Source organism: Magnolia sinica, chromosome 9, assembly GCF_029962835.1.
Source record: "Magnolia sinica isolate HGM2019 chromosome 9, MsV1, whole genome shotgun sequence".
NCBI classification, from domain to species: Eukaryota; Viridiplantae; Streptophyta; class Magnoliopsida; order Magnoliales; family Magnoliaceae; genus Magnolia; species Magnolia sinica.
Window position 1 is genome coordinate 75,079,002 of NC_080581.1, and position 72,089 is coordinate 75,151,090.

General features: G+C 39.6%; 2 protein-coding genes across 2 annotated transcripts; both read left to right on the top strand.

The window, feature by feature from the left end:
* Positions 1–41,809: 41,809 nt before the first annotated feature.
* On the top strand, positions 41,810–48,101 carry LOC131255701 (protein FAR1-RELATED SEQUENCE 7-like). The gene is made up of 2 exons (XM_058256495.1): positions 41,810–41,959; positions 46,573–48,101. Exon 2 carries the CDS (start codon positions 46,595–46,597, stop codon positions 47,864–47,866), a length of 1,272 nt encoding a protein of 423 aa, XP_058112478.1. The 5' UTR covers positions 41,810–41,959; positions 46,573–46,594; the 3' UTR covers positions 47,867–48,101.
* A 22,741-nt stretch (positions 48,102–70,842) lies between these two features.
* Positions 70,843–71,863, top strand: LOC131255141 (receptor-like protein 48). The gene is made up of 2 exons (XM_058255838.1): positions 70,843–71,539; positions 71,643–71,863. Exons 1-2 carry the CDS (start codon positions 70,843–70,845, stop codon positions 71,861–71,863), a joined length of 918 nt encoding a protein of 305 aa, XP_058111821.1.
* Positions 71,864–72,089: the final 226 nt, after the last annotated feature.

The window sequence follows — 72,089 nt, forward strand, 5'->3', positions numbered from 1 at the left end:
AAATGGATGGATCCAAATCTCAAGTGGACAAATCATAGGAAATAGCGTTGATTTAACACCCATCATTAACTTCTTAATAGCCATAAGTTTTGGATTAAGCTGATATTTGTTTTCTCCCTTCATCTAGTTTCGTATAACCTAATCAACAGGTTGGATGTCAAATGAAGGTTACAGTGAGGCCTAGGAGGTTTTTAATGATGGACATTCAATCACCAATATTTTCATATGGTGTGGTCCACCGGAAATTTAGATCAGCCTGATGTTTGAGATAAAGCTCTAAAATGATGTGACAAAATGATTGGAAAGTGCGGATAAAACACGCATATCACGGTGCAGCCCACATAGCACAGAACACTAACCACGTGGCCAGTAGCAGCGTCACTAGCCAAACCGCGTCCACGGACATTGAAAGGCGAAACCACCTTTGCATGACAGCGACTAAAGTTGCCAGCGCCCACAGGAAGCTCTCTCGTCATAAGCTGCATGGGCCCACCAAGATATCCGTGAGAAATCGACTCCATGTTTGAACGGTAGGATTTCCATCTCCATTGTTTCTTGCAGTATGGTTCACTTGAGTTATAGATCTACCTCAGTTTTAAGCTCACCTCCTAACATTAGCAGGAGAAACTCGTAGGTATTCTAGATTTCTCACTCGCATCATGGTGGGTTCCACATAACTTTCTACGTACTAGTTAAACCCATCTAAGGATCATTATGGAGTTGGTTAGAAATTTGCTTCATCGATGAGCTTAAACTAGGTAGATCCGAAACTCATGGGTATATAACTAGAGGTGTACATGAGTTTAAATGAGTCGAGCTGTGCAAGCTCGACTCGGCTTGGCCACTAGTTGACCCCAGCTCGAACTTGGCTCAGCTCGGCTCGATTCGGTCAGCAGCTTCTGCCAGTTCGAGCTAAGTTCGCTTGTGTAGCATTTTCACAAATACATGGATTGCACCTCCAAATTCTCACTATATGTAAAACAACGGCAGTAGTTTTACCGGTATTTCATCAAACATCATGTAGGCAACATCAAAATCAAGAAAAAATGGTATTTGTTTAATATACATACCTTCCTTACCACTAGCCGACACTTCGTTGAGTAATTTCATTAAACACTTGATGAGCAAAATTAATATCAAAGTAACTGGTTCAATTCGAGTTGGGTTTCGATTTGAGTCGAATCGAGCTTAGGCAAGCTTGAACTCGGTTTGAAATTTTTTCGAGCTCAAAAAATTAACTCGACTCGGCTCGAACTCAGTTTCAAACCAAGTTGAATTGAGCTTTTTCGAGTCGAGCGAGCTAACTGAGCTAACTCAGTTTGTGCACAGCCCTATACATAACTGAAAATTAAGAATGCAAAACAACCATTGTTGAAACTTTTGTAGAATGCTATCCAAACGGTTAATGATGTTATTGATGTCATTCCCAATAAAATGAATTGGAAGCACAAACATTAGTCATACTTAAAACTTTTATTGCCCCGTAAAGGTTTAAGTTGTGAGCATTCAATCTCCGCCATTTTCAGTGGCATAATTCACTTGATCTACCTCAATGTCCTACCTTAAGCAAGTGAAACTGACGGACAAAATGTTTTTTTTTTCGGGCATTGTCGTGGGCCCCACATAGTTTAAACTTCTTGTGCATGTACGGCTGCATGATGTGCACAAATAACTCTTTTTCATTGGTCCATCCAGCACTCCGCTGGACCAGAATCCACCTCCCACCAATTTTCAGAAAATCACTTCATCCACAGTGGGTTCACACTTGACTAATGGTGTTCCAAATCCCCCGACCCTGATGTGGCCTATTTGAGTTTTCGGCGGGCCTGATTTTTGAGTTATAGAGTGAGCAAGAGGCAACACACCTGATGGATGGGGTGGATCTCTTGTACATTGACCCTCACGTGCCAGCCGGTTAGTAGCAGATAGGCCCTTGCCTAGGCATGGTCAGGCCAGCGTGGTTCCCTATATATTCCAGTTCTATGGGCTCTTGAGCCACCATCAAGGATGTTTGGCATCCACTCCATCTATCATGTGAAAGTTTTTAAGTTCATTGTAAAACAAATAATAATAATAATAAAAAATCCAACCCCATTAAAAAATATTTAAAAAAAAAAAAAAACCTCAGATGAGCCACAACACTGAGAAGCACCTAAAACCTCTAAATTTACATGGTGTGCAGCCCACCTTAACTTTTTTACCAGGCTGATTTTGCATTTCCATTCGTAGGAGGCATTCACACCTGATGAACGAATTTGATGAAATACACACACTTTAATAGCACCGCCTTTTTGCATGAAGTATATGTGCAAGGATGCTGGGTGAAGCCCACTATGAAGTTTGTGAGAAATCCATCATGTTCATTCGTTTTGCAAGCTCATTTTAGGATATGCAACCAAAAAATAGGTGGATCCAAAACTCAAGTGAGTCACATGAGAGTAAACAGTGGGGGATTCAATGAACACCATTAAAACATTTCTACGGCCATAAAAGTTTTGAATTGGGCTAAGTTTTTTGTGTTTTCACTTCATCCCGGTGAGAATGACCTTATGAACAGTTTAGATGGAATACAAACATCGAGGTAGAGCTCAAGAAGGTTTCAATGGTAGACATTCTTTTTTCTCCATTGTCCCTATTGTTTGTCCTTCTTGAGCTTTGGATCCACTTTATTTTTTGTTGCATGTCTTAAAATGATCTCGCAAAATGGATAAACAAGATATATTTCTTGAAAACATTGCGGTAGAACCCATCCAAAACTTTTTGGGAAAGGCTTTCCCAGGAAATCCACATCCCTTACAAACGTACCATTGGTGTGCTACAATCCTTCTTATTGGCGGTGTGTACCACTTGAGTTTGGTGGAATTTATCCTAACATACCATCCACGGGTCATTAAGGATGGCAATGGCTAGGTAGCCTTCCCGATTTAGCAAACCAGACCTAACTATGGGTTGGGCTTGGACCTACCAACTTAGCATGTTACCCAACTTAGGCCTCACATTCATTGCTCATCAATTTTCAGATCAGGCATGAGCTCAAGTCATTTTGAAGTACTTAACCTAACCCAACTTTATATGCACTTGTTGTATCTTACAAATTTACCACTTCAATCTTTGATTGGCTAACCCATCCACTTTAATGTGGACAGTTGGTTTCATTTTTCTAAAATTTTTATTTCTTTACACATGTATGAGTTAATTGATCAATGAATATAAAATATGATTTTATTAATTTATGAGTTATACCAGGTCGGGTCAAGTTGGGTGAAAACTAAATCAACTTTTTTTTCGAGTTTAGGCTATAATCTCAATTGTGGAATAGGAGATTGATTCATGCATTGATTATAGGAATTAAAATAACCAAATTGAAACTGCATACTTGATTGATAAGTTATAGGAGAAAATTGTTGAATTTGATGAACCAAATCTTACGCAGCTTACACCTTAGGCGGAAACTCGGAGATGTGAGAAAATTGCTTTTATGATCGTATATAGGTGTTGAGACCCGATTAATATTTATTTAATATAGAATGGAGGGATATTTAATTAATTATTTATTTAAAAGTCCATTGAAAATCCTCATTTATGACTCTGCACTGAATGTTTTCAAGTCCAATAAATATGATGTAAAGAAGCATACCACCTCTTACATGTTTTTAATATGACCATGACTTTGGTAGAGTCCATGCTATATTGAGCCCACCTTATATAAGTCTTATATTCTCCCTCTTTGGCTATATTATTAAATGTCAAAGATTTATTTTGAAAAATATTTTGCAAGATACGTTTTTATTATCTTGAAAGAAAACATCTGAATGATTAACTAATATATTTGTTAAATAATACGATCAATGCTTTTAAGATCTAGTCCATCAAGACTACTAGTATTAAATCATGGTAGTCATTATAAAATTTAATATTTGCAAAGTGAGACGAATAATGATTACATATACCACTAGCCTTAATGATATAAATCAAGAACACGTAAATGTGCATAGTTTGAATATTACATTATAGTGTGATTAAATATGCTTATTTTCAAAAGGTCCTAGAGCGTTATGTCTCCACTGAGATAAGGTTTAAATTTCACTTATTCAAAATAAAATTGTGTATGCTTAATGAGAAGCGACAACAAACTCAATACATAGAATCTTCAAAGTTGTATAAATTAAGGAAATGTGCATAATAGATCAAATTAAATTCCCACTAACTAAATACATTAATGGAATTGATAACTCCCATAAAAGTTACATGCTCCTAAAATAGCATGATAGAGAGCCTTTAGTGAGTGGATCTATTATAATATGTTTTAAGTACCAGTGAGCTCCACGGATACCTGACAATTCTAAACGTTCCTTTACAACAAAATACTTAATGTTAATGTACCTCAATCTTGACAAATGCTTGTTGTTGATTAAAAGTTTATTGCAGCTGAGTTATCACAAAAGTTCTCAGTGATTTCGGAATATGCTCCAATACACAAACCAGAGAAGAAGCTCTATATTGCCTGATTTGTAGCTTCAGGATAAATAACATACTTGATTTCTATGGTGGATGAGGTTGTTATTGTTTGTTTCATGCTCTTCTAAGATACAACTCCACCAACCATCATAAAACATAGTCAAAAGTGGACTTCTTAGCATCAAGGCAGCCAGCAAAATCTATATTGGAGTATCCAACCAACTCCAAATGGTTGGACCTTCAATATATGAGTATGAAGTCATTTGTCCGTTATAAGTAGCGTAACAACTTTTTTGCGGCTATTCAATATTGAATCCTCGGATCAAAAAGGTTCTTGCCCAACATTTCAACTGCAAAAGTGATATCCAGTCATGTACATACTTGAGCATATAGAAGAATGCCAAGTATGTCACAAGCAGGAGAATGTTAGAATTTTTGCCGAAACATTTTGAGGGCATGAGCCCAAAGATGAGTCAAATCCAAAGCTCAAGTGACCCACACCACAGGAAACAATAGTCTTAAAACATCCATTTTGAAAATTATTTCCTTCTTAGGGCTCACATTGATGTTTATTTGCCATCAAACCTGTTCATAAGGTCATAAAGACAGAAGGGGAAAACACAAATATCATCTTGATCCGAAACTTTTGGGGCCCTAAGAAGTTTTTAATGGTAAGCGTTTAATTCCTATTATTTCCTATGGTGTGGTCCACTTCAGCTTTGGATTTGCCTCTTATTGAGCCCGTGCCTTAAAATTAGCTAGCATAATGGATCGACAATATGGATAAGCAATATACGTCACAGTAAGCCCCACATTTTTTACACCTCTCATTGTTTTAACATTCAAAAGTAGATTATCAACGTCTAGAGTGAGAATGTTACAAGAATCATATATGTAAATGACTATTACCTATTTACAAGGATTTATAAAGGTGATTAATTAAAAAATAAATAGTCCCTAGAAATATATTAATCACGGTTTTAGGAATAAAGAAAATTAAAATATTATTATTAATGGCTTAAGAACAAAAATAAAATAAAAAATAACCTAACGATTAAACATATATACTACCTCTGCAACCATAAGAGTCACTAGGGGTGTTAACGGGTTGGGTTAGGGCCAGGTCAGGATCTGTTCTAGCCCAGCCTATACTTTTCAACCTAAGCCCAAATCTAGCCTGGGCTCGTGACAGGCCAAAATAGTTTGACCCATGCCCAGGTCAGATGGTTTACATAGGGCCCCACCCGAGCACGCCCGGTCCTAAGCCCGAATTTAAACTTCATTCTAAAAAAAAATCATTCAATTGTGATAGATTCAAAGCCTTAAGGGCGCAATGGATGTTTTTCATAGTGGGATGGAAGTTGACAATATAGGTCTTCTCGCTGAAGTAGATGAATGATCGAATGGTTTATATTGCCGAAGAAAAGACCAATGTTGATGGAGACCAATGATCGAGTAACAACAATGTTAGTGAAGCTGCCAGAGATGGCATGAAGTTTACTTTAGTTTTTGTTTACGGTATGAATTTTGTTGTGTAAGAGAGTATATGGGCACTTGCAACTTCATACAATAAAATAAAATTTAATGCCTATTACGAAGCCATATATTAAACATTGTAGTATTGCATTCTTTTGAATAAAGAAAATGATAAAAGAATACATACTAAAATTTCTTAAAATAAAGAATATTTAAAATTATCAAATATTTGTAAACCCCAGTTAATAATTATAGATATTATTGTTACGTATCATTCCGATTAATTAAGGTTTGAATAATAATTCATGTTTATATTACTATGATTTTTATTTATCAAAGTATATTCGTTGTACAAGCATAAGGAAAAATAAATGGTTAGGTTTAACTATTATAGAGGTACAAAGCATCTCTTGGTAGAGATGAAATGACCACTTGAAAGTCTACATATGGGTTACACCCAGCATGAGATTTTCATACCATATGTATAACGATTCACTTTTTTTAAAAAATAATAATAAATATATTTTTATTAAATTCAAATTTCAATTTGAAATTGAAATAAAAAGGAAGAATGAGAGGACACTTGAAATATCTCTCTGATCTCCCTCTTTCTAGATGTCTCCTCCTTCTTAAGAGAGGATATGTGAGAAATCTTTCTTTAACAAAAGAAATCTAAAAAGAATTCATAGAGAAAGAGAGAGAGAGGAAAAAACCTTTGAGGAGAATCTTAATATAGGTTGGTGTTGTGATTATTTTTACTTTACTTTTCTTGTAATCTAGGTTTGTTTCATTAGATCTATGCAATGAATGGATTGGATTGGCTTCACGTTCATTGCATCGATCTATTTGATGTATACAATAAAGAGACATCAATCCTCTATGTAATCACTTTTGCGAATTGGCGTAGAGAATTATGTTGGCCCACAATGACCTGTGAAATTAGATCCACATAATCCATTTATTTTATGAGGTCGAAAAACGTAAGAACCTCAAGAATCAGGTTGACATGATCATCAAATGGATTGTACAGATCAATGATGGTGGACAACACATCATGTATTGTATACCGTGTCAGGTCACCGGACATGTGAGATTCATTCTATACAATCTATCCGATTTTTGGAATCGAACTACACTGGGATCTTGAATATCAGGTTAATCTGACCGTTTGGTGGACTGTACTGATCAGACAATAATTATTATTATTAAATCATGTGATTTTGAAGGATGTGGACCATGAAGGTTTTGGATCAAGCTGATCAATGAACCTCTCTCCTAATTGTTCATGGGAAGGCTAATGGTTGGTTTGGATATGACCAATGTGTATAATTAAACTCTAAACCCTATATTAAGGAAAATATCTACATTTTTAATTTGATTTATCAAAATCGAATCGAATCCAAGGACTTTTGATTCGACATTCGATTTAAGTCGATTCGATCAACGGATCATCAATTAGAGTCAATTCAATTAACAGATAACGAAACAGATATATTCGATTCCAAAATTGAAAATCTAGATTAATGAATAAACTATACTTGTAAATTCAAATATATTAGGCATATCCAGACAATTTAAAAATAGTTAGATGATAGGAGGACACTTTGACTTGATCAAGTAGGTCTTCTCACATTAGGTTATGGTGATCACAAACCTTGTGTTAAGAGTTGGATATGAAGGAATTCAATTGGAAAATGTGCAATCTTTTGTATGGAACCCAACTTGAAAACTGATTAATCAAAAGTGAGACCCACCATATGAATCAATATGATCAGTAAAATGATTTCACTTATATGTTGTATTAGGGATTCTTAATTCATTCTAATTTGATTAATATAACAGAATTAATATCACTAGTTACAGGTGAGTTTTCCAATATGTTTTCTCTCCGTTAGAATTAAGATAGCTTCGGTGGATCTATTATATTCAATTTAAATATTTTATTTTAATGTTTGTTTGTTTTGGTTAATTGAAAAATATCTGATTTGATGTTTATTGAATATGTGATTCAATTCGTATCATTTGAGAACTATTTCGCTGTTGATTTCATCAATTCACATGTAATTTGTGTTACCTCTAAGCCGGGATATCAGTTCTATATATGCAATTAATTTATTTACAATTGTGTAATTATAATGAACATTAATATCTTGCATGCACGTGCCGAGTCTATTCTGGGAGACCTCTCCAGATGAGTTTATCCTGGTAGCCTTGCTTCCAAATGCGGGCTATGCCCATGCCTACCAAACTAGTGGAAGCATACTCAAACAGAGGATGTGGGCCATACCCATGCCTACCAAACTGGTGGAGTCTTGGTTAAGTGGTGGATGGTGGTTAATGGTCATCGAATTTAAGCAAGTGGATGAATATCCCACTTGATGCATTCATATATTTTATACATTTACATGACATTGATGGTATTTTATGCACATTCTGTTTATTGTATTATCTTAATTTTAATTTGAACGAACCATGCTAGGAATTCTCACTAGGCCTGTCCAACTTATCTTCTATTGTAAAAAAATCGTACATATATAATTGAGGCCGAAATGTTAGCATAAGGACATGAAGCTGTAGTCGAGATAATGAACGACCCATGAGACACGTGGTTCTATGTAACATCCTTGATTTTCACTATTTTGGATTTCCAAAAAAATCCATCAATTTTTATTTTTATTTTTATTCTATTTAATTAACCTAAATATTACTTAATGACCATTAGCACTCAATGTCAGTTTATACAGGGTGTACCAGTGAAGAACCGCACAAGTCCGGTTAATCATGTAACGTCCCGTCCAACCAGAACTGTGTACTGAGGCGTCCTTGTAGGATTTTGCTACAGGACCGTTTGTTTAAACTACTCATGGTTTGGTGCCATAACTAAATTAAGTTAGGATTAGCCCATTAGAGTAGACTAGTCGGGTTGTGATTGGGCCAAGTGCGGGCCGTCAAGCCAAATGGCCATTTACACTTGACAGCAGCCCGTGCGGGCTATACCGCGACATAGGAAGGTCAGAAATTTATAAAAATTGAAGGGAGTATAGATCTCACTGGGCTTGGGGACCACCGCGGACCACGGACCCAGTGGACACCTAGAAGTGTAATCTGGCACTTGCCAGATACGCCCCACCAATGCCAAAATTGGAATCTGGCACGTGTAAATAAAACTGAAATGTAAGACATTTCAGCAATCAGATTTCTTCATAATTCATGATGAGGGTCTAATGTATTTTTCTACACCGGCCCACAAAATCTGGGTCCCGATCGTGGCACGGTGACCGTTGATCGCGAATCAGACCCGTGCGACCAAACCCCATATCTGATCATTCTCAAATTTTGCATGGCCCTTCATCGGGCCAAGGAACACCTATGCTATAAATTTCATGGTCAGAGGGCCACCAGAACTACCTCGATTCTCCAAACGAGATCTACACCGCTCGTTGGTGGACTACTAGTTCCAAAACTATAGAATAATGTCCATCTCATTGGGCTTGATGTCCATCGCGGGAATCGGACCTAGGTATGGTCCAGAACCGGTCAACTTGAGCCAAAGGACGAGTGCATGAGAAGTGCAAATACCCTAAAGGAAGGAGTTGGAACTTAAGTGAATTGAGTCGTCCATTCTTATGCAAAGTTGAGGATTTCGGACCGTCGGTTTACGACCAAACTTTACCCATGGAGTAAGGATATTTCCCTTCTCATATCCGTATAGCCGCGGCCCTGATCGACTATCGGTGACCGTTGAACAGACTTCTTATCATATCTGTCGATCGGCGCATCCAAATAGCGGGCCGATCATATCCATACGTAGATCATCATTAGAGCTAGCTATCCTACGGTGTATATTAACTTGTACACCTCATAGTGGGCCCTAGAGCTTAGAAAAACCCTCTCATAGGTCTAGTATAGTAAAAACCCAACACTTGGGGCCATTTCCACCAAAACTGGCATTATAAAAGGGGCTCATTTGGGGCACCCCTCTCCCCATACGAATTTGCCCTAGAGAAAGGAAAGAGAGAAGAGAGAAAAGAGAGAAAGGGAGAAGAGGAAGAGGAGAAAGGAGGAGAAAGAGAGAGGAAGAAGAAAGGAAAAGAGTATGTGGTAGGAGGTGAGGCCCAAGGAAGCTCAAACTTGCAAACTCTCTACCCATTCTCTAAGGAAACCTCCACCAAACCCACCCATGCCAAGAAGAGGAGGTAAGAATGGTATATTTCCCTTCAATAGAGCAACTTAGTGTAGATTTATAGGCATTAATGTTGTCTTCTTGATTTTGATTTAGGAAATGGTGGTTTTACCCAAATCCCCAAACCCTAAGATCTCAAAGAATGGAAATCTCCTCTTAAGGTGCGGACTATTACTCCTAGGTGGCCTAGCACCAATTTCAATACGAGCTTAATGATTTTGACTGCTTCCTTGATGCATTTAGAGAATATAGAGGAACCTAGGAATTTATATTTATTTAGAGTGGTTTGGAATTGTATGTTTATTTGATTTCCCCTCATGACGTTGTTCTTGCTTCTTACATGACTTGGTGCAAATTTGATGATGACTTGTTGGATTGCTCATATGATTGCTCACGTGATGATGCCCTATAGCTTGCATGCCTTATTTACTTCATGTGTAATTTGTTTCCATGAGTTGTAGGAAGTGAGCAACTTCCTCACTAACACACCCAACACACATGCACCATTGCTTATAAATTGTTAGCTGCTTATTAGGTGAATATAGATTATATGATTGAGGTATGAGAACATGATGATGATTTTGCTAGTTGATACCCCTGTCCGTTGACATGTTGTGGACCACCATCCAAACCCTAGGGTTGGCCAAGAAAATGGGGAAAGTTAAGGCGGTCTCGTTGGTAGGACCGCCTTGAGGCTAAACCCATGGATTTGTACGAGTGCGTGTGGGCGACTGTAGTTAGACTACATGGGTTGCTTGCACCCGATGTCGTTCCGACATGCACTTGCCTGGACTCGTGCGGTCTAGCCTACTGTCTAGCCAACCATGATTGTTAACCCTGTTTGCTCGCACTTGTATGGAACCTAGGACACCTTACAACCGTTGTAGCCCAACAATAACTCACTCGAAATTGGCCCACAGCCTCGTGAGCCGGGCATGGTGGAATGAGACACTATGTCCGAGCTGTCGGCCTACGCTGGGGTGACGCGTCTCCTCGTAGTGACCGCGAGCGACCCCACATTCAGCACCCCCATGTGCTTGAAGTTGGGGATGGGGGAAACCCGACGGGGTCAAGGATCACGGGGTGTCGGCCTCACGCATTGGGGGGTCTTGGCCTCACAACTAGTTCAGGGCATTTGATACGTAGGGTGTATCAGATTCCCAAATCTGCTGGATGAATGGACTTAACTAAGAACCTGGTTAACATCGTCATTGCATGACATTAGCTAGGTTGGCGACTCGGCAGTCGAGGTCGCACTGAGGGAGTGTTGCATTGGCGATCGTTAGATGTTGTCGCACGAGGGAGCGTTGTGGTGAGGGCATACATCATATCATCCTGCATCCATGCACATTAACAAGACTAGATAGATGTTTATGATTGATTGCTTTTCATTAAATTCTTATTATAATTGATGCTTGTTGCAACTTAAGGCTAATAGCACCCACTGAGTTGATCACTCACTCCCACTCTGGGACGGTGTTTTAAAACACCAACCAAACTCGTTCATAGATACAGGTGATTCAGACTTCGTGGAGCCTGACGATGCGAGCCTTGAGGAGGAGGACCGATTCTCTTCTTCTAGCTGATGAACGGGTCCTCATCGGACCTGTAGATGGCACGTTGGATCGCCGCGCTAAGGGCTCAGCTTTATTCTTTTTGACATATTATTCTTTTTATGAATTTGTTGGGCGTCACCTTGTGCGCCTATTTGTATTCTTTTAGGTATGTTTATATAAGTATAATTGATTTCCTTCTATTTCAGTAGACTCGTGTGGTTGTGCTTCATGTTCCAGGAAATTCCAGAATGCGCATTTAGACTGGATTAATTGCATATTAATGAAAACTGGTTATAAGTGACCCCGGAAACTCGGGAGTCGAGCGTATGCACGACCCCCGATTTTCAAGGTGTTACATTCTATTTGACAGAAGAAGAAATCATTGTATTGGACTGATTATAAAATTTTATATATTTTTGAATATTTAGGACAAGTGTGTCATTTCTTTGGATTGATTTTAAATTTATGTTATTTGCTTAAGATTTTAGTGTTGTTTACCTTTTATGTTGGTTAAAGCTAAACATAAATTTAATATTTATTGAGTTAATTATTTGTTATTTATATTTGAATATGATGTCGAATGGATCAGTTCGTGAATGGTTGTAGATGTTTAATATTACTTTTATTTATTATGTCTATAACAATCAATGAAACTTAAAATCAATATAATCAATACTTTTAAATAAATGATACATTTTGCTAGGTTAAATACACTTGGTGTACGAGTTACAATACGAAACTCAAATTTGGGATCCGCGCTCAGTACCTGAATTTCAGGTCGTGACAACATACTCATGTTATCGACATCAATGTCGTTAGGAGTATTGGTATTTGTGATCATGCTTAGTCTCACTTCGACATATAAAGTGACAACTGTCATAGTTTCATATCATTAGTTTCGATGGAATAAATTATATAAGATATTGCCTACAATTCATTTAAAAATCTAACAAAGTTTTGAGCTGATAAAGTATGTAGTAGATAATTCAATGTATATCAAAGAATACCAAGTATGTTCTAAGTGGGAGAATATTGAAATTTTTAGGCCACACATGACATTCCTCTACCAGATGATGGAATGTACAGTTTGGATACTCAAAATTGAGTTTCAAGTGGCACGAAGAATGAAGTATATACAACCTTATTACTAAATAAGAGTATCATACCAACGTGTTTAAGTTACAATAGGGCTCTCTCACAGCATGGAGTGTGTTTGGCTACAGGGCTAAAAACTCAGCGATGGATGACGTTTTCCACTACTACAAAATCCTATAAGAATATGTGCTCAGTCCCGTCTTTAGTCATCCTAATAGAAGATAAATTGGGTTTCCTATAGAAGTTGTGAAATACAGAGGAAGAATTTAGTTTCGCTGTCATTGACAACATTTCTAGCAAACTTTAATCGCCATATCTGTGGTGGATTTAGGTATGCTTCACCATATCTAAAAGCTCCATGATATGATACACGGATGAGCTTCTAATAACTAAATCTTAAATGTGTACTTACATAGGAAGACATTCCTGATGCCCATGTGATGTGTTTGGTCTTTCACACCTTACACCTCTTTTGAATTCCCTCTCAATGGGATTAGATTTTTTATTTGTGTAGGTGAGGGGGTTAAGACTTGTATTTATAAAAAAAGAATTGGAGTAGCTTACCCATCACATTTTTTTGCTCTTTAAAGTCTCCACACAATGAGATTCCATATTTGTTTGAAATTACCGTGTATAGGGACTACAATCAAAGTACATTGTCTAAATCTATTTAATTACATTAATCACAATTGTAATGAGGCCCATTGGTATGATCAATCTGGATAATCTAATGATTAGATTAAAGCTAATAATCATATGTGGCCTACCTAATAAAAGTCTTATGTGAGAAGGTTTTGATATATAGTAGGTTATGATTGAAAAGTTTCAATTATCTTATTTAATTGATGAGTACTAGTATTCTCCCTTTCATGTTCCCATCTATGATTAGGGTCTACCATTTTGTAATTAAAGACTTCATAAAGTAGAGTCAGAGATTAAGAGTGTAATAACCCAAAATTTCTCATGCATGATTATGTACACGACTGCTTAAGTTCATATACTCCTATATATAACAATGCACACATGATCAATGATTCAAATTATTCAAAATACTCCTTAGATATATTAGACTAACCAGTTGTCCGATCTCCACCTAAATCTGTACATCACTATAAAGTAGATAAGGATCCAATCGAAACCATTCATTTTTAGAGTTAAACCGTTATTCATAAACTAAATTAATAATGTCATACTTTCAGTTCATGCTAATAGGCATGACCTTATGAATAACATATATAATAATAAAAAATTGTCGTGGTAGGCTTATATAGAAAATTGTTGTGGTAGACCTTAAGAAAATTTGAATGATAAATGTATCAAACACATTTTAATGTTATGTATATCTCATTTGAGTTTTGAATCCAATCCATTTTTGGATCCATATACTAACATGACCTGTTGAATCAGATGAACAGTTTGAGTGCCTTACTAGACATCACCGTGTGGGACCCACAGAATCCTGTGTATATAATAAAAGAAGAAACAAGTCAATGTTATTTGACTAGGAGTCTATGGCTCCTTTATTCTCTTCTTGGTTTTGAACTAGCAGTGGGGTATACCCACCTCGATCGTGAGCCACCCATCAACCTAGGATAATGATCCAACCAGTTTATCAAAGGAAAACCTCTAGGAGGTTTTTAACCATATTTGTTTTCGTACCTGACGTTTATCTAGTGTGGCTCACCTGAATTTTGAATCTATCTCATTTTTTAGACACTGTCAAAACATGGGAAAATTGATGAATGGAGTGTGTTTCTCTCAACACTACAATACTAAACCCCACATTGTCAGCTGTTGTGCATCGACTCGACTCCGAGTCAATTTACAACGAAAAATTGCGTTTCTTGTGGTTGAAACGAGGCGTGTGGTGAAAGATCTTTTCTATATCTTTTTTTCAAGATTTCAGATTCTAAATCAATTCACACAATCCATTCTTGTTCCTTATTGTATAAGAAAACCAAATCCAATATGTGAAACTATGTTTCACACCAGTTTTTGTGGTTAAGTGCGGCAAACCGCTAGAATCATATTTTTATGAACCCATCGAGAAAACTGGTCCAGAATTTGGATTTGTGGGCCCCACAATCTTTGTGAGACTCATTTTAACTATTCACAAGGACCGGTTCGAAAAAAGAATATTTGGCTTGCAATTTTCTATTGAAGTTGAGTTTTCTTCCTTAACACCTACCCCGGTTGTATAATCTCAAAAGAGCTCTGATTCTGGATCCAAAGCGTTCATTATTTGGCATTAGGATTAGTTACTAACCTACAAAAATTAGATTAAGACCTATCTCCACAAAGACAAAAAATACAGATTGAATCCAACGTAAATACAACAATGACTATTTGTTTTTGAAACTGTGTAACCCAACGATGTTCTTTTGCACTGAACTTTCTAGAGGTCCGAAGAAATGTTTGAGAAGCCTATGAAAGCCTTAGATATTCATAATTTGAAGTATACAAAGATCAGAGAGAAATAGAGAGAGAGAGAGAGAGAGAGAGAGAGAGAGAGTTGTGAGATTGTGTTCTAAATTAAGTTTAAGTTTAATCGAGTTTAGGTCTAGCACTATTGGAAGGCTTCAGAAATCCAATTTAGAGCCTTTAGAGCAATGGAATATTGGTTCAATGTTAAGTTTCTTTACCTCACAACTGAGTTGTGCAAAATCTCCCTGAGTTGATTAATTGGTGGGTTTGCTAAACCTTGGGGCTAAGTCAAATTAAAACTAAGGTGTTATAGAAGGTAAGTAATGTGAATTTATAGTTATGCTTGAATCATAGTTTCCTTCCTTCAACTTGTTTTTTACTTGATTCATTGACTCATTAAGTTTAGGTCAAATTAACTGAGTTCGAGCCGAATTAAACTAAGTATAAGTTGGTTTGGGTATGAGTAGTGAATAGCCATATTTTAGATTGTGAAATGTTAAATTAGGTGGGTGATTCTTCAAACTGTTATTAATTCTGAATTCTTCCAATCAAATTCATGTATTTGATTTACATATTGTGAGACTTGTTTAAATTAGAACCTCACCCTAAGATAATAGCGTACTAAATTCATTGAGACTAACATGTGAAGCTGCTTAGAGCTTTTGAAATTAATTCGTTACATTTGGAAATAAGGCTTAGATTAAACATTTATTTGTATATTGTTATATTATTTTGTAATTTGAATTAGATTATTGTTGTTTCATTATTTGGATTAGATTGTTGATTATGAACATTCATTCATGTATATGTGTAATGATATGGAATTTGAATTGGAATTGAGATCACAGATGCATTACCTTGGGTTTCCCTAAAATAACATGCTTGGCGCTCTATCGTAGGTTTCCTAACATGTAATCACAGGTGTGCTATCCTGGGACCAAAAAGGAACATGATGCTTTGCCCATGGATGATCCTAAAATGATGTGCTAGGTTTTCTACCATGGACATCCTAAAATGAACACAATGTTTTGTTCAGGAATCACTTTAAAAATGTCATGCACTGCCCTGAACATTCCGAAAAGGACTAATTGATAAGTGATTATGGAAAGTGATGGTGATGGTTGTTTATATTATGATTCATGGAAAGCATTGCATGCACTATATCTTTAAATTTCAAATTGTGATAGTATTATTCATTTACTTTATTTTTATTTTATTTTAGAACTGGATAAATTTAGAAATTTCAAAAGTTGGTAGAATATGATCTAACTAGGCTGTTATACTCACCCATTAAAATTTTTACAGGTACCGAGTTAAAATGCTACGAATGATCGAGCCTTTACTATTAGTTTCAATTTTTTCTATTTATTATAGCTAGTTTTAAATTTTATTCATTTTTATTTATTAGGTATAGTTTAAATTCTAATTTTCGATGTGATTGAGAAACTGAGAAGAACAAGTATTTGAGTAATGAAATTTAATTTTGGCAATATTTTTTATTTAGATTAGCTCTGAATGTTTAATGAATTTCGTGAAACTATATAGATGGTAATATATATTAATAAATTTAATTTACGGACTTGGGATTCGGGTTGTAAATAACTCTATTTTGGTACCTAGATTTCAAGGGTGTGACAAAGAGCTTAAATCATCATCCCTTAAAGAAGCATTAAAGTTTCGCCTTGTCAAGCCCCCAAATTCAGGTACACAATGTGTACCCTCAGACCTAAGTTTCAGTTCATAACTCATACACAAAGTGTACTAACTTAATTCCTTAATCAGTTTAATCAGAGGTGATAATTACATGTCTAAGTTCCACCTCAATTCCAATCACACATATATAACACTTAACACCAATTAACCAGGCATATATAAATCTTGACGATCATTAAAATAATATAAATCTTAAAAATCATTCATTTATTATATCATCTTATTATAAATATGTTTATTACAGACTCACATTATTTCAATGAAATATATCTAAACAATTTCTTAAAAATCTCATGATTAATACCAATATGCATTATACGCTAAACAAACTTTTCTAACAAATAAATTAAATAATAAAAAATGGTCTAATGCTGTCACTTCGTCTTCAGACAAGTATGACAACGTTTTACATGGGTCGTGTTCATGTGCGGTGGATCCTTCTGGTTCTTGCACCACATCGTCTGCTAATGGCTCATTTGTATGATTTTTTCCATCAATCAAAAGGTAAGCTAGACAGGCTTAGTGAAATAACTCAACATGATTCATAATTATAACAATTAAAATAATACAAAATACTAAATGTAAAAATGTATGCACTAATGTTGTCAAATAGCATATGTGATCCTGTGCGATTGCATATGCGTGTACGCATATGCGATTGCACAATCGCATATATGGTCGCATATATTTTTTTTCACATTTTTTCAAAAATTAAAAAAAAAAAATCAAAAAAATCAGAAAAAAAATCAGAAAAATCAAAAATAAATTATTATATGTCATTGGGACATGAAATACATTTAAATTAAGTAAAAAAATAAAACCAACTAATTACATACATATGATAATGATACATTTACAAATTACAATATAGTTCACTTCTTAATCTTAACAATTAACATTTTACATTTAACAATAACAAATATAAAATATGAATTTATGAAATATCAAATATCCATATTCAACAATATTCAACACTACATGTACATGATACAAAATATATCAAGTTATCAGTATCAAGTTATCAACAATCAACAACATCAATATCAACACACTTAGACTTATGAGATAAACATTAAACAAAATTAAGAAGTTATGTATTTATTATTTATCTAATCAATAATCATTAATCATATACATTGATCTAGTAGCCATTGTGACATATCACCACCAGGTCCACCACCACCACCATCATCATCATTTGAGTCATCTCCTTCTTCTACATACATTTCTTCTTCTTTCATTTCTTCATCATCTGTACGTACTAATACTTCATCAACATTTAATGGTGGATGATCTTCAACTTGATCATCATTATCACATTTTCTTTCTTCAATCTCCTCAATCTCTTCAACGGGTTGACGGCTACTACTCGCCCCCAGCTCCCCCCGTTCTTCGCCTTTGAGTGGTACTACCTTCACCAGGTATCGATCCAGATGCAGTATCTTCAACTTGTGCCCACATCAGCTCCTCTCCAGTAAATACCGGGTCCTCCGTCTCTACAAGCAACTCATTATCTGCATCCAACTCATCTAAGCAGATAGGGTCAAAGAAACCGAGCCTTTCTTTTTTACTTTGGAATCGTTCTCGCAATTTTTAATTGTAATGAACAAAAACCAAGTCGTTGAGATTTTTTTGCTCAAGGCGATTCCTTTTCTTGATATGAATCTGCAAGAAAGAAAGCGCATTTGACATTAGCTATTTAGGTAATTAATTTAGCTTAGGCCACTAAAAAATTAAAGTTTACAAAAAACAAAACAATTACTAAATAGTTTAAACTTACCGCCTCGAACGTGCTCCAATTGCGCTTGCAACTACTGGTAGAACACGTGAGTCTAAGAATCTTTATAGTCAGCTTCTTTAGAGCCGGATCCTTCTCCACTCCATAGGCAGCCCACCAGTTAGCTGAGAAAAATAGTTTAAGTATAGGTTAGAGTCTTAGTCTCTTAGAGACACTTTGTAGAAAAACTTTTTGTAAGAGTAAGAGTTCAGTACACAATTGACAGTACACTAACATTCATTCATAAAAGTACTTACTGGGTAATTTCATTGTCCGATATCTTATTACGATATCCCTTGAGAATATCCCTTCACTTTTTGTGTAGAAGTCCAATAAAGTTGAGATCTTGTCTTGTTCTCCTCTATCTAGAATTATTCTTTCCAAGACATCAATAAATCTAACCATATGCATATTTAATGCTTCTGCTGGATCAGCAAAAGTGAATAAACAGGTTGGGTTAAGGATGTAAGCAGCCGAATACAATGGGGATGACATTTAGCTGCCCCATTTTCTATCTATAATATCTAAAATTAACTTATAATCACGGTCTCTATAGTTAAAATGGTTCATGATCTTATTTTTTGCCCTCTCTATCGCATCATATATGTAGCCTATTGCGGGCTTCTCATCCCCGTCCACCAATCGCAAAATAGTGACTAAGGGTTCAAATGATTTTAGCACCTTTACCACTTGAGTTCAAAAACTTTGAGAAATAATTGTTTGTTGAACCCGTTTCCCTTCAGCTGTGAGACCTAACCCGAGTTCGCATGTGTACATGTGTGTGTGTGTGAGTATGCATCTCGTGTATTTTGGTCCCGCGGTCCTACAGGTCAAATTTCGGCGACCCTCGACCTTCGGATAGTGATTGCGGTCACCCTTGAGTTTGGTCATGTAGACCCGACTCGGATTGACCCAAGACTTATGCCATTGCGACCGCATCATCACCGCGGTTCCAGCGCCGGGTCTCATACGTAAATCCGGCGTGTCCATCAAAAGTTATGGGTCGTGCATTATTTGGACCGTTGATTGCATTTTTGGTGGGACCCACCTGATTGCACATTTCCCCATGTACACTATTCTCCATGTAAGCCACCTTTAGCCTAGCAATGATGACTTCTTTTCTCAAGAAAACCATGATGAGATTGGCTTCTCTAGGCAATGATGAGCCACCCTATCCCATGAGCAATGATTATTTTCTCTTTTCAAAACTCATCTTTTTTTAAGAAAGTAATCATTTCAACCTTAGAAACTCTCTCATCTCCCTCTCTCTTTCTTCATTTCTCTCTTCTCCTCTTTACAAATGCCTTCCAATGTCCTCCATTGCTGAACTTTTTCAGCCCTCTTTCCTCTTCTTTCCCCCTAGATCTAACCATCAAAGATCCATCATCACCATTGAACCTCCTTCCTTGAAGCTTAAGGAGCATGGAAGTTGAAGAATCTTGAAGATCGAACAAGTGGGTGAGCATGTAGGATAGATTGCATGGTTCTTATTTTCATAGATCTTTTGTTGCATCATATGGAGAGTGTAGGACTCACCACATCAATGGTGAAGGTCCACCACTCCTTGGATAAGTTTTTTTTTAGCCATCACTTGCATGCATGTGATCTTGATGGGGCCATTCTCCATGGACCCCATCTTGATGAGATTTCCTTTCTTCTTCTCTTCTCCACTTTTTGTGGTTTGGATGTAATGATTATGTGGCCCACCTGATGTGCCATGCAACCAGAATTTTTAAATTTTTGGGACATCCAGGCCCAAGTTGTTGGACACCCAGGCCCAACTGTGCTGCCTAGTTTTGCTGCTTGATTTGGACAGCCTTTGGGCCTGATTTTATGGATTTTCTTGGGGAGGGGCTGGGCCTAGGAGTTGTGTGACACATCAGGGTGGACCCCACCTTGTGGAATCTATGATTTATTTTCCATTTATTAATTTTTTGGGCCGATCTAGACAGCAACATGTTGCTGTCTAGATTGCTGGAATTTTTTTTTTATGCTGTAATGTATGAGTTGTAGGCCTTGTTTGTGGTCTCCTTTTTCCTGATTTCTTAGACTTTTCTTTGAGGTGTGGACCTCACCTAAAAGTATGCTAAACCTCACCTTCAAATGTCCCTATTTGATCACCCAAAAGGGTGGGCCAAGGAGGGTGGACGGTCCAGATTTTTCTGGACTGTTCAGCCACACTGTTTGCTGGAAAATCATAAATATCAGCCTGATTTTGAAATGGTGGGCCACCTTTGTGGACCCCAACTTACTTTATACTTGTATAGGAAGGTTGGCCTTGCATTTTTCCAAATTTACATAGACCTGGGACCACTCAAATGGGGTGCTAAAGTCAGGGACAGCAGCATTGCTGCAGCAGGAAAATAAAAATCTGGACCTTGCTGTCCATAAATTGCATGAGTTAAATAAAATATTTTTACTATCCCAAAAATCCTAAATTTTTGTAGGGAGGTGTCCCACCTATGGTAGGACCTATCCACACAATTTCAGGGCCAAAGGATCCTATTTGGGCATCCAAAAGGGTGGGCCAACATACTGGACTGCCAGAAATTTCTGCTGTGCAGTCCAGCAGCATAGTTCCATAAAAATAATATTAAAAAAAATAATTTCTAAAAATGTGGGCCATATTTCTGGATCTTACCTTGTTTTAGGCTTGATGAGGGACCTTGGGTCCAAATTTCAGGAATTTTGGAGGTCCAGAACCCACCCATTGGATGGCCCAAATTGAGGACAGTTATATTCCAGCAATATTTTACCCTGGATAGATTGTATTCTTTAAATTAATTTAAATACTTATGAGTATCCTAAAATCATGAAAATTTACAGGGAGGTGGTCCACCCATGGTGGGACTCACCTACAAATTTTTGTGGCCAATGGAGCCCCGTGTACACCGTGGAAAGTGCTGGACTAGCTCACCACGTTCAGGCATCCCGATTCACCAGATTTTCTTGATGGTTTGTTTTATTCAAATTAATTAAAATACTTATGACCATCCAAAAATCAAAAAATTTTGAGGATTCGTGGTCCACCTATGGGAGGACCATCTTGTAAATTTTCATGGCCATCGGGCCCTTGTACTGACCGTGGTGTGGCCTACAAACTTGGGTCAGTTTTGGGCCAGATACTCAGGCCCGTAGGACTACCCACCACGGGACACCCCTACCTTGGGCTGTTGCTGGGCCTGTATTCCAGCAGCATGGCCCACTTCTAATGTGTGTTGTGCATTACCCTCTCATCCGGTGGGACCCACTGTGATATGTTTGGGTCACCATGGGCTAGTAACCCATCTGAATTACATAAATTTTTGGATTCCAGCAGGCCCAGGAAGTGGGTGGGCTGGAATTCCAGTAAGGGGCCCAAATTTGCTCTATAGTTGATTATTTTGGAGCTGTTGTGGCCCACCAGATTTAAGGGAGTATTGCACATACTCCTTGCCTTATTTCCTTAGACATTTTTGGGCATAATTAGTGGCTCTTAAGGCTCACCTTTGTGGTGATGTTGGGGGTTAGCCTTAACCAGATTTTTGGTAGTTTATAGGCCCAATGGGCTGAAAACCTATTTCTTGAGCCTAGGATCGTGTAGGGCCTGACCTTATTGTTTCACGGGCCCAACGGGCCGTCTACAGACTGACCGTGTGTATTTATTAGCCGTGATGCCCTCATGAAATGCTTAATTATGGGCTGACTTGCGGGGCCCACATAAATGTATATTGTGGAGGGCCTTACTAAGTCTTTGGGCTGATGTGGCAAGGCCCACACTGTCAGTATAGGCCTTGCCTATGTGTATTCATGGGTTTATGGGCTGCCCTCAAGCCCACCATAATGTATGAATTGGATGACTTTTATTTTGGGCCATTTCTTTAGGGCCCATTATGTGATATAGTATATGCATGTTTGTGTTAGCAAGTAGGCCTTGTGGAGTCAGTTCTTTTGGATAGGCCCATTGATCTTGGGCCTATACTCTCCTATCTATTGTGATGGGCTTAGGGGCAATAATACACAAGAAGTTGGGCCCTTGGCTGCCCACTAAACTGACCCTGTACTTAGGCCAAAAGTGAGGCCCAACTCACTTGTGTTAAATGTGAAACTTGCCCATGTAAATGAATTACTGGGCTGCCCATGAAGCCCACCACAATATGTGGAATTATGACCTTTGTGGTTGGGCCCAAACCTTACTTGAGGGCCCACTATATGGCCTATGAGTTGGGCTTGGTGTATGGCCTACTAGTCCACACATTGCTTAGGCCTTAGATCTTTCATTATATGGGTAGTGGCGAGCTACCTCTTGGAAACCAGTTGAGGTTGGATATCCTCCTGGGTGATCCTAAGGTAAGCTCATAGGTTTCTCTATGGGTGGTTAAAGGCCCACCATAGACCTTAGGCCATTTATTTAAGGCTCAATGTGCATGTATGTGGAGCCTACCTTAATGCATGTTTGGTCCAGGCCGTCCAAGCCTTGGATCACCCGATTGTGGAAGCACTCTCTGCCTTGGGTTGCTGCTGGACTTACAATCCAGTAGCAGGCTGTAACACCCCATACTTTTCAATACTCGGGTGTTACCACATAACCTAACTTAGTATAGACACTAGTCTAATTAAATTAAATGTCCCCATGTCCTAGCATAAAACCTGAACGTAAAGACCGCTACATCATCAAATAAATCTTGTATTCAAATTTCAATCACTTGATAGATAAATCAAACTGTCCATACATCAAATGATGCTTCATAAGTACATTATTTTGTGCAAACATAGATCAAACTTTATAGATGTATTTTAATAATTTACTTGAAAATGTATGGAATATGGTGATATATATATATTTAATGTATATGAAATATTTTGAAAATAATATTATGTTAAATAAACATAATGAGTGGTAATTTCACAATGTATAATTGAATTATAATATTAGTATAGCATTAAATATTCTTCATAAATATGCAAACAAAAATTGTTAGATATTTTAAATAAAATCGAGTATTTAACAATGTGATTTCAAATATGATATTGTACTATTTTCAATTTATATGTAGGTATAATATGATATTGTATATTATGAATTTTATATTAATAAATATGTGATTAGTAGCATGTTAATATTAGAAATTATATTTATATCTATGTATGAGTTTTAATTATGTTAATTACATGTTAATCCATATTAATATTAGTATTAGTTAATAATGTAGGAGGAAAACCTTAAATGGACCCTTGAACCCTTTTAACCATTGACGTTCAGTTTCGAGCCGATCCGACCATTAGATTAGCGGGAATCCACCAATGTGACCCAAATCAAGCCATGGGGCCCACTTGAGGCTTGGATCCGCCTGATTTTGGCCAAGAGGCCCTGAACAGGACCTTCCAGGATGAATGGGCGGAGTGGATTTCTCACAAACATCACGGTGGACCCCACACCTGCGTCGCATGTGCACCACAGGGGATGCACCCGCTGTGCACTGGTCGGCCTAGCACAGTCAAACGGGTCTGACCCGTGACTTCCCGCAAACGGAGAGGTTCTCTCCCTCTTTCGTTTTTCTTCCTTTCGACGGACGACGTCCCTGAGATTCTGATCGGTGGCCCACCAAATGAAGTCGGATCTCTGATCCAAACCGTCCATTGTGTCAGGGAACTCCTCCTGACCAAAACCCAACAATCATAATAGATTTTCTTGCGCACATGGATACACTATATTCACTGCAAACCATCCCTGCAAACACTAGTTTCCGAAAATGGAAACTGTTTTGGCAGGCCAGCTTGGCAATCCACGTGCCCGTGCATCTTTCCATCTCAACCGTCCCTTGGAGGGCTATCTCAGCCGTCCATTTTCTTATGGTTTTCCAAACAAAACCACGTTCAGTTTCGGTTTTGCCCACCGTATTTGGAGGCGGTTTCGGCCAGAGAAGATCCGGGCCACTTGTTGTTGATCCGACGGTTTAGGAAGGATCAGGGCAAGCATAAGAGGCGTGAGGATCAAGGAAACGGGAGCTAACCCTCCATTTTTGCAACCGTTGCTCGGGAACCGACCGTTTCCCTTCCACCAGCGAACCCACCACCCAAATCATCCCAAAGCTTCAAATGAGCTTATCTATAAGCTCCCTAGGGTTCATATGAACCATCCCATGCCGTCAGATCGGAGGAAGAAGCCTCCATTCGAGATCCGCCATTAATGGCGTCATCTTCTTCCTCATCGATCCACCGCACTCGGCAACCCAAACCGAGTCGAATCTGGCCGGATTGGCATCCTCAATGGGACATTTCTGACTGGAAGAGAGAGAGAGAGAGAGAGAGAGAGAGAGAGAGAGAGAAGATGGAAGAAAGGAGAAAGAGGAAGATGGAGTGGTGCAGCTGTTGCACCGCACCATCTCAACTCGACCCATTGAGTCACTGTCTGGACTGGGACTCGGTCCGGTCATGGCTGGGTACCTCCAATAACAAGGAGGAGGAGAAGAAGAAAGAGAGAAAAAAAAGAGAAGAGAGTGAGAAAGGAAGAGAAATGATAGGGAGTGAGTGCAGCCGTTGCACTCGCTACTGAGTTGAGCGGTCCGTGTTGGGCGTGAGTCTGGTCTAGTCCAGACGTTTCTGGATTTCCAGCAGATGGAAATGAGGAAAGAAAGAAAGTAGAGGAGAAGAAAGGGAAGAAGAAGAAGGAGAGGAAGGTTGTCCTCTTCGTGGCACTCACTGGCGAGTCGACTGGGCTGTGAGTCATAAGGCCTGGTCCAGTCCAGCTCCTTGCTGGTCATTCCCAGACGTGGGAGTTGAAGAAAAGAAAAGGAAGAAAAGAGAAAGAAAAGGAAGAAGGGAAAGAAAAGAGAAAGGAAGGAAGAAGGAGGAGGAGAAGAAAAGCCAGTGAAGGGAGAGTCCGAGTCAACTCGGCTTGAACTGAGTCGACTGGGTGAGCCCACATTTTCTGTTCTAATTTAAATAATCATTTCTGTTATTAATGTCATTTTTAGGATTATTAAAGATAGGTATGATTAACAATTAGTAAGTTACCCATACGGATATTAGTTAGCACATATAAAAATTATCATTAATATCTTGTCGTTCTTAAAATATTGTTATTAATGTTAGAACACACTAATCATTTTCATTAAAATAATTATTAGTGTCATGTTAGCTAATATTATGGATATTGTTAATATTAATAATTGTTTTGGGAATTACTAATATTATTATTCGTAGTGGGACATTGTTAGGTAATTCAATATAATAGTAACCATTATTGATATTCCTAAATTTATAACCAATTCATTTAATTAATTATGTTCATTTATTACTCTCTTTGATAATACCACTAATGGACACCCAAAATAGAGTTCAATTCCATAATCTAAACCCAGAACTAAACCCTAAGACAAAACCCTAAACTCCACATTAAAACCCTAAGATAGATAACTCAATATCCCTAGGTTTAAACCCTAAACCTAAATAGTGTGTAAACTTGGACCTAACTGTGTAACTTTATGATTCATGATAGGGTGTGATTCTAAAGAAACACGCACTCTCTAGTAACACTGGTGGCGATTCAAAGTTTAAGGTGATGATTCTTCCCCTTGAGCTTTCCATCTTCTCATTAGCTTAAGTTATAGTTTTTATTAAAAATTATAATTGATATCTCTCTCTTTTAATCACATGTGTTAGCTGGCGGAAATTGAATTGCTATATTGCCTGCTTAATGTTCATCCTGTATATTTGTTCATGCTTGTGGATTATTCGTGTATTGCTTATAAACTTTAAACTGGTACATTAGTGGAAAACCCCCACCTATAAATGTACACCCATACTTAGGATGTAACCCGACTGGTTGTGATTAAAATGGACCTTCGATTTAGTGGTTATTGATTGGTGGTCTAAATGGATCATTAATGTGGGCCTACCATCCAGGGTTGTTGTGTCCAATAGTTTTCAAGGATGGTCTTTTATCGCATGGTTTTGATACTCGCCCTATGAGGCTTATTTTGATAATTGCCCTACGTGGCTTGTTTGATATCGCCCTATGTGGCTTGTTTCTGGTATTTTTTCTATATGATTTCGATATTTTATACTGTGTAACCATACGATGGTAAGCCCCATATATTGTAATATGATTGGCCACTAGTCGATGGGTTTCCATTAAACATCCTAAGATGGTAGCCTCATGAGCCGGGGATGGTGGTAATGGGACATTATGCCCGAGCTGTCGGCCTACGCTGGGCCATGTGCTCCCCGTAGTGACCTTTGAGCTTATCTAAATTGGCTGGTTGTAAATAGACTAATAATGACTTGGCTAATCATGCATGGCATACTACGACGGCTTGGATCATTATGCCCATGCGATTACGCTGCGAGTTGCGCTAATGACCAGCCGATCGATTTATAATGATGACTTGGATCACTCATGCCCATACGATTACGCTGCGTGTTGCGCTGATGACCACTCACATCTTTGGGTGACGACCCCATTGCCTGTCTGGATTTTTTCCTGGGGCTCCGACCGTCTGGATGATTTACCCGGGTCGATGATTGCATTCATGCATCCATGCACCTAATAAGACTGCATTTACTCTGTTTTGATTATCTGGATGTTTTATACTATTTCTTACCTAATGCGGCGGTGTGTAATCTTGAGGGGAATTCACACTAAGTTGGCCACTCATCCATCAAATATACAACCGTACAGGTAGTACAGGTGGCTTTAGTGATATGTATGTTCAGACTTGATGAGGAGCAGGGTACGATTGCCAGGGATGCATGGCTGTATTTACTTGGAGGAGCTGCGTGATCTTGCGGCTTATATTTATATGCTTTCCACTATTCTTCATGTATTAAATTCTTGTAAATCTTGTACTTGTTAAATTCAGAGACATTGGTTTGTATAAGTCATTATGGGCAACTTCTTGTAAATTTGAATGATAATGAAATTCTCCTTTATGTCGATTTGTCCACACTACGCTCATTTTCTTACTCTGATGAAGGAAAAAAAAATGTACACTCGAACTTGACCATCCTTTAAAGCTAACACTCGGGTTTTTGGGACACGGGTCATATACTTGGGTTCTGAAAACCAGGGCGTTACACAGGCCCACTTGATCTTTTCATGATATATACACACTCTCCATCTGGTGGGGTCCCTCAGTGAGTATAGTTGGCCTTCATGAGATTATTTCCACATACTCGACTAATTTCTGGACCTTAGCAGGCCCAGGAAGTGAAACGGGCCAAAAGTTTATCAAAGGGCCTTCGATGTACAATTTTATGGTTACAACTTTATTTGGCTGTGAGACTCACCATATTGAGAACTTGTGTACGTGTTACATGCTTATGCTTTCTTATAATCTTTGGGCTTAATCAGTGCATTCTTTTGGGTCACTTTTAATGATCTTATGAGGACCCCATCTTAAGATCAGAATTTTGGGACATCCAGTGAGCCCAGATTGGGCAGGGACATCCCAGCTTGGCCCAACCATACATTGGTCCGAGTTCCACCATTTTGATGGACTTGTGGGCTGAGGTAAGGATAGTATTGGGCCCTCGGTTGCCTACTTAAATTGCTAGTTATTGGGCTGATGTAGTGGGGCCCATTTCATCCAAACTTAAACCTATTTTTTTAGGCCGTATTTGTGTACGCAGGCTGCCCACCAAGTCCAACTTAATGCATGGATTCTATGGCCATTGGGAATTGTGCCTTGGGCCTTAATTCCCCTCTTAGAGCCCATGTTGTTAAAAGTGGTATTATATCTTTTTATGGCCTATTATGAGGAATATATGTATGTGGTTACTTTTATTTTTATCTTAAGTGTAGGCCTTGGGCCTTTTATCCATATAGTTCATGGTTGATATGCCTTTTTGGGGAATGGTGGTTAAATGTCCCCATTATGGACCCCTCTAGGTCTGGTTGTATTTAAGAGTGATTGGATACTTATCTTAGACAGTTGCTAGGCTCATTTCTATATTACTTAGACCCGTAGTTGTATGCTTAGTCTCGTGGGCTACCCCAGATAAATGGGCCCCCACTAGAGGTGGGATTCCTTATGGATTTGTCTAAGTACCTAGTCTTAGTTCCTTCTTAGATAGGAGGAATGTAATTTACTTTGTATATCACCGCATGATGTGCCTAGACCCATCTTCATGGCCCATGTGCATCATTGTATGCTTGGATGACACTGTGTGTGTGGTTATGATTGTGCCATTGGGCATTGCATGTTGTCTTCCCGAGGGACGTAATATTCCCTCTTGAGCATGTTGGATGCTTGGAATTGATGCATAGTTGATTGTGTGATTCATGCATCTGGCATTGCATAATATATGAGCATTATCACCCTTGCTTCATCAGGGTTGTAGCCTCCACAGATATATCGTGGATGGCCATGTTTGGACACCGGAAATGTTACTTGAGCATACCGGGTGTATAGGATGCCCATGGGTGAAATTTTCAAAACTTTCATGGTATCAAGGATCTGCTCCAACGCCGTGACCGAGTGGAATATATGAGCGCACGAGGGCCTTATACCATTAGGCCGCGACTCCCACTGTTGTGTAGTCGGTTGGATAGGGGTGTGGCCTTACTCGCCTGATGTAAGAGGGCATTGCTAGGCTGAGTCTGACCAGCTCGTGAATGGGTCTGCTGCCGTCAGGCCTTGCTGGTGATTGGTTGTCCACAAGCGGGTAGTGAGGTCTCTTACGCTCGTTTGACTGTGCGGGGTCTGTAGAGCGGCAGTCATCCAGTAGTATAATAGACCGCGGTGATTTCCTTATGATTGGAAATATACTTGACATACGGTTTGGTTATGAGCACTGGCATTACTTACATCACATTAGTATTGGCTATGTAAGCCCTTCATGCATTGCCTTGGTATGACGCCCAGTACTCATTGCATCATATTCATGATAAGCCTTGGTAAGGCTAGTGATATTCTCATTGAGCATGTCTCCTTCCTGTATCTCCTATTATTCTTCTGTATACTATTATCATACACTTACACCACCCTCTAAGCTTCTATAAGCTTATGCACGATTGATGCGTGCAGGAGATCCTAGGCAGGTGTCGCAGTGGCAGAGTTTGGATTAGAGCTGAGCTTGAGGACCCAGTATTGCATCCTTCCTTTCTTTCTTCTATTATCTTATGTATATCCTTTTGGACCTTATGTAAACTTGTAAAAGTTCAAATTCTTAGTGGATTTTGTGATATGTGCCTTTTTTTTATTCTCAGATTTACTTGTTATGATCTTAGGTATGCTCGTATTGGAAATAGTTATATTGTTATGGAAATCCTCCTTGTAGGATCACAGGATCGGAACCTGCTTCAAGAGCCGAGAATGGGATACTACGGAGGCTGTTGCGGCCAGAACCAGCCATCGGGTTCCTTATGAATCCGGTTACCGAGTCTAGGGCGTGACACAAAATTCTTTGACCAAGGTCCACTTGTAAAATCGGCTGATACTACAAAGCTTCTAAGTTCTGATTTCTTTGCATGTAGCCTTTATAGTGTTAAAAAAGCCATAGTGAAACAGGTGACTGCTAAACGTAGCTAGTTACCTCCAATGTGTTTTCTCATTCGACTGAGAAGAAGGGCGTGTTTGTACATAAAGACCGTGATTCTTCTAGCCCTTGCAATCACATTTATAAATAATCTACTTATATCTTATAACATAAGATCAATACAATGGGCCGCACAGGGGGTTCAAAATAAACGTCGCCTCTTCTCCATAAGAAGACGACCGACTATTACATATGAGGCTGCATTATCTGTAATTACTTATACAATGTAGTCCTCACTTATTTCTTCGACTACACTATTTAGTAAGTTAAACAAATATTCTCCTGTGTGTGAATGACCCAACGCATCCACTAACTTCAAGAACATTGTCTCAGCTGGACAATTTACTAAAAAGTTAATGAGAGACCCACCGAATTTATCGGTTCATTCATCGAGCATTAGTGAACAACCATATATTTTCCATAATTCCCTATATTCAGCTATGAAGGATTGTGTATATTTAACTTTAGTTTTTAGGCATGTCTCCCTCATTTCATGATATGAAGGAGGTTTAAGCCCAGGTCCAAATTGACCTATAGTCTCAATCATTAATTTGAAGCTTTTCGATTTAACAGCCTTGAAAGCAACATCGGTTTGGTAAAACCACTTAGCAATATATTGAATTGTGGTTTTTTTATCTTTTTGTTCATACCGGTTCTCTAAAGTTGTTTGAGCCGACCCTTTCCTTGTACCCCTTTGGTCGACCATATCCTCGGGGTGCAGTCTACACCATCTATATATGGGCTCATGCCCTCGAGCTCTTTTCGATGGTTATACTTGTGGTCTCGACCGGCCTGTCGAAGTAGGAGGAGTGGGACTAGATTCATCTACATTAACTACATTTATATTTTCATATGCATCTGTTCCATATATTCCTCCTGATGTAGGGCATTATCGCATTTCTTTCTTGATTGTTTTTCTATATACTCTACGATCTCCCTTCGAATTTCTGAAGTAATTTTGTCGCATGCTTTTGCTTTTGATCCCGTAAATGTGCAAGGTGTTGCTTGTGCCTTGCAATGCCACCAGAACTCACATACTATGTGAGTCTTTTCGGTAGCACTACGGTAGTGCCCATACTTCCAACCCGGGTCATTCAACTTGGACTTTAAAGAGGAAGATTGGGAAGAAGACATTATGATGGTGGATGGTGGTGTGTGTATTATTGATTGCCACTTACTAGTATAGCACTAAAAAGTAGCTAGCTAGCTACTAAATAAAAACTACAAAGTAAACTACAAATAAAAAGAAAACTAAAGTAAAGTAAGAGACTAAGAAGAAGAACCAAAAAGTAAGAAAGGAATAGATCTAAGAGAGTAAGTAAGAGTAAAGACTAAAGAGCCTAAATAGATGGGACTTGGGGGAGAGAGAGAGAGAGAGAGAGAGAGAGAGAGAGAGAGAGAGTTACACTTACACACTTATACTTGTAGAAACTAGAAAGGGAGAAGAAGAGAGAGAGAGAGAGTTGAGTTACACACTTACACTTGTAGAAAGGGAGAAGAAAAGGGAAAAAAGATGAGAAAAAGAGAGAGAGTTGAGTTACACTTGTACAAAGAGAAGGGGAGAGAGAGAGAGAGAGAGAGAGAGAGAGAGAGATTTACACATAAATACTATTAAAATTACAAATCTAAAAGAGGTTCCCAACTTCCAACTTTCAACTTCCAAATTCTTGTCTAAGTTGTCTACTTGTCTTCTCTTCACCTTTGTCCCTTCACTTGAGTATTGATCTTGAATTCTTGTTGTAACTTGTAAGTTATAACTTGTAAGTTGTAACTTGTCACTTGTAAGTTGTAACTTCAAACTTGTAAGTTGTAACAACTAACAACTAATAAAGTAACAAATCAATTAACAAACAAAATTAAAAAAAAATGATAGAAAGAAGTTGTTAGAATTAGAAACTTAGAAGTTAGAACTTATAAAACTTAGTTAGAACTTGGATATTATGAAATATAAAACTCTAAATGAAAATGAGATAGAAAGAGAGAGTGATGTTATGTATGTTCCCTTGAATCTTGATTGAACTAGAAAGTAGAAATTAGAAAGAGAGTTCAATCAATTCAGTAGATGGAGATTGGAGAGGAGTCTCTTGACTCTTGAATCTTGATTCTTGAATATGGATGGTATGATGTATCATGTATCATATATCTTGGATTCTTGATTCTTAATTCTTGTACATAATTCTTAAAAGTTGAAAGAAAAGAAAAGAAATATGGAAATGGAATATGGATGGAGAGGAGTGGATGTAGAACGTAGATTGTAGAGTACTTAGAAGTTAGAATTAGAAATATGTAAGAGAGGATGTAGTAAGAGAAATAGAGAATAGAGAGAGAGTTTGAGCTTTTTTTGTCTCTAGGAATGCTTAGAATGCATATTTATAGAGAAAAAAAAAATCTAGATTTAAAAAAATGATAAAAAAATGGTTAGAAATCTAACCGTTGGCCATTATGCGATCACATATGCAGTATGCGATCGCATACATCGCATATGCGATCACATATGTGCAGGGATCGCATATGCCACTGCCGCATATACAATCGCCCCAAAAATATGCGCATATGCGATCACATATGTGCAGGGATCGCATATGCCACTGCCGCATATACAATCGCCCCAAAAATATGCGCATATGCGATCACATATTCGCATATGCGATTGCACTTGACAACACTGGTATGTACAATGATATGGATGTAAACTGTGTATGAATGCATCAGATGAGATGATCATCTATCTATTTTGTTGGATATTGTCAACCCGTTTCCACCCGTTAGGTAGGCTTCTACCTTTCGTTAGGCTTGGGCATATCCCGCATCTGGTAACACTCTATCAAGATCGACATTTCTTTCATGGAGGGCGCCTAGGATCGATCATGCATTATGTACATGTAATGAAAGATAGATGATATGTATGTATTATTTTCCTAACTGTCATAGATACTTGTCTTGATAATTAAATTTAACGTACAATTATTATCATTCATGCAATTTGGTACAAATTAGTATATAATTTACCACATCATATAATATTGAAATAGAACACTCAAATCAGTATATCAATCAATTAAACCATCACAAATAATTTATTTTAATTGCAATAAATCATAATACACGTTGGGTTACTCACCTGAGTCTAGTAATGTAGAATCCATAAGGTAATCAGGTCGGTTTGAATTTAAAAAATCCTATCAACTATATCCATAACATTATTATTGACCTGGTTATATTACATGGTGGGGCCCACCTTTGATTAACAGCGTAGGTGGCTAAACCCTAAATGATTAAATAATTAAAATTTCAATTATCAAAATTTAGCTTTTTTATTTTTTTTCTTTTTAAGATTATGAAATTGAATGGAAAATGCTTGATAGGGGTGGCCCACCGAATGATTAGATCATTCAGATTTTTTAGCATCCAGATTCTTAAGGTCTTGACATATTTCGCATCTACATATTGGATGAATGGTGTGGATCTAACCACACATACATTGATGACTCATCTCGACTTTATATGCCAAGTGATACCAATACTTGCACAAAAATTTAAGCTTTCCTTATTAAACATTTCTAAATCTAACTAATGTGGTCCATCCAATGGTCAGATTGATATGGGAGTTACGACCCTTGTATATATTGGCCTTAGGGATCATATGATCGATACGGATTTAATCTGATTCGACCAGATGCACACCAATCAAAATTAAAAATTTCGTATAGAATTTTATACTTCCATCACCTTTACATCATATCTACCCATAATTCAAAGTAATGAATGCGTGGCTGATCTACACTGTTCACTGCATAGATCGAATCAATTTACATTAAATGCATAAAAATACTAAAAGAAGAACGATAGACATACCTAATCTAAGCTATCCAAAATCCTCTCTCTCTTTCTCAGTTGTCGTAGGGTGTCTTTTTTGTTAATATTTAACTTGGAGTATTGAAGTAAAACTCTTTTTACGACATACTCTTTAAAAAGAAAGAATCATTTGAGGGATTGAGACTTGAGAGATATGAGGAGGGTTAGGGGTATATATGAGTTAGACGGATTAATGATAGAGATAAAATATGAGATAAGATAAAGATATAATAAGATAAGATAAAATAATCTTTTATTATTATTATTATTATTATTATTATTATTATTATTATTATCATTTTATTATTATTATCATCATCATTAAATTTTCACGGCGTTACACTCTCTCTCCATTCTTTAACTAATTTGATAAACCCATTTACTATTTTTTTATATCACTTTTATCTTACTATGTTCCTAAATTTCTCTTCTCATACGTCTCATGCTGTAGTTCTACTTTATTTCTAGCTTCGTTCATTTACTTATTTGGAAGTAGAAATTTAGAGCTACTCAATAGTCTTAAATCCTATAAAGTAGATATTGTACATTTGTACGAGCATGGGAAAGATGCTTTGGTGCTTTCCTTTCCTGTAATTAAGGCCCTTACTCAAAATCCATAAATGTGCCACATGGGGTTATTAAAATTGAAACTGTACATCTTTACTCCTACGTCATTGTGGTTCAATGGTATCTAGCTCGCTGGAGATTATGAGATTTTAGTTAGTGGTAATTTTATAAACTTTTCATTTCTGTGCCATATCCCTTATAATGTGATTTATCTTTCTTCTTCTTCTTCTTCTTCTTCCTCTTCTTCTTTTCGCACACGGGCACAAGTTTCACTTAATAGCTTTTGCCATCTTAGCCTAAGCCATGCATCATCTCTGACACACTTCCTTCCCCTACATGAGGGGCTGCTCATTTAGTTAATGACCCCATGCTCATTTATCCCACTTGTCATATGGTACAATTCCTAAGCTAAGGTCCATTCCTTTCCTATGGAATAAGCTTGTTATACAATAATTGTGCTGGATTGTAAGACCCTATCCGAGTGTGTGCAATTCGTTCCTCTAGGTCTCGCGGTCCCACCGGTCAAATCCCGGCAACCCGTGACTTCCGGTTAGCGTTTGCGATCTTCCTCTAGTTCGGTCATGTTGACCCAACTCGGATCGGCCTGAGACCCATGCCATCTTGTCCGTATCGGCGCCGCGTTCCAACGCCGCATCCCGCACATTAATTCGATATGTACATCTCAAGTTATGAGCATCAATCGATATGGGCCATTGATTGCATGATTGGTGGACCCCACCATGGTTTACACATTTTCCCATCACATGATGTCACCCTTGGCTGAAATTTCTAAAAGGCTACCACCCTACAACCTTGTTTGTATCTCCCTACTACAATCATCACTTTCTCTGCCCTAGGTAAGAGAGGTAATGAATACTTCTCTTAAAAGCTTACTTCCCTCTCTTTCCCTCTCATTTCTCTCTCTTCTCTTCTTCCCTAGCAACTCCAAACCATCCCATCTCCCTCCATTATTCCAGCCCCTTCTCCCTCTAATCCCCTCCCATCTAGCCCTTATCACTTCATCTCATCCATTGATTTCTCTTCCTTGGAGTTAGAGGAGATAAAAGATATAGATTTTGTGAAGAATCCAAGGTGGGTGCTCCCCATTTCATGTACTTTCCTTCTTCATGGTGTAGATTCATTCATTTCTCTCATTTGGGATGTGTAGGACCCACCAATTAATGGTGGAGATCCTACACAACCTTCTAGATGTGGCCAATGGGCCCATCTTGTGCATGCATGTCCATGCATGGGATTCTTCCCTTGATAGACCCCTTGCATGGGGATTTTTCTTATTTCTCTAGGTATGATGGGTCATCTATACCCTTACATGTGGCTGGGATGGCATCACAACCATTTATATCAAAGATCTAGGCCATGCATCACAAGATCTACGTTGTAGATGTGTTTATATTGTTGTTTGTGGTTATGATTGTGTGGGGACAGCTCAATAGTGACGGAGCCCTCCCGTGATGGCAAGATGCTTCTCCTTTTCTTACTGAGAGTGCTGATCATGAGTGTGTGGCCTACCTTGTGGGCTAACAAGATCCCAACCATCCATAGAGAGGGGACGTTTTCACAAGTCCCTTCCATTGAACGTGTGGCCCTTAAGTGCACAAAAAGGAGTGCATGTAAGCTTGTTTTTGGTGATGGGATGGTTTGGATATTTTTAGGGCCCACTTGGGTGGACCACACCATGATTTTCAGGGGCTAGATGCTCATTTAATTTATGTTTGCAATTTATTTTTGTAAAGTATATGTTGCTGTCCAAATCTATCTGGATAGGTTTTTGGGCCAACTTGAGGCCAGGATTTGGGACTTTTGGTGGGGAATTTCATACTAAGTAAAATATTATTTTTGAAGATGTATATCCCACCTATAAGCATGCCAAATTTCAACCCCAATTGACCTTATTTGGGTCTCCAAAAGGGTGAGCCAATATGGGTACCTTGCTTAAATTTCTGTTGTAATTCCAGCAAGGTTGCAATTTGAAAAATCAAAATTTTAAAATAGTTTCTGATCAGGTGGGCCACTTTGGTGGATCCTATCTTGTACTACACATATATGGAAATGTTTAAATTTAATTTTTCCAATTTTTGGACATCCAGGGCCCACCCCATTGGGTGCTCAATCATGGTCTATCCAGAATTCTGCATTTAGCAGAATTTCTGAATAGATTGTATTCCTTAATTTAATTAAAATACTTTAGATCATCCTAAAATTATGAAATTTTTTAGAGAAGTGGAGCACCCATGGCAAGACCCATCTACCTATTTTTGGGGCCAACGGACCCCTGTGCACACCGTGGCAAGGGCTGGACCGGACCACCATGTTGGGACGTCCAGGTCAGACAGATTTTCTGGACAGACTATTTTCTTTAAATTAATTAAAATACTTTCAGTTATCCAAAAATCACAAAATTTTATGGAGGTGTGGCCCACCCATGAAAGTACTACCTTGCAAATTTTTAGGGTCATCGGGACCCTGTACCATCCATGGTGCGGCCTAGATTGGCCCACTAGGCTGGGACGCCCAGGTTGGGGCGTCCAGCCTTGGCTGGTTGTCTAGGCCACTTTGTGAGCCCACCTCAGTATGTTTTATATCCTACCGCTCATCCACGTGGGGTCCATAGGGGACTTGATCATCCTTCCTTTTAGTAGCATCCAATTGGGGCTCATTGGATGAGTTTTTAGGTCAAATACCCAGGCCCATAGAGCTGCCTACACGTGAGACGCTCAGCCCATTGGGCTACTGTTGGACGTCCAGTCGAGTAGCATGTTCCATCTGATTTATGTGTTTAATCTACTCCCTTTATCTGGTGGACCCCCCCTGTGACATGTATGGGTAACCAGGAACTAAAATAAACATATAATTTAATTAATTTTTGAATTTCCAGCAATGCCAGATTATGGGTGGGTTAGAATTTCAACAATAAGCCCATAATTGTTGCCCATAAATGGATGTTTTGGGGCAGCTTGGTCCACCAAATTTGGAGATGTTGTTACACATATCTTGCCCTATTTTTAATTAGATTTTGGACTTAATTAGTACATAGTTAAGGCCCATTCCAATCGGGTTTTTATTGGACTAGTCTTCCTAGTTATTTGTTGAGTTTTCCTAGGCCCATTGTCTTGAAACTTTTTTATATGCCCATTGGACCCTTGGGGCCTATATTATCATGCTATTGTGATGGGTTTTATAGGCTAAATATTCAAGTAGTTGGGCCCTTGCTTGCCCATTAAAATAAACTCAAACTTGGGCCGAGATGTGAGGCCCAACTTACTTGTTTTAAATATAAGGATCACCCATATGTTGGAATAATGGGCTGCCCATTAGGCCCACCACAATGAGTGGACCCATAATCTTTATGGTTGGGTCCAAACCTTGCTCAGGGGCCCACCATGTTGCCTATGTATTAGGCTTAGTATATGGCCCACTAGGTCCTGGATTGCTTGGGCCTTGGACTTTACTTTATATGCATAGCGGGCTACCTTTTGGGACCTAGTTGAGGTTGGATGTCCTCCTTGGTGGCCCTAAGGTAGGCCCATAGGGTCCTCATATATAGTTGAAGGCCTACCTTTGACCTTGTAAGAACCGTTTCCTCCTTGAGGCTTTATGACTCTCTTAGCTCGTGGGTCATCCTAAAGTATTGAGCCCCTACTAAAGAACTTCACTTCTCATTAGAGCACCTGTCTATGTATCTAGACCTTGTCCCTCTTTGGGAAGGAGGAATATATTCTACAGGTAGCGCACTTACATCATTGTGACCCATATGCATCATCTGTGTGAATTGATTGCATTGTGTGGTGGTCATAGAGGGATGGAATTTCTCCCCTTGTACACATTAAGTGCTTGAAGCTTGTGCATGATCTGTATGTGTGACTCATGCATTGGCATCACATTTCATGATGATACCGCCCTTGCTTCACCAGGGCCTTTCCTCCATAGGGACGTTTGTGGATGACTATGTGTGTGAATACCAGAAATATTACTTAAGCATATCGGGTGCATAGGATGCCCATGAGTGAAATTTTCTAAACTTCTATGGTACCAAGGATTTGCCCCAACACTGTGACCGAGTGGAAACTATGAGCGCACGAGGGCCTATACCGTTAGGCCGCGACTCCCACTATCATATAGTCGGTTGGGTAGGGGTGTGTCCTTACTTGCTTGATGTAAGGAGGCATTGCTAGGCTGAGTCTGACCATTTCGTAAATGGGTCTGCTACCGTTAGGCCTTGCTGTGATTGACTGTTCACAAGCGGGTAATGAGGTCTCTTACGCTCGTTTGACTGTGCGGGGTCTGTAGAGCGGCAGTCATCCAGCGGTGTAATAGACCCCGGTGATTTCTTTATGAATGGAAATGTACTTGATATGTGGATTGGTCATGAGCACTGACATTACTTTACATCGCATTCACATCGGCTGTATAAGCCCCTTCATGCATTGCCTTAGTATGGCACCCAGTACTCATTACATCGTATTCATGATAAGCCTTGGTAAGGCTAGTGATATTGTCATTGAGCATGTTTCTCTTTCTGTACCTTCTACTATTCTTCTGTGCACCATTGTCACACACTTTCACCACCTTCTAAGCTTATATAAGCTTATGCACGATTGATGCATGCAGGAGATCCTATGCAGGCGTCATATGGTAGAGCTTGGATTAAAGTTGAGCTTGAGGACCCCAATGTTGCAGATTTTTCTCTCATTCTTCTATTATCTTATGTATGTCCTTTTGGAACTTATGAAAGCTTGTAAAAGTTCAAATTCATAGTGAATTTTGCGATGCGTTCCTTTGTTATTTTTGAGATTTTACTTGCTGTGGTCTTAGGTATGCTCATATTGGAAATGATTATTTGGTTATAGAAATCCTCCTTGTGGGATCCAGGATCGGAACTGCCTTAGGAGCCGAGAATGGGGTACTACGGAGGTTGTTGTGATTATAACCGGCTATCGGGTTCCTTGTGAGTCCGGTTACCGAGTCTGGAGCGTGACATGGATGTCCTAAACATTAGCCCAATCCAATTATTGTACGAGGACTTCCAGTGCAACACCAACGGATCTCTAAAGTGGAAGAGTTTAGTGTTTTATACCATATCTCTGTCTCAAAAGCTTGAGAGTGGTCTCAACCTTGTGTCCCTTAGTACATGAATAGGATTATTGGGAATCACATCCCGCTGACAACTTCACCTACTTCATTACCCTCACTTGTTTCAAACTTCTCTGAAATATAATGGTTTCGTGTTCCTTATTTATTGGTTTAGTTTCATGTTCATTTTCGTTTATTCTGATTTAAATTTGGAGTTGAATCCTTGGTAAGGAAAGGGCCCAAGAATTTCATTCATAAAGCACTTAAGCGACTTTGCCATGCCTTGCAATCTCATGCAAACATGTTAGTGGTGTTTAGGTAATGTGAGGGGCAGACATGAATTCAGAGGTGTTTTGACAAGCTACTAATTTTGCTATGATTTAACCCACCGGCCCTAGATTGGGTATTACCCCCACTAGGACCTAGTTAGAAATGGAGGTCCTATCAAGGAATTTGTGGGGCCCACCATAATTTATACGTTTTATCTACATTGTCCATTCATTTTAGTAGATAGAGCATGAGCTAAAAAAGAAGGTAAGATAAAGGCTCAAATGGATGACAACATAGGAATGAAGTAGTAGAATTGAATTCCTATCATTGAGAACTTTTTAATGTGCGCCATAACATTTATTTGTCATCATTTCGACAAAAAGCATAGTATCAGCTTGATCCAAAACTTTTATACCAGTTGGTAAGTTTTCAACAGTAAGCTTTCAATTTCCATTGCTTTCAGCGAAGCGAAGTAGTCCACTTGAGGCTCATGCCCTAAAATAATCCATCTAAATGACTAAATGATGTAAATAAAACATATGCATGAAAATAGGCTTTACAGAACTGATGGGGTTGGGTTAGCCTAATCCAAATATTGTGCGAGGACTTCAAGTGCAACACTAATAGATCTCTAGAATAGAAGAGTTTAGTGTTTTATACCATATCTCTGTCTCAAAAGCTTGAGAGTAGTCTCAGCCTTGTGTCCCTTGGTACATGAATAGGATTATTGGGAATCACATCTCGCCAACCACTTCACCTACTTCATGGCCCTCATTTGTTTCAAACTTCTCTGAAATAGAATGGTTTCATGTTCCTTACCTATTTATTTAGTTTCATGCTCATTTAGGTTCATTCCAATTCAAATTTGGAATTGAATCCTTACTAAGGGCACAGGAACTTCATTCATAAAGCACCTAAGCACCTTGCCATGCCTTACAATCTCATGCCAACATGTTAGCGATGTTTAGGTAATATGAGGGGCAGGCATGAATTTGAAAGCGTTTTGACAAACTATTAATTTTGCTATGATTTAAGGCACCAGCCTAGATTGGGTACTACCCCCACCAGGACCTAGTTAGAAAAAGGGTCCCGTCAAGGATTTTGTGGGCCCATCATAATTTATATGTTTTATCCCCACCGTTCATTTATTTTAATAAACAGAGCATGAGCTAGAAAAGATGGTAAGTTCAAGGCTCAAGAGGACAACACCATAGTAAGAAAGCAGTAGAATTGAATTCCTATCATTGAAAACTTGTTAATGTACCTCATAATATTTATTTGTCATTACTTATTACTCAGAGAGCATAGATATCAGCTTGATCCAAAACTTTTATACCAGTTGATAAGTTTTCAACGGCAAGCTTTCAAATTCCATTGCTTTTAGCGATGTGGTCCACTTAAGGCTTATGCTCTAAAATGATACATCAAAATGGCTAAATGATGTGAATAAAACGTATGCATGACAATAGGCTCCACGTAAACCTGACGGGACCGTCCATTTTTCTAACTAGGTCGTGGTTGGGTTAGTACCCAATCCACACCAGAACATATCAAACGATTGCATTCTGTCATTTCAATTTCAGCTTTTAATTAATACCTACACGTAGGAAACATTGAATAACGGTACCAAAAAAACATTAAATCCACGTGGCAGCCCAGCTAGTAGTTGGATCGACCTATTTCAGAGGCATGCAACTTTGATGGATGGGTTAGATGCCGCACGTACCTCGGTTGGCCCACGCGCGGCACTTGTTGAATGGGTTTATTCTATGAGGAACCGGCCTCTGCACGCGTACGGAAAGGACACGTGTCATGAGATTCACTTTCTTCGATATCTCCTCGCGCGAATCGCTTTGGTATTTCTGGTCTATCTTTAAATTCTCTCTCTTCCTCTGCCCTAACATCGTCTTCTCCCGTTTTTGGATCGGATGAAATGAAATACGAGAAAAATCAGAGGCGTTAAGCTCAAAATCTGTAAGTAATTCCCTTCCTCCCCCCCTCTCTCTTTCTTATTTGATTATCTTTTTTGTTTTAATTATATATATATAAATAATTTCCGCAATCTTTGTGAGCTGTGGCCCTTGATGATATTCGTTATGGGAATTGACATCTACAGCCACCCTTTTGATAGATGCACCCTCTTTTCCTACTTTTGGTGATACAATTACATATTTTTTAATTGGTATTAATCTATTACCAGTTGTTGAAAAAAGGTGTTTTTTTTTTCAATAAGGGCGGTTCTCTTTTTTCAGATTTTGATTGCCTTTTTTTTTTTTTTTTTTTTGCTTATTGGATTTGATATTTATTGTTTTTTAATGATTTATGATTTCTCTCACCGGATTGGATTTATGGATTAATGATCCGGTGCCGGACACTCGTAGCGAAAGTTCGGTATGGGTGGATCCTCGGCTGATCAAGAACGGTGGTGATCGGAAGTGGGACCCACCTGATCAGACCGCCCGGTGAGAATTGATAATTATAGGGTCTCAATTCTCCAATCTTGATTGGACAGCGATAGCATGGTAAAATTTTATCAGGTTTGTCGGTGTTTGTTGGTGTCCAGTGGCATATTGATGCCGTTTGATTGTGAATTTTGGCCGTGGGAATGGTTCATGGTGTATGGATCTCATCACCATCTGATGATGGAAAGTGGGGCTTTCTTGGTTTGTACCTTCAGAATGTGGCAGGTTCAACCGGGCCCACTTCCCATCACCAAAACCAGCTGGCAATAAGATTCACCTGCATTAGGGTTTCACCTTTCGATGTGCACAACCGGATTATTTCCCGGTTTTAATTGTATATGAATAATTCAATTGTTGCAGAACGTCCATAAACTTATTACGATACTCGATTAAACAACCACAGAAAGTGGGCTGTTGTTGCCAAATCCGATGAATTGCCCATCTCTCTTCAAATTCGATTTCTGTTTGCAATCCACCATGAATCAGTTTGCCATGTGGTCCAAATCAAGTTTTTCGAATTTGCACATACAATAAGCTTAATTTCTTTATTTCTCACGTAGGTTCAGAGCTTGTAATCCTCAAATTTGAAAATTTCAGCTGATCGAATTGGACCTTGCGTGACATGTATTCATAGGATGGGCCGAATGCCAATCTCAAGGAGACCTCATATCATCACAGTAGGATTAAAAGACTAGTATGCATAAAGTGGCTCTATAAAGTTAGTGCTTGTTTGGATGTACCCCAGATCGCATTTGGGGCGGCACAATCAAAGTGCCTTTGGATGTACCCCAGTTCACATCTTGTACTAGAATATTGATGGAAGAGTGTTTGGGCCAATAATAGGAGGGGATTGGTGGATATGCCCAGAGTGCAAGGATGCTAGTTGAAACGGTGCTTGATGTTTTTGTGTTTTGTCAGACTACCAATGAGGGGGCAAGATACATTATCGAAAGCTTCAGCTCTATATTTATATTTGCAAGCATTTTGTCAGGAAGATAGGTGTGTGCAAGTGGTGGGACTTGCCATTTCGACTTTCCAAGTGAAGCTGGTTTGGCTATGATGGTAGAGGTTTGCTTTGGCTGATGGTTTGAAAGAAAGGGAAAGGGGTGGATGGTTAGTATGCAGGTTTGTTCGAAGTTCAAACTTACTGAGTGACTAACTAACAAGGGCTGTAAGAACCTGTTGATGGAGAATGGCCGAGACTGATGGACAGAAGTGCATCACGAGCTGTCTCTTGGATAGTCCTCTCTTGGGTTGACTGAGTGCTTGTGGCAGTTGTTGCTGATAAATTAGGGACTCTATAAAGAGGAGGGTGCCTACTAGATTCTCGGTACAACCTCATGGCCTAGATGGGGCATGCCACATGTTTTTTGATCCTACTATTCACTTTAATTGGAAGGTTCTTTCACATCCTGCAGATCATGTTGATGGTGGATGATGTGTTCAAGGATCTGCTTGGGCTTTCATCTACTTTGGAGATTCAAACTCCCTTGGATGCTGATGCATCTCATTCATAGAAGCTCTATTGTGAGTGCATGTCGGATTTGAACCTCCCTTGGGCAGGTGTAGTAGGGGGCTGGGAGTTCTATAGAACTAGAAGATAGTTGTCAGACACCGGGAAAGATGAAAAAGCACGAGGAATGTGAATTGGCAAGGCCTTAGGTAATTAATGCGAAGGCAAAGGAGGGGAGCCAAGTTGGCTTGTGAAGGTACCGCTTCCTAGTTCCCATAATGGTACATGCAATGACGGTGAAGATAGGTGGAAACATATTAGCAGGGGATGTGGATTTGGTACTGCCCTTGCCTGTACTGATGGCGGTACAGGCATGATATGACGGGATTTGATTGGACGGCAGGCCGTTGTCAAAGATGGGGCCTGTTCGAGAATGTACTTGGTTGAACAACTTTCAGACATGCTTTGTGTACGCCCATCTCTGACAGTAGCCTGCTGTTCGATCAAATCCCGTCACGTCGTGCCTATACCGACGTTGGTACAGGCAGGGGCAGTGCCCAATCTGCATCAATCAGCAAGAGCTGAACCTGTGTAGGAGCTGAGGCAGGTAAGAGGACAACTTTGTGATCCAGAAATGAACTGCTGGGTGACACATGGTGGGTAACAATTGGCCATGGGGTCTTGCATTAAATGCCTCTAGAGTGCTGAAAGGGCTACCCCATTCAACCTCTTTTCTCACTTGAGCATGCAAATGAGAGCGAGAGATTCTTTGGGTGGTTCTATCTGATGAACATTTCCACCAGAGTTTGAGCATCAACCGAGCTCAAACCAAAGAAACCAATCTGACATTGCTTATCCCTATAAACTTATCAAGGTGAACCTGCAGGAGGCCAGGGACACTCTACAATGGACCCATCGAAGCATCGGGATTCACAGAGACAGATGCCCTAGCTCCAAAGATCCCTTCAGTAGTCGAATTGTAGTGTCTGGAAAAGACCTGGACGTGGAGTTCTAGGGAAGCTTTCAATTGGACAAAGCTTTGAAGTCACAGAAAATTAGCAATTCTTTTGCTGGAGAATTGGATCTTTATTAGAGATCTCATATGGTAGATTAGCAATTTTTGCAGGGTTGGGGAAATAACGGCCGTGAAGCAGTACCCTTATTTGACGGTAACTAGGCGTTTTGAGCACATTTCATGTTCCTTTTTTTATTTTTTATTTTTTCTTAGAGTGACTCTAAGAAAAAAGAAAAAAGAAAAAAAAGGAACATAAAATGTTCTGACAACGCTATTATCTCAGTCAGGGTTTTAAATAGCTACTAGCTAGGCATTTATAGTTATATCCAGCTGTTATAACATTTTAGCTGTTGATATAACATTTTTCGTTACATTAGTTGCCTTGGTGAAATTGATTAAAAAATTGCTTAGAATATGGGTGCTTTATAACAAAACAGAACAATTGTGACTCATGTGGGCTTATGTGCGAGGACACACTCTGAGTAGGGTTATGACGGTTTTAACAGTTTCTGACATTGATCATTCCAAAATTTCCTTGTTCTTTTTCTCTGTAAGCCATGGCCATGTCTATACCCTGTTAGAAGAAAGGTACTTATGGTGCCAATTGGAAAAGGGAGCAAATGGCAATTGTGTGTTATTTAACCCATGTTTGGTCGCCCACACCTCAAAAGAATAACTTTCATTTGAGGATTTTAATTAGTCAACCACATGAGAATCTTGTCCACTTCTCAAATTGCAGTTCTAGTCTCTACTTGAAATAGAACCTGACAAATAGCATTTTAAGAGGCCTAAAATCTTATTGTGCCATACAAAAACCATAACCGTTCAAATACCATTTAGGTTAGATTCTATTTAGCTGAATCACTTCTAAATTGCAATTCAGGGGCCGTCCAAACCAAGGCATCACCTAATGGTAGCTGTAGCCGTATCGGCTGATCCAACTCTGTAATGGCCAACTTTTTTCTACGGGGAAAAACCATTGGTTAAATACTAAAAAATGTGAGCATTGCAAGTGTGTGTTCTTTCTTTTTTGGACATGTATTTGATGATGTAACAGGCCATTCTTTGGTAAGAATGTCGTCTGTTGGGCAGTGTTAGTTTGGCCTGCTGAAAGTCGGCCAAATAGTTCCTAATCGAACACAAATCAAGCACGGGCCCATTCATGTATAAATACAACCAAAACAATGTAAAAAATGAAAAAAAAGGTGATGTTTTTATCCCATCTTCTGATATTTCCCAAAAATGATCCACTCAGATTTAGTTCATTGAATCCCACTCAAATTGTGTTTCGATCCTCTAAGTCGGCCTAGATGGGCTTGATCATGCATATGTGCTGGCGTAGAATCCGCTGTGCCACTGATGAAAAATTGGATGGTTAAGAGTAGATTTTTCCAACGATTGAGATTCAATGTACATCTGAGGCCCTCATGATGAGTGGACAATGTGTTTCTTGAGCAGGGCACATACACAATGGGGCTCACTTAATGGGCACCTTGATCTTGCATACATTAGCGTGTGACAGTTTCAGAACTAGCAAACTTATCAAGGAGTGATTGTCTTTAGCATGCCTATCATTTTGTTTCTAACTCTGTTGTTTGCTTATGTATGCAGTGAGTAATTGGGTAGCTCTTTTCTTGTCATTGTGATATATTTGCAGGTTATTTTGAACTGTATGCCACATGGGAAGCACATATAACACATCAATGGATGCTTCTATGGTGCCGAAAGATGACGCCTTGGAACGTTGGATGACACTGGACATGGGAAGCGCATATCAAAGTGTCACATCATTGGAATCTTCAATGGTTCCTAAAGATGACCCCATGGATCATTGGATGGGAGTGGACCTCAAACCTTTTTATGCCGATGCTGATGAAATCGTGGGAAATTGTTTGAAACATGATCTTGTTGAACATTGCATGGTAGTGGATCTTGAGCCTGATGGGGTTGATGCTTGTGAAATGGTGAGAAATGATTTAAAAGATGATACTACAGAATGCTGCATGGCAGCGACAGAATTGGACATCGGATCTCGTGGGGGCGAGTCCAATGAAACAGAGCTAAGTTCGGTCTGTAAAGAGTTGGTTGTATATAGAGATCCCTTGGAACCCCGTGTGGGTATGCAGTTTGAATCTAGGGAGGCAGGAAAGGCGTGGTATAATGAATATGCTAGGCGCGCTGGTTTCAGAATCCGTGTTGGCCGTAATGAACGCTCGAAGAAAGACAAAGAATGCATCTCACAGCAATTTGTATGTTCCAAAGAGGGCTTCCGTCATAAGAAATACATTGAACGGACGGACAGAGTTTTGCCAATTCCAGCACACACGCGAGAAGGGTGCAAGGCAATGCTTTTGTTAAAGAAGAGAGGCCCCGACAAATGGGTCATTACAAGATTTGAAAAGGAGCATAATCATGAACTAGTTGACCCACGTAAAGCGTCTCTCCTTCGTCAGCGAAGGCGTGCATCTAATACCTCAAGAAAACCCTTGTTGATCACTTTGGATTCTTTGGCACGGCAAAATGAGGTGATTCGGTCCGAAGAAGCAGCAAGGGTTGAGCCTGTCGTGGGCATGCAGTTTGACTCTAAGGATGCCGCTAAGATATGCTATAAAGAATATGCTGCGCGGTCAGGGTTTAGCATCCGTGTGGGCCGTAATGAACGCTCGAAGCGTGACAAGGAATGCATTTCTTGGCAATTTGTATGTTCGAGAGAGGGTTTTCATCATAAGAAAAATGTAGATGGAAAGGATGGAACTTCAGCAGCAGGGCGAGGGCGGCCCACCACAAGGGGAGGGTGCAAGGCAATGCTTATAGTGAAGAAGAGAGGCACAGACAGATGGGCTGTTACGAGATTCGAGAAGACACACAATCATGAACTGGCAACTACAGATAATGCCCCTCCTTTTGATCATGGAGGCGAGCAATCTAATATTGGATTTGGCTGTTTTTAAGCCGCCATATTGAGGGTTTGGATTGTGAGATTGCAGTTGATGATCTGACTGATGGAGAATCAATTCAATCAAGGAGATCTCTGTTATGTGATTGGTGTAACCATGATAGATTTGTGTTTTAAGAAGAAAGCTGCATTTGAGACTTCCAACTGTGAGGCCTCAGTCCTTTGCTTATCAGTGTTATGATGAACAAATCAATGTTAATTAGATCTTCTATGTCGATTTTAAAGGTTAATCCACATTTGGATGAAATTGATTCTAACTAATGCTTATGGGCGTGTTTGGATGCTCAGTTGTACCCAATTGCTGTTCATTCAATTCCAAGTGGGGTTAGGACCATTTTTATTGGTGATGGTAACACAAACCCTAAACTTGCATTCTGTCCATTTCGTGTTGTATTTGAACAATAATAATTGCCGTATTGGGGCTAATATGTTATTATTTGGAGTGGGGCTACGCCTCCCCTACTTAATTGAATTGTATAATTGCAATTGAATCTGATTGAACATCCAAATGCATCCTATATATGAGTCATGTGGTTTGTTAATCCCACAGACAGGCCACCCTACATGTCGTCACACGTGGCAGAAATAAGGCACATGTGCCACATTGAAGCTTTGGCTCAGGTGGGCCCCATCTTGTGTATGTCCTGGCCTGGATTTGAGGCTGCTGCGTTCATGGCGTGCACTACGCTGTCAAATGTTGACAGTTGGAGAGAGATTTTGAGGCCGTCCTTTTGTCCATGTGCAGTTCCCTGGTGAGCAGGCCAGCCTTATTTTTGGTCCAGGACATTGACACTGTGTGTCAGTCCACCTGATGTGTGGATTGCATCTGACACATGTGGCGCATCCCTGTGGAGGGCGTTGTAGATGTTGGGCATTTTAGATCTATGTTTGCTAGTGCTGCTATTTGAATGAATAGTGACAAACAAACGCCAATTAACGATCGATGGAGATGGAGAGCAGAAGGTCATCTGCCGAAGATCAATGAAGGAATGAGAAAAGCCTCCATGCATTCCATTTGGGTGGTAAGCATTACTAGACTTCTCTGTTTTTCTTCCACGTTTCTTTTGCTTGAAATATGCTCAAATGATATCACAAATCTAGTCTATGGGCATGTTTGGGTGTTCGCAGTTTGCAAGGCTGACAAGATGTGCTATTGCCAAATCATGATTGAGATGGAAACCTTCTCGTTTTCATCTGATTTTCATGCAAAAGAGTAGGGAATTTCTAGCCCACTTAATATTGTTTCTGTTGCATCTGCTACCTTGGGAAGCCTGCCCAATAATAATTTGGTAGAACTGCACAAGCATGCTAAACTATTTCATTTTGTCTCTGCATCAAAACCATAGTTCTAAAACTCACTGACTCGACTTGAAACTTGGCTGAGTGAACTTGACTCGGTGAGACTTTGAGTGGGGTCAATGAGAAACTCGAATCTGGATTTGATTTGGGTGACTTTTAGAGAGACTCCTCAAGTCGACTCGTGAATGAACTCAGACTCGAAACCACTTGCAATGGTTCCACTGAGTTGCTCACTGAATCAAAGCCTCAGTGGTTTTTACGTTGAGCCACTTAAAGACTTGAGACGATCTGATCTGACCTTGTCGACATCAAGTTTAGTCATTGAACTATGATAAAAACCAATTAAAGGGTGGTTGAGTTTTAGTTCCAGTTTATTTGAGTTGCTAATGGATACTTATTGCAGGACCGGTACTACATCTTTCCAATGCAATCAATCTCATTTGGATGGAGATGTTGGATGGTGGAGCCAATGAAGGTCTGAGATTCGAATGCAACAAGAATATCCATTGTGGAGGTGGAAGATTGACGGTGCTGCTTATTTGAGGCTTACTATCCAGGCGTTGGTACAGGGCTCTTGCGACTGAGACAGGTAAGTGGGCCCCTTGCACAAGTTCCATCGATGCGAGTGTGTGAATCTGGGATATTCATTGCTTGAGGTCACCATTGAACATTCCAGGGAGCAGAATCAATGGCGCAAAATCAAGCTGGTCCACTTTTCAGGTTGGTCACACTGGCACGAGAAAAGAATGGTTAGCAAGAATAACCAAAGGCCCAGATTCAAAGGATACCTATGACCCACATGATGTTTGGACAAACCTTTTTATTAGTCACAATAGGTCCCATTTGATGAATGGCTCATATTTCTCAAACGTGTGCACGAAAGCATTGCTTTGAGAATTATGAAACATGGATGGTTATAGTTCCAACCGCAAAAGCGATTTTGGGTTTGTTTTATTTCTTGGAGGAGTCATGGGCTTATCCTGCCTACATATCCATCAGGCCCAAGTGCATCTATCTCTATGCTTGGTTCTAATCCAGGTGTGGTGGGTGGGACCCCTGATTGTGGATCCCCCCATAATGTATTTTCTTTACATCCATGCCGTCCAACCATTTTGAAAGCTCATTTTAGGGCATGGTCCCAAAAAATGAAGGAGACCCAAATCTTAGGTGGATCACGCCACAGTAAACAGTCGTGATTGAATCCCCACCATAAAAACTTCATGGGGTCCACGAGAAGTTTTTAATGGTCAATTACTACTGTTTCCCGTACTATGGTCCATCTAAGATTTGGATCTGCTTCATTTCTTGGATCATGCCCTAAAATGAGTTTTCAATACGGATGGACAATAAGGATGGACGGCGTGGATGTAAGGCACATACATCAAGGTGGGCCCCACAGTCAGGGGTCCCAGTGGATGGGCACGCAGGCCCACTTTTCCTGCCGGTGCGCCATCTGTAGGACATCTGAGCCATGTAAATGGTGACCCCATCATAAAGACGTTCAAAAAAGTCATGTTGATCCACTCATTCCGGTGGGCCACGCCTGTAAATCGAGTCAAGAGGACCGGATCAGTGGCCTCCCTGACGATTAGTGTATCAGCTGAGTCTTGCGTGAGGTGATTTTCCCGGTGGGACTTGGCATTTACATTGCCTGAATGGCCCGCTCAAATGACATGTTGGCTGGTAAAGATGGGTCCATGGTTTCTTGAAATGAAAGAGCAGCGGACAGGTCCATGGATTGTGTGGACTGACATGGGTGTGTACTAACAAGCTAACCCAAAAAAAAAAAAAAAAAAAAAAAAGAAAAAAAAGAAGAAAGAAAAGAAAAGTCCCAAGTGAGGAAAATCAGATCTTGAACACATAGTCCTATCAGTTTGAAGATCCTGGGGCCTAAATCACTCCAGGCCCAGTGTGGGAACGGCCATATGGCCTATTCATAGCTATATGTACCATATTATGGTACACATCCCATGGATCGGGTGTGGAGACACTCCAACGATCAATCTAGACCATCTATCTGAACCATCGCTGATTGAATTGTGTAGGACCACTGATCCCCAGAAATTGGAGCAATCAAACCATCTTAGCTGTCCAAACAGCAAATGGACGGTTTAAAAAAAATCCTATGATGAAGTAGCACACGTTGCTAGATGAGATAATTTGATGGCTATATCTGATCATCAAACCCTCCACATCAAAGGGATACGACTCGCTATGACTGGCCATGGCCGAATAAGCATTTTCCTGAAATAGACCTTTTATTATTTTATTTTTTTTCAGATTGATAATATTAACCATCCATCACGTCGTGATCCTTGTACTAATATAATCTCGAACGTCAGCTTCGTCCTAACTCGAGGAAGAGTAATTCCAAGGTAATTCGTGTAAGGACAGATTAGATGGGACGCTCTCGAGTGTGAAATCCGGCCATTGAATATAATCCATTGATTATTCTTTTACTAACCATCCACTTTCCTCTTGAAAATATGGCTCATCTTCCAGAACGATTTTTCAGCGGTGTATTCCGTGTGCGCCCATCTGATTAATGGTCCTGATCTTGTGTCGTTGGCACGTGTCCCGCGAATCTCCTTTCAATCAGTCGTTGCGTGATTCGAGTTAGAATTTCTCTCTGTACAACTCTGGTGCATGTCGTTTTGTGTGCATGCTTCTGATTCTCATGCCCTAATATGATCTTTCCAAATGGATGGACGGTGTGGATACAAAACATACATCATGGTGGGGCCCACAGAACTTGGTGACGTCACTTCAGTAGCGAGCCTCGCTGCTCAACATGTCAGTAGGTAATCCGCGTCCGGGAGTATGATGGAGCTGGAGGACTACGTGTACCTGTAGACATCCCACTCTGTGCGGAGATTATAGTAAAATCCGAATCATTGATGATTTTTTTTTTTTTTTTAATTCCAATCCTACAAAACCCGGAACCAAAGCTTAATTTCATATTCAAACCAAGGCCGAATCCAAGTTCAAAATCAAGTCCAGAATTAAGTCCCAATTCCATATTCAAATTACGCCCCAAATTAAGTCAAATCCTAAGCCATTTCTTAAACCTTGCCAGCTCTAAAACATGAGTAAAATTCAAGCCAAATCCAAAAAATATATCAAGCCAACTAAGAATAGATCTAAAAGCTAACTTTCTTTGTAAAATGTCATTGAATTTCTTTTTAATTATATCCTCTATCACTCTTAAAACAAATGATGGAACGGCATATGGTATCAAGTCCCTCTTAGCCAATGAGAACATTCATTATATTATTTTTAACCCTTATCTAACCTTTAGTTACATCTTTGTCATCCCTCTAGTTATAAAAATAGGTCTCTCCCTCTTATTTTCTACACACCAGAGAGAGAGAGAGAGAGAGAGAGAGAGAGAGAGAGAGAGAGAGAGAGAGAGAGAGAGAGAGAGAGAGCTCATGAGCCATGCCCTTCTTCTCCTTAAGTCTTTAGCCTATCCGCTCAATCTAGCCCAACCTATCTCAACTTAGCCCTTTTAGCCCATCCAACCATCTAACCCTCTCAAGCCATCTTACTCACATCATCAATCCAAAGCTATCCATTCAAAACAACTAACCAAAATCACAATTCCAAAACTACCAATCAGAATCACCCTTCCAAAACTATCCAAACAAAAACAACATAAACTATCAAAGGTACTCATCCAAACCATCTTACCCAACCAACCTGGCCCATTTAGCCCATCCAACCATATCTAGTCAATCCAAGTTACTCAACCAAAGCCTAGATCATATCCAAGCCAATTTAGTCTATTCAAAGTAATAGTCCAACCAATACAACCATCTTGAGTAGGGGCAGGTTTGAAGATACCCAACTATCTCTTCTACGAAGAGTGTCGGTTTCTTCTTCCCTCTTTCACATTTTTGTTTTGTCGGTCATCTCATGTGGTATGTTTACTACTTTCTTTGCTTTGTTTATAATTAGTCGCAACATCTTTTCTCTCTCCAACCTCTTGTTTCTCTAGTTTATTTGAGTGCATGCTTTGGAGCTATGCTGGTTACCCCGATCCTACCAAATCAAAAAACTCAAATACACTAGATCTTTTTTTTTTCCTTGTCTCTCTTAGGTAAATGGGTGCCGCAGATTGCTTGTGTTTCGATCTCTCACTCCCAATCCTAGGTTGGACATTGCACTACGCATTCTCATTATCATAATCATTTTCACATCTAGTATAGTGCATCATCACTTCATCTTCAACTCCCTACTCTCCTAGTTTACCTGAGTGTATGCTTTGCAGCTTGTTGGAACTTCATATCTTGCCCACTAAAAGCTCAGGGTTGATTAGGATCAAGATGTTGCGCTCATATCATCCTTGCATCCTATACATCTACATATTTTGCATCCACCACATTAATTAACCCGAATGTATGCTCTATGGCTTGCCAGTTTCTCGGATCCTACCCATCAAAAACTCGAATTGACTAGGGTCTTATCGCTTCTTCAAGTAGGTGGGTTCGGGCAAAGAATCTCTCCCGAACCCTTCCTTAAAGTAGGCATCACATTATCACAAGCACACCGTCCATTCCATTGCATCATCCAAACGTAATAACTAATCAAATCCCTTATATTTTATTTAGTCCTGTGAAGTCCTTACTTCTATATAGAAAAATATAGACAGGCATGTTGAATTTCTTGGAGAAAACGAAGGAAGCCATGGGGATTGATAGAGAACCATTTCCAAATATCACCAAAGTTAACGCATCTTAACAGACCTTGAAACGTTAGGACCACCTCTTGACAAGCGAATGAAGATAGTACTTCAACCTGTCAGGAAGCCACCTATGTTAACTAAGAAATCGGCTAGTCCACCTCAAAGTCAGGCTTCGAAGACTTCAAGGGGGCACAAGCCATAGTAGAGCAGTGAGACAGAGTCCCTAACAATGACTCCGCCTCTGAAGCATAAGCTTTATGAGCGTTACTTTAGGCAAATTTATGATAATAACAAACGACTATCTCTTACCAACTTGTAGAGTGTTTCGTCACGACCATCCCGATCTTCCAGAGCACATGACAAAGCAATACGACCAAAGGCCGTTGCATCGTCCTGACGACAACAACATATGCCTCATTACAAGGCAGAGTAGTCTCGACAAATTTGTTCATATCATGTTGCACCTCAGGGATGAGAGAAAAAGTTTTCTCCACATTGGATTACGACTCCAAGGAACTATGGTCGTAGGATTCCATAACAACCCTACCAAGCTCTAATGAGACATCCTAGATAGATTCGACTGTCTAGTAGTCGAATGTCTTGAGAGACGAAGGATGGTAAAATGAGCAAAGGCCAAACAAGACCACTTAACCATCATAATCCACTGAAGATTTCCACAAACTCCCCAGGGGTTGACCAGGATGCAAAAACATCGGTTACAAAGGCGAAGGGTTGCGACTAGAGCCTTCGCAATAGCAGATGGAATCATTTGGAAGAAGCTGCGGCTAATAACATAACATATAAGGCCTAACGTTATAGACCAAGGAGCTCTAGAGGAATTGGGTGATGAAGGGACTTCGACAAACCCAAACAATGCAGCCATAGGCAAGAGCTTTGGGGAAGACTATCTCACCCTTAAAGGTTCTTTTGTTGGTGATCAATCGCTTGAAAATTCGTCTCAGTGACAAGATGTTTCAGGAGATTTCATAGAAGGAAGCTAATCGCCAGAACCCATATAGGAGACTGGGAAGACTATAGTGCAATTTATGACTTGTCTCCAATCATAATAGATTTCAATATGGTTCTTATTCTCATGATGGGTTTTAAGGTAAAGCCTGACCAACCAGACTGTATGGTAGGTAACGTTCAAGAAGACAGTTCAAATATGGACGAACCTTCATCTGCTTCCATTGGCCGAGGATATGAGTTAGACTGACTGTTGCGATAAAACAAGGGGACAAGGCTGAAAAGGTGGTCATTGCAAAACCTTTTCACCCGATGATGAAGCACCTTAAGCCCCTATAGGTATCGACCCATATGGATGGTTGTTCAGTTACTAGAATTTGGGTTGATAATGATATTGTCATTAACATCATGCTTATGATTATAGTCCGTAAGCTCGAAAAGACACCTTAGGAGCTTATCTCAACCGAAGTTATAGTTTCTAGTTTTTCTAGGGACATCACCATGACTCAAGGGTTTTATATATATATATATATATATATATATATATAGAGTCATGCTCCCCTACGCACCTACGCACGTGCGCACCTTTGCACACGTGTCATAGGTGTCTAATCTGAACGGTCCATGTGATGCGGAATTCCATGAAACCTTATGTGACAAATTTTCACCCTGATCTAAAATTCTGTTGGGCCATAGCAAAGAAAAATGCAAATCAAGGGAGGAAAATGTTTTCATTTTTCATGGGCCATCAAAGTTTTAGATCAAAGTAAAACTTGGGCCCGGGGGGTTTCACGAGGTGCTGCTTCACATGAACGGTTCAGATTTTGGATCCACATCATGTAGGATGGGTTCTCAAAAACGTTTGCACTAGGTCAAGCCGCGTTTGTGTATATATATATATATATAGATATATATATATATATATATATATATATATATATATATATATATATATATATATATATCTCGTTGATCTCTTTATTTTCTTTCTCGTTGGGATCGCCAACCCGCCTTTTTTTTAATCATCGAAGGAACATTGAGTTATAAAGTGCTTATCGGCCATGATTGGTTTCACTCTAATTGGTGCACCCCATCCTCTCTTCACCAGTTCTTAATAATGTGGAACATGAACAATGTCGAATCGTCTATGCTGATAATCAACTATTTTTTGTTGATTCTAACAAGTCCAAAGCATACCTTTATGAGGGGCTAGTGGGTCCATTATGATTCACTGGACGAGATAAACATAGACGCCCAACAGGGATCCCTACCTCATTGGACTCTAATTCTCAAGTAAGGAACATCTCTACCCTAATTAAAGAATGACTTAGTTAGCTGAATGTGATCATCCCATGTTGGCCACTTGTAAAATTTTCGTTGAAGAAATTCTATGATGGATCACAAAATAGAGAACCAAAAAGAAGTTGAAATCATGACTACCCTAAAGAAAGTAAGGATTTACCTTGAAGACACTGAATTCCATGATGGATGCCACATTAACATAGAGGAGTGTCTTCTTGAAAAAGATGAAAATGCCAAAGACGGAATAGCATTCGACGAACTCGAGTTGGTGCCAATAAAGATGGACGATGCTAGAGCCGGCGTTCAAGATCCCTTACTGGAAGTAAACCTCAACACAAAAGAGGATGCATGACTGACTTATATCAATGTACGTAGGATTGGAAACACAGGATCAAATGGAAATAATCACATTACTTAAGGAAATTTCTACTACTTTGCTTGGGACTACCACAACATGCCTGTCTTGGATAGGGATCTAGTTAAACATTGCCTTCCAATCAAGGAAGCATTTAGGTCATTTAAAAAACCAACACAGTGAATGACATCAGAGGTCACCATGTAAATTAAAGAAGAAGTTGAATGGTTGTTTAAGGCGGAATTTATTCAACCAAATCATTACACCAATTGGATTTCTAATATCGTGCCGGTAATAAAAAAGAAACAAAAATTAAGAGTTTGTATAGACTTTCGGAATTTGAATATGATAACCCCAAATATCTAATGCTGATTGTAGATTAATTAGTGGATAAGGCTGCTGGATATAAAATTATGTCATTCATGACCATTTAGGATATAACCACATCTATTTTACCACGTATAACATCCGTGAAATAATCTTTCATTGTCTAGGGGCGATAGGGACCCACTACTGGGTCATTATGCCTTTTGGATTAAAGAACACTGGCATGACATACCATAGAGCCATGGATGTCAATTTTCATGGTATGATCGGTAAATTCATGGATGTTTATATCAATGATATGATGGTTAAATCGGTTAACCTATGTAGGTGATCATATGACAAACTTGAGGAAATTCTTCGAGTGTATAATAACACACAAACTAAAAATAAACCCTTTCAAGTGTACTTTCAGAGTATCAGGAAAAAATATTCTAAGATTCTTAGTCCATCAATAGGGAGTTGAAGTAAATCAAAATAAAGTTCGAGCCATTCTCGAAGCGCAACCATCACAGAAAAAAAGAACTCAAGAGATTTATCAAACAAATTAATTTTCTTCGCTGATTCAACTCAAATTTAACTGTAGCGCATTTTCTTTGTTAGTGAAAATAAAAGCATGAGAAAAATTTAAATGGCAAGAAGAACATTAGTAGCCTTCGACTATCTGATGAGGCCATCTGTGTTGATTCCCCATAGAAAGATCAATTGTTTCGGCTATATATTGCAACAACTAAAGAGTTAATAGGAGTGTTACTAGTCCAAGAATACAATGATAGTAAAGAGCATGCGATTTACTACCTCTTTAGAGCTCTTCATGACATCGAGCATCGACGTTCTCTTATTGGAAAATTATGTTTATCCCTTTATTTTGCTGCCACTAAGCTTAGACATTATTTACTGACTTGTATAGTCAATGCCATCACCTCGACCAATCTTATCAAATACACGTTAATACGACCTATTTTTAGATGAAGGATTGAAAAATGGATTATTGCTCAATCTGAATTTTGCTTAATATGTACCATAAAGGGTTGTTAAAGGTCAAGCCTTAGCAAATTTCTTACCCGACCATTTATTAAGAATTAGCGACAAAATCTCACCCGACGTTCTTGAGATATATGCCAATATTTATTTGACTCGGAGGTTAATTTTTTAGGGGTCACAAACCGATCGTTGGTAAGAAGATGGTAACATTATAATATCTTTAAATGAGAAATGAGAGGATTATGCTTTCTAACTTTAGTTTGAATATACAAATAACCGGTAGAGTTAAAGACCTGATTATTGGACTTGAAATCCTAATGAAACTTGGAGGGAGAACCGTCAAGGCCATTGAAGATTCCCAATTAGTGATCAATCAACTAGCCGGGCTGCATAAATGCTCGAGTTGGGCACTAATGCCATATTGTGGAATGACCATTCAATTGATGTTAGATTTTGATGTAGTTATGAAATACATCCCTTGGGATTAGAATGCTGATGTGAGCAAAAATGCATAAATTGCAGTAGGGTTTCGTTTGCCAGAAGGAATGGCCAAGTGGTAATTACTAATAGTATAGAAGAGATTATTGCCATTGACGCAACAAAGAGCAATGACTTTGGACATTGCTTCTCTTGAAGTCCCTTAAGGCGATTGGAGGACCTCAATTATTCATTATCTTACAAGGTCGAATCACAGAACTGACTGTTTTATTCGGAGGATCGCCCCACATTATCTTCTTCTCAATGACAATCTTCATCGAAAAGGGGCGGACAATCTCTTATTGAAATGTAATTAGGAATAGATGAAGCGATGATTGTAATGGGAAAGTTCACGAAGGCATTGGTGGAGCTCACCAAGTAGGGCGAAAGATGCAATGGTTCATCTGTCGACATAGTTATTAACGGCTGAAAATACTAAAAGATTGAGTAAAATATGCCAAGGGTTGTCAAGCCTATTAGAAGCATGGGCTACTACAACATGTACCAGTCATGGAACTCCACCCTATTGTCAAGACATGGCCTTTTCATGGATGGGCTATAGACCTACTTGAGAAAACTTCCCACCATCGTCTTTCTAACATAGCTTTATAATCGTTTCAACTGATTATTTTACTAAATGGGTCAAAGCAAACTAATTATTTTATTAAATGGGTCAAAGCTAGACCAATGAAAGGGTCGATCATATAGAAATAAATAAGTTTATAAGGGAGCATATCATTTGTAAGTTTAAAATACCAAAGACCATTACAATAGATAAAGAGGTCACATTTTGGAGTAGTCAGGTAAAGGTGTTCACCAATGCTTATAAGTTCAAATTTGTGAATTCTACTTTGTATTATGCTCTGGCCAATGGACATGATGAGTCGACGAACAAAATCCTGAAGAATATGCGGAAATGTATGATAGATGATAATTCTCGTTCTTGGAAAAAACTCTATTAGAGGTCTTATGGACTTATCGAACATCATAGAGGACCAGTATTGGGGTAACATCATTCACCTTGATGTATAGGTATGACGCCATATTGCCCATGGAAGTAAATATATCATCCCTTTAAGTAGCTTTTCAGCAATAGCTTACCCCACAAGAATTTACCAAGTTGATGAAGATTGAACTAGAAGAATTGGATTAGGTCAAGATGTAAGCCCTAGAATCATTGAAAGTTCACAAGGCCAAGGTTGCCAAGGTGTACAAAAAAAAGGTAAAAGAAAATTCATTCGATGAAGGTACACTTGTATGGGAGACTATACTTCCGATTGGTACTCCAAATTTGGAAATTGGTCGCTAGCCTAGAAATGACCATTTATTGTAAAAAATGTATTATACGGAGGTGGTGCTTACCTATTGCAGGATTTGGATGGCCTAGAAAGTAAGAACATTATTAACAACCATTATTTGAAGAGATACGTATCCACTCTTTGGGAGTCCGTGCAAAAACAAACTGATACAATCGAAACGCGGGTCAAATGAAGAATCATCAACATGAAACAACATAATAAAACTGGTGTTACATTAGAGGAAAGAGAGGATCTTCTTTAACATTCCTTTGTTACTATATTGAAATTACAAATTAAGCGTTGAAAAACAAAGGAGGAACAAAGACTTGTCTTTGGCCGATTATCTAAAAAGGGGCCAGTCTTCGACCTTTTGATTTTTGACTGTTGCCCACATGAACCATCATCCTTCCATGCCATTAATCTTTAAACAACTAGGCACATAAGCAACAACATCATCAGGTTGAAGAGTTGATGAAGGACAAAGGAAAAGGAGTTATGACGATGAGTTGGGTCTTGCTTGCAGGGTTTGATTTATAGAAAGTTGTTGCCATTGATTTCTTTGTTAGTAGTTAATGAGACGGATCATGATAGGCGATTTCGGAAGCAAATTACTAACTGTGACTATCAAAGACTAATTTAGTGCCGCCATGTGTTTCCTGTCACTTCCAACGAAAGGTCGAATGACACGATGTCTCTTTATGTTTTCCGAATACAAAGAGACGTGGGAGGCATTGTTTACACTTGGCTTGATACGACTTAAACCAACAAAGGAGATGCCATGTGTCAACACACTTATACGGAAGTAAATGGACAAACCTACTTGTAACAGGAGAAAGGATCGAAAGATCACATATGCTTATTGCGGAGCACACATATCCTACCAGGAAAGCTAGGCACCCAGAAATGTATGCATGACTAGAACTCCAAAGGCAACCATCTACCTTATGACACGTGACCAATAGATTCAAGGCACACTCGACTTGCAGCATGTAGAGGAAGCTTCATTCAAGAATTGCCGTTGTTGGATTCTTGCTTAACAAGAAGCTGTATGGTAGGACTCTTGCCTTGAGAGTACTGCATCTGGAGAATATACGTGATGCCCCCAAGCCTATGAAACCAGACTCAAAGGGCAAGAAGCCATATGAAGAAAGAGACATCGTCACTTATGGTAGCATAATGCTAGAAGGATTTCAGATACATCATGGTAATACTGTTACTTAATTAGAAGACTACTTGTGGAAGCTATGTAGTCTTATGCACGACCATCACCTCATTCAAAGCTATAAAAGAAAAATAGAAAGAACTGCTTGAGACCTCGTGCTAAAACAATCACACGATGTCCCTCATGGACACCTATCTTAATTAATTTAGTTTCAAATCCCTCCACTTCTATCCAACACTATGTTATAACAAGATAGAAGGCTTTAGCATAATTGTAGTTTAGTTTCCGCTTCCGTTCACCGTAACATTGCAGCAAGCCGGTTAGTTTAGTTTAAATATTAATGACTTGGTCATCGGATCTTCCAAATCCCTAAGTCCTTATTTTATGATTCTCCAAGCACATCCTGCTAACCAAACACCACGACCGTCAGAATTTTTGTATGACCATCTAGGTTCAAAAGACTTTAATGACCACATCTTTTTTCGCTAACCTAGACTGTTGTCGGTAAGTTCTTCTGCTTACTTTTCTTTATATATGCTGATTGTACTTCATCTATTTTTAGATTAATAAAATCGACACCAAACCCTTCCTTTTTTTTTTTTTTTAGATTTTCTATATTTATATTGCCCTTGTTGAGGAACATGACCAAACTATTACCATTGTAAGAAAAGTCATCATTTTCAAAGTAGAAAAATCCATTTGAAGGATTAACCCTCCAATTCGCAAACAATCTTATCACCTTACCAATCAATGACTGAATAGACGACCAATCTTCATAGATCCGGTCTTAATTGGTATATCTCGTTGCCTGGGGATCAAAAGGTGTTCAATTTGATTCGAGTCGTCTAAGAGTTTGGCATGGCCGACATTGAACCTACGCGCACACGTTTAATCAAAATCGGGCCATTTGAAATAGTGTGGCCACATGTCCAAAATTGAATAGCAACAGGCCGTATCTTTATTTCTCATCTAGACCCGTCTATTTGAGGCATGATCCGTCCATGGAAGGACCCAACTAATCAATGGCCTCATCATTGATCTGTAAACCCAGACTCTTATTGATTTCTTCCTTCTTCTTTTTCTTTCGTTTTTTCTATTATCGGATCATAATCATGGAGTTTCAAGAGAGATCATGAAAGCAATGCATGACGTTGTGAAGGATTTCTTTGAGATGAGATTTGAAGATAGGGCTCATTTCTACTCAGGGGACCTCGTTCGTTGATCAAAGTGGCCACCAACTTCAACACAAACAAGGAGAGAAAGAGGTCATGGAGGGACCGTCCGAGGCACCTATGCTATCCTATGGAGGTGCTACTCGATCATGGCCCCCCAAAACCCCTCCCATATCGGTATTCACCATCCACTGGCCCCACATTGAATGAACTCTCAGTGCTATAATGGCCTAACATTCAATCCTGGGTGGCCTATCATCCACTGGGCCGGCCCACATCGAATGAACTCCTAGGGCTGTAATGGTCTGGACTGGCCAGTCAGGTTTCTGGACCCAAATGGCTGCAATATAGGCTTGGAGCTAAAATTTTGAGGCCGGTCAAACCGTTACGCATGGGCCTAGATTTCATGATAGGTCGGGTCTAAGGCTATCAATGGGCACGAATCAGGCAAAGCAAAATCTAACTTTTGAATGAGTCAGGCCCTGCAGCTGAGTCGGACTATGGCTCAACCGTCATGACCCACTTTTGAGGTGGGTTTGGGTCAAGCTAAATGTTAGTTGGTTAGAATCGGGCTATAAATGTGACCCACTTAAATAAGTGGACTAGGCTCAGGTTGAACCTTAACTGATCTGACCTGCCCACAACGGTTAAGCTGCAGTCTGCTTCCATGAGCCATGCTAGTGCGGTCCTAATTGGTCAAGTATTAATAACCATTTGATCAGTGGCCCTAAATATGGATGGTCAAGATCATTTATGCAAAAATAAGTTTAAGCAACAATTTGATCCATTTATTTGTTAGGGACTATCTTGGATTGCTTATGATCCTAAATAACAACCTTTGTTAGGTAATTGTAGCCATCCCTTCTGTGGCTTGGAAAAAGGATGGCTATTAATAATAATGCCAAATCAATGATGTTTGGATCATCTGGTCAGTGTAATTTTTGCAGTTTAGGCCATGACATGTGTTCTAAAACTTGAAGGACAGTTCAGATTTATCGATTGGACTGTCCAAGTCAACCTATATATATTGAAGGACAGTTCAGATATATATATATATATATATATATATATATATATATATATATATATATCTGAACTGTCCTTCAATATATATAGGTTGACTTGGACAGTCCAATCGATAAATCTGAACTGTCCTTCAAGTTTTAGAACACATGTCATGGCGCGCGCGCAGGCACACACTGTGTTTAGCCGGCCATGACCATTTCCTCAGAAAAAAGGTGAACCATGGTGGGCCTTGCACACAACTAGTTGGACATTCAACTTAGTTATGTGTGAGCATTTTTCTCTCTAAATATTATAAATAATTATATATGTATAAAATATAAAATTTGATTGAATGGATAAGCAAAGGAAAGATGCTTGGGCCGTTAGTTAGATTGTTGAAATACTTCGAGTTGAGCAGACCAAGTCAGTGAGTTGATGAGTCATAACAAGTCAAGGCTGAGTCAGCCTTACAACCGAGTTTCATGATGACTCGCTGGCAATCTTGGTGAGTCGAGCCTACTTGGTCAAGTTGCAGAGTTTGAGATCCACGCTTCTCAGGGAGATATGAGCCAAAAGCTAAATGGGTAGTGGGTCAAGTGATGTAGAGCGGGTCGCGGACAGTTACATGGCCAAGATGGATCAGAAAAGGCCCGGTCGACGAAAGAAGTGATCCAGACTATCGAACCTTAAATCGGGCGTATCTTGCAATTCGGAATGAGTTATCTGACGTAAAATATATGATTTTAGGGTAGAACGAGCTACTGAAGCCAACCAACTCCGCTACGCCGGGTTGCGCAGCCTAGAATTGTGAAAAATCCCTGGATCGACGGTCGTTTCCCTGTTTTAATTTCGTTTTTACTATAAATAGTAAGTTTTAGTTTGATTATAACTCTTCATCCGTCGGGCTTTAGGAGTTGTGCCCAACGTGAAAAGAACTTAGAATAATTAGGAGAACGGTTTGGTGAAGCCAAATAGGACACTTACTATTTTTGGCCGAAAACCTTGCGCACTAGTAGACATCACGACCGTCTATAAATAGTAAGTTTACTATTTATAGTAAGTCGCGGATTCTAAGAGTTTGAGTTGTAGTTTGATTTTAATTTCTTTCCCATTGCTTGGTACCCCTATTTAAAGGGTTGTAAACTCGTTTTTATGGATCAATTAATCAATTTTGAATTTATTAGAATTTATTTCTATTTTCTGCTTTCTTTCCTCGTGGATTCGAGAAGTCTCTGTGAGGAGTCCAGAGAAGCTCCGTGGATTCGGAGTAGTTATTTTCATCACGTTCATCCCTGCGTCAATTTGTATCAGAGCGAGGATTCCCCTCGGACCGATGGCAAACAACGAAGGTATGAATCAAAATCCTGTGGACGGTGATCCAGGGATTCGTTATCTTTCGGAAAGAATATATGGAAGCTTTCCACCGGGAGAGTCAGTTGACCATGCAAGGGCTGCAGGCAACTCTCAACCGTCTTGCGGATGCGCTACTTCCACCCCGAGCCCTAGGCGGTGCTCCACCACCCATGGTTGCCGTACGACACAACCCTGATTTTCGTAGAGCACTACCAGTGGCAAACCGTAGGGCTACACCAGATGATTCAAGTTCTAGCGACGAGGACCTTAATGAGGGTTTTGCTCGACGACCAATCCATGGAGGTGATCATCTAGATCATGCTGAAAGAGACTATCGAGGTAAGGCTGAACTTTCTAGTTTTAACGGTTTATTACGTATAAAAGATTTTCTTGATTGGCTAGCCGAAATAGAGAGATATTTTGATTACATGGACGTGCCAGATCATAAAAAGGTAAAATTAGTAGCGTTTAAATTAAAATCTGGTGCTTCTGCATGGTGGGAGCAATTACAACTCTTACGAGCCCGCCAGAACAAGGCACCTATCTCATCATGGCCACGGATGAGACGTCTTCTTCGATCACGATTTCTCCCCAGTGATTATGAGCAGATATTATTCCAGCAATATCAAAATTGCAGACAAGGAAATCGAATTGTCACAGATTACACTGAAGAATTTCAACGGTTGGCTACACGAAACGATCTGTCAAAATCTAAGTCACAGAAGGTGGCACGATTTATAGGTGGGTTGCGACCGATAATTCAGGATCAAGTTCAGATGTACTCAGTCGGGACCGTTGATGAAGTAGTTCAATTGGTGGGTAGGGCAGAAACACAACTTGCAAGAGCTCCTGCTCGTCCATATCCTTCAAATCGACCCCCCATGACGGGTCCCACGCAGGATCCAGTGCTGCCACGAGGAAAAGATCCGGTAGCTCAACTTCCTATAACCGCAAACCGTGATACGGGGAGCGGCTCATCCAAACCTCAATGTGCAGCACCCACAACAGCAGGTCCGAGTAGGATTCCAAATCCCTATACTCAGCCAAGGTCGAACAATTGTTACCGCTGTGGCCAACCAAGCCACTTATCAAACACTTGTCCTCAACGTCCCGCAGTGCACTTGACTATAAATGAAGGGGGCACCGAAGATGAGACAGAAGAAGACCATCACTTTGATGAACATGAACAAACTATTGAAGAAATAGCAGGTGACGATGAAGTGACGGGCGAGAATCGTGGCGAATTTCTAGTTGTGAGGCGATTACTGTATGCCCCACGAAAGGAATTACATCTACAACGACACAATATATTTCGTACTCGGTGCACCGTCAACGGAAAGGTCTGTGATGTGATCATAGACAGTGGTAGTAGCGAAAACATCGTCTCGAGAGTAATGGTGGACAAGTTGCGGCTACCAACGATGAAACATCCTTCCTTATACTCTATTGGCTGGATAAAAAAGGTAAATAAGACCAAGGTAACTGAACAATGCACTATCTCATTTTCAATTGGCAAAAATTATAAGGATCAAATACTTTGTGACGTGGTCGATATGGAAGCTTGTCATATGTTACTCGGTCGACCCTAGCAGTCGGACCGTGATGCAACCTATCGGGGACGAGATAATGTCTACGTATTCGTCAAGGATAGTCGAAAAAAATCCTTACCCCTATGGCACCAGAGAACCACCCTAAAGCCTCTAAAGTAGAGGGGAGTTCCCTCTTGGCCATTCAGGATTTTATGGAGGAATCCAAGGAAACTGGCGAGGTATATGCCGTAGTAGTGAAGGGTGAGGAAGAGGAACCCTCAAACATCCCTCTAAGTTTAAGACTGTTGCTAAACGAATTCAAAGAAGTCTGGCCTGAGGATTTACCTGATGGATTGCCCCCCATGAGGGACATCCAACATCACATAGACCTCGTCCCTGGGGCTAGCCTGCCAAATCGCCCTCATTATCGGATGAGTCTGAAGGAGTGTGAGATACTTCAGGGGCAAGTGGAGGAATTGATGCGTAAGGGTCTCTTGAGAGAGAGCATGAGCCCATGTGCCGTACCAGCATTATTAATGCCAAAAAAAGATGGAAGCTGGCGTATGTGTGTCGACAGTCGGGCAATTAACAAAATTACCATCCAATATCGGTTTTCAATACCACGGTTGGACGACATGCTCTATATGTTAGAAGGGGCTAAGGTGTTCTCTAAACTAGATCTAAGGAGCGGGTACCATCAGATTCGTATTCGACCCAATGATGAGTGGAAAACGGCATTCAAGACCAAGGAAGGGTTGTATGAGTGGCTGGTCATGCCCTTCAGCCTATCGAATGCACCAAGTACTTTTATGCGTTTGATGAATCAAGTTCTAAAATCGTTCACTGGCCGATTTGTGGTAATATATTTTGATGACATATTGATATATAACCAGGATGAGGTGGAGCACAGGAAACATCTCAGGCAGGTGCTGCAGGTCCTACAAATTAACAAGTTGTACCTCAACTTGAAGAAGTGTAGTTTTTTAACTGACAGCCTGTTGTTTCTAGGATTTATTGTAACGTTCACAGGCATTCGTGTGGACGATGAAAAGGTGCGAGCTATTAGGGAATGGCCGATCCTGACAAATATTCATGAGGTGAGGAGTTTTCACGGGTTGGCGACTTTCTATCATCGATTTGTGTGAGATTTTAGCACTATAGTCGCGCCTATAACAGATTGCATGAAAAAAGGACCGTTCCAGTGGACCGATAAAGTTGACAAGAGCTTTCATGAGATCAAGCATCGTTTGTCTACAACACCGGTTTTGGTGTTTCCTAATTTCGACAAATTGTTTGAGGTTGAGTGTGACGCTTCGTATATCGAAATTGGAGGAGTATTATCACAGGAAGGCAGGCCGGTAGCCTTCTACAGCGAGAAGCTCAGCGAAGCCCGAAAGAAGTGGTCGACTTATGAGCTTGAGTTGTACGCAGTTGTTCAGGCGCTGCGACATTGGCGGCATTATCTGATTCAAAGAGAGTTTGTTTTGTACACTGACCATCAAGCATTAAAGTTTATTAATAGTCAGACTAACGTGAATCGTGTGCATGTTAGATGGGTTGCATTTTTATAGGAATTCACGTTGGTTCTGAAGCACAAGTCAGGGCAGCAGAACAAGGTGGCTGATGCACTTAGCCGTCATGTATCACTACTAGTTATAATGAGCAACGAGGTAGTCGGCTTCGACTGTCTTAAGGAGCTGTATTCCGAGGATGAGGACTTTAAAGATTCTTGGATGAAGTGTAAAGAAGGTCACCCCAGTGACCTTCATATACAGGACGATTTTCTCTTTAAAGGGAATCGATTGTGCTTCCCCTAAAGTTTTCTGAGGGAGCAGATTATTCAGGAGCTACATGGAAGTGACCTTGCTGGACACCTGGGGCGAGACAAGACGCGAGCTCTTGTGGAAGACAAGACGTGAGCTCGGTGGACACCTCGGGAAATGTCGTACAACGTTGTCATGTTTGTCAGACCTCCAAGGGGCAATCTCAGAATACGGGCCTCTACACCCCATTACCTGTGCCTAACTGTCCTTGGGAGGATTTATCAATGGACTTCGTGCTTGGTCTCCCACGAACACAACGCGGCATGGATTCGGTGTTCGTGGTGGTAGATCGTTTCTCAAAGATGGCGCACTTTATCCCATGCAAGAAGACCCTCGATGCAACACACGTGGCGAATTTATTTTTCAGGGAGGTCGTTCGGCTACACGGGGTCCCCAAGACCATTACTTCCGATCGTGACATAAAGTTCATTAGCCACTTTTGGTGGAGTTTATGGAATCGATTCGATACACGACTTCAATTCAGCAGTGCTTACCACCCACAGACTGATGGGCAGACCGAAGTTGTGAATCGCACATTGGGAAACCTCATTCGCTGTATTTCAGGAGAAAAACCGAAGCAGTGGGATTAGTCCTTGTCCCAAGCAGAGTTTGCATTCAATAACATGGTGAACCGCTCGACAGGGAGATCACCGTTCCAGATTATCTACGGACGAGTGCCTCGCTACACACTTGACTTGGTCCTCTACCTAAGTACCCGGGCACGAGCATTGCAGCAGAACATATGGCAGACAAGATCATGGGCATCCATGCAGAAGTGCAGACCAAGCTACATGCCTCGAACGAGAAGTACAAGGAACAAGCGGACAAGCATCGGCGACAAAAAGTGTTCGAGGTGGGCGACCGCGTTATGGTCCATCTGCGCAAAGAGAGATTTCCGACTGGGACGTACAACAAATTGAAAAATAAGAAGATTGGACCCGTCCCAATCATCCGAAAGATCAATGATAACGCTTATATTGTTGATCTTCCAGATGACATGGCAATCTCACAGACTTTCAATGTCGCGGACCTGACCGAGTATCATGAACCAGAGCATGACGAGAACTCGAGGATGAGTTCTTTTGAAGTGGAGGAGACTGATGTAGAGCGGGTCGCGGACAGTTACATGGCCAAGATGGATCAGAAAAGGCCCGGTCGACGACAGAAGTGATCCAGACCATCGAACCTTAAATCGGGCGTATCTTGCAATCCGGAATGAGTTATCTGACGTAAAATATATGATTTTGGGGTAGAACGAGCTACTGAAGCCAACCAAGCCTGCTACGCCGGGTTGCGCAGCCCAAAATTGTGAAAAACCCCTGGATCGACGGTCGTTTCCCTGTTTTAATTTCGTTTTTACTATAAATAGTAAGTTTTAGTTTGATTATAACTCTTCATCCGTCGGGCTTTAGGAGTTGCGCCCAACGTGAAAAGAGCTTAGAATAATTAGGAGAACGGTTTGGTGAGGCCAAATAGGACACTTACTATTTTTGGCCGAAAACCTTGCGCACTAGTAGACATCACGACCGTCTATAAATAGTAAGTTTACTATTTATAGTAAGTCGCGGATTCTAAGAGTTTGAGTTGTAGTTTGATTTTAATTTCTTTCCCATTGCTTGGTACCCCTATTTAAAGGGTTGTAAACTCGTTTTTATGGATCAATTAATCAATTTCGAATTTATTAGAATTTATTTCTATTTTCTGCTTTCTTTCCTCGTGGATTCGAGAAGTCTCTGTGAGGAGTCCAGAGAAGCTCTGTGGATTCGGAGTAGTTATCCTCATCACGTTCATCCCTGCGTCATCAAGTTTGGGTGAAAAGTACTGCCTATTTACGTAAATGGGTCAAGTTAGGGTTTCACACTACCCAAGTGGACTATTAGAAACAAATTAATACACACAATGGTTGTAGGTATTCTCTTATTTAGCAGGGCTAGATTTAGACTCATAATCCATTCTTAAAACCATGTGCGGTCATGTTGGGTTCATGGGGCCGTTGAGTCCACCCCGATTAAACTTAAATGGTTTGGATCAGGCTTGGGCTAAAATGAATTTTGAGTAGGATGAGTTGGGACAGAGTATTACAGGTTGCAGGTTGGGTTTGCACCCCAAGACTACGAGAATATGAATAATCAAACCATTGATCTGGTTGGTCAATTGTTCATGGGCCACCATCAACAGCTAATGGAGATTGGATGCAACCAACTCTCATATAAAATCGATCAGGGAGGGATGCGATTAGGTTGATTACCATCTTCCTCATGGAATAATTACTCTCAATCCATGAAGCTCTATGGACTCCTCACAAAGCTTTCTCGAATTCACGGGAGATAAAAGCAGGTATAATTCCTAATAAAGTTGGAATAATTTGATTAATGATAAAAAAAATGAAATTACAACTCTTCAAATAAGGAACTCAAACTTATGACGGAGTTTTAGACTTAGACTCCAACTCAAACACCCTAAAAACGTTACTTACCGTAAATAGTAAGCTTACTATTTATAGACGACCTCTACTCCTACTACTACTAGACTTTATGGTTGTTGGCCAAAATTTGTAAATGTCCAATTTGGCTTGGCCACGTTATTCTCCTAATTTTTTAAAGCCCTTTTCATGTTGGGCACAACTTCTAAAACTCATAGGATCATAAGTTGTACTTGAATTAAAGATTACATTTTATAGTAAAAAAAGAAATTAAACTGGAGTTTTGACCGTTGATCGGATAGAATCAAAATCTTCCAAATCCGGCATGGGCGACCCAGCATAGCAGGATTGGTTGGCTTAAGTAGGTCCTCCTACCCCAAAATCATATATAATATGTCGAAAAACTCATCCCGATTTGGAAAATACGACTGATTTAAGATTCCGACAGTCCATATCATTTCCACCTCCGATTAGTCCTTTGGTCCATCTTTGCCATGAAAGTGTCTGTGACCTGCTCTACATCATAAAACTGCTGGTTTCTTTGAAGCTATGAATGTGATGGTTATGATGAATTGATTACAATGGTTCACATTCAAACCCAAGATTCAAAGGTCAGGATGATGGATGAAGAATGATTGTATTATCATAACGTATATACGTTAGTCAATGAAAATATGAATGGTTCACATCAACACAAGGATATAAACAGGTTAGAAGCCGGCCACCATACAGTAATGGGCCCCACAACAAAAAAAGAAAAAAACCAGTATATATAATACCCCTTTCGGTTTGTATCCATCCCAACTCTCAATACCAATGGCTCTCCTCTCTCCATCCTTCATATTTTCTACCTTCTTTTATTCCATCCTTTTCTCCTCTTCTGTTTTTGCTGGTAACAATACCCAAAAAGGCATCCAAGAACACTTCTCTGCGTTGCTCCATCTCAAGCATGGCTTCAATTTCTCTGAAAAAGCCTCCACTAACCTCTCCTCATGGGATTTAAACGATACAGATTGCTGCGTTTGGGGAGGCATTGGTTGCGATGGAGACAATAGTCATGTGATCAGCATCGACCTCAGCAACCGTCGGATCTCAGGTCGGATTGATTTTGAAAGCCTTTTTCGTCTTCAGAGCCTGCAGAGTCTCAACCTTGCTAGCAATTACTTTAATCCCTCTCCATTCTCTCCTGGGTTTAACCAAAACCTCTCGAGTCTGAGAGAACTGTCTCTCGACTGGATAAACATCTCAATGCAGGGTAGTGAGTGGGTCCAGGCCTTATTCTTGTCAGTCCCTCATCTCCGCGACTTGAGCTTACGTTATTGTGGTCTTTCAGGCCCCATCCATTCTTCCCTTTCCAAACTCCATTTTTTAAAATCTAAACTAGACCTCAGTAACAACAATCTGTCAGGATCATTACCATCATTCCTTGTGAACCTGAGCAAACTAGAGTACTTGGATCTTTCATTCAATAGTTTCAGCGGCCCAATTCCTTCTTCCTATGGAAACGAGTTTCGTAATCTCAAAGAGATCTTCTTAAATAGTAATTTGCTTAATGGGACCATCCCATCATCATTGTTTTCGATCACTCCCATCATTACAGTTCCTGGATCTTGAAGGTAACAAGCTGGGTGGTGGGCTTGATGTTATACACAATGCCTCTTCTTCACAGCTGGAGTACATTTATTTGGGTAACAACTACTTACAGGGAATGGTGAGCTTTATCTTTAAACTTGTGAAGCTTTCTTCCATTTCCCTTCCTTTCAACAATTTCAGTGGTGTTGTGGAGGTTGGTTCATTTCAAACGCTCAAGAGCCTCTTCTCTCTATCTTTCCGATAACAATCTGTCAATCAAAGATGGTGGTGGTAATTCCACCTTTACCTCCTTCCCCCAAATCGGATACCTATCCTTGCGTTCTTGCAACATTAGCCAATATCCAAGTTTCTTACGAAATCAAGTCTAGATGGAACATCTAGATCTTTCCAACAATAGAATCACTGGTGGAATACCCAAATGGTTATGGAAAGTTGGGATTGGAACTTTATACTGTTTAAATCTTTCTCAC

What these genes read in the sequence shown, in the direction of transcription:
- LOC131255141 (XM_058255838.1), top strand. Translation starts at nt 70,843, where the DNA reads ATGGCTCTCCTCTCTCCATCCTTCATATTTTCTACCTTCTTTTATTCC. An exon ending in TTCCTATGGAAACGAGTTTC is followed by an intron (nt 71,540 to 71,642) that starts GTAATCTCAAAG and finishes TGGATCTTGAAG; the next exon opens with GTAACAAGCTGGGTGGTGGG.
- LOC131255701 (XM_058256495.1), top strand. Translation starts at nt 46,595, where the DNA reads ATGGGAAGCACATATAACACATCAATGGATGCTTCTATGGTGCCGAAA.